General features: G+C 40.9%; 1 protein-coding gene across 2 annotated transcripts; it reads right to left on the bottom strand.

Moving 5' to 3' along the window:
- Positions 1–27,849: 27,849 nt before the first annotated feature.
- On the bottom strand, positions 27,850–52,351 carry LOC149316471 (cell division cycle 7-related protein kinase-like). 2 transcript variants are annotated; one of them, XM_089515594.1, is made up of 12 exons: positions 51,862–52,351; positions 50,203–50,294; positions 46,680–46,763; positions 43,639–43,774; positions 42,106–42,199; positions 41,877–42,019; positions 40,806–41,055; positions 38,355–38,450; positions 35,834–36,006; positions 32,200–32,282; positions 29,984–30,133; positions 27,850–29,044 (listed from the first exon to the last, which is right to left on the bottom strand). In XM_089515594.1, exons 2-12 carry the CDS (start codon positions 50,285–50,287, stop codon positions 28,659–28,661), a joined length of 1,680 nt encoding a protein of 559 aa, XP_089371720.1. In that variant the 5' UTR covers positions 50,288–50,294; positions 51,862–52,351; the 3' UTR covers positions 27,850–28,658. The 2 variants fall into 2 exon arrangements, with proteins under 2 accessions (XP_089371720.1, XP_089371719.1); XM_089515593.1 differs by lacking the exon at positions 51,862–52,351 and adding an exon at positions 51,626–51,705.
- Positions 52,352–72,089: the final 19,738 nt, after the last annotated feature.

The following is a 72,089-nucleotide window of genomic DNA, read 5'->3' as shown; positions in this document are numbered from 1 at the left end:
GCTGTGGTTCCCGGACTCTGCAACTGGTGGCGGCACGAGACCACCCGTTTTGGGCGGTCTGTAACGCCTCTCACTCTGCAAACACTGGAATTCCCCTACCCTACCTAGTGACACTTTGCTCTTGTGCATGGGTGATGCTGTTTTGGCTATATAAGCAATGGCGTTCACAACCAGAAATAAAGGCAATAATGCTGATGAGATTATGGGGGTTTCAAACAGTCATTTCCACAATGGGAATAGTAAGATTTTGTTTTCACACTGCAGTCAGAATAAATGCCTCTGGTTTTGTAAAGCAACCCATTCATAAACATGAAGTCTCGTGATGACAGTGGGAACTACTCTTAAAATTAGGGGACCACCCTTATAATTATTACATGCACTCCACACTTTGCAACTGGTTGTTTGCAAATAAAAAAAAGATATGTTTATAAATCATTCCAAATGTTTTAAGTCAGAGGTGGAAACCTGTGGCCTTCCTGATGTAGCTTATTAATTATTTGGGCCTAAACTCAATTGCTAGTGTCAACTAAATTATTGACTGCTGACTGGAGCTACTAAGAACTGTAGCTTGCTCATCATTGGTGTAAGGGATTAATAGCTCAAGCCAATATGAATGTCTACTCAGAGGTAAGGTGTGTGTGTTGTTTGCCTTCAAATTGTCTCTGACTTATGGTGACCCTAAGGTGAACCTATCATAGGATTTTCTTGGCAAGTTTTTTCGCAAGGTGTTTGTCATTGACATCCTCTGAGGCTGAGAGACTATGAACTTTACCGCACAGTGTGTTCTGAGAACGTGATGGTCCCCACAACACATTTTACTGCACGCAGGAACGCTGCCACTGCCGCCGGGCATTTCAATCGCATCCCCGCTCCGTTCCAGGGGGTGTGATTTGAGAGAACTGTTCAAAAGTGTTCTCCCAAATCGCGCCCCCTGGAACAGAGCGGGGACGCGATTGGAGTGCCTAGCGGCATCAGCGACATTCCTGCGTGCAATAAAATGCGTTCTGGGGACCATCACATTTCCAGACTGCACCCTTTTTGGCACACAATGGGCCCATTCCAGAGCCCGTGTGATGAACTTCTAGTGGGTTTTCACGGCTGAACCAGGAATTGAACCCCAGTCTCCAGAATCCTAGTCCAAGATTCAAATCAATACCTCACACTGACTTTCCCAGGGACTAGTTATAGCCTAAATCAGGGATGAAAAGTCAATAATTTTGTTGACACTAACAAATGCATTTAGGCCCAAATAATTAATGTGTCTGATATCCACTCCCCAGTCTTACAAGCCATTGTGAAATGAGTGAGTAGGGTGTTTGAAAAAAGAAAGAACTCACACTGATTATTCTACCAGGATGTTGTAGCTCTTGTTTCACTGGACTACAGTGGCAGCTAAGTGAAAATCCAGACTGGTGTTATAAGCACACAAAGAGAAATAAACAGCTCTTTGCATACTTCACAGAAGAGGAATGTATTTAAGGTGGCTTAGGGAACTTTTCAATTCATTGCCCACTCTTCTTGGCCATCAAAACAATACTTTTGTGAAACAGTACGCAAAATCTTAAAGTTACGACAGTCCAAGTACATTAGAAAACTGCTAAGCTAGCAATTTAAAGACAGCCTTTTTTAACAAAAGGATTTTTATTGGAATTATAGATTTAGAATAACAGGAAGAGCTGGTGGAAAAAACACCACCAACCATCCCAGTTCTTGGCATATTCTGGTAATAAAGAAGAATGCAACTTATGGACTTTTAGTTATAAAAGAATGCGTGAAATGTGTTTTTCACTCTACTAGATTTCTTGAACTATTTCTGGAATAATAACAGCTAACTATTGCTCTTATTCCCCCTGACCAAATTTTGCAAGCTAGGTAAAGATTCATATGTTTGTAGAGTTGAAGTGGGCCTCAAAGGCCATTGAGTGCAATTCAGGGAGTTCAGAGCTGACTAGTATCTTCTTGAAAACTCCAAACGAAAGATAAAACGAGAACACTGCCACCATAAGAATCCCCCCCACACACAATTTTTTTTCCCCTTTGGCTCCCTGATTTCTAGCTTCACAGTAACTTAAAACTGCAGTTGATCATTTAAAAATGCAGTGTAGGCCCACAAAGAAAAGGAGCAGGCAAAGTTACTATGGGAGTGCAAACACATAAAATATAAGCATTCTGGGTATGAATAACTTTCAGTATCTGCAATACTAGAAACGAGACTGAAGGAGAATTTCATTTAGGGGACAGTAGAATCTGTAAAGGGGTAACATTCTCATTTTGCCCCACTTGTAGCCAAACCCCTAATGCATACCAGCCCTTAGCAAATTAGTTCCTTCCATCAAGATGCTTTATATATTTTCCACAGATCATATATTATCAAATATGGAGTTTGCTAAATAGTCTAGTGGTTCTCAAACAGTGAGATGGGACCCCAGGGTGGCACGAGAATTGCTCAACAGAGGCATGTGACTTGGAGGCCCTGATCCCTCCTCCTCTTTTTATTCCCAAACTTTTTAAAGTGTAAAATTTACAGATGTGTTGAGTTAAATATTGAATTTACTTAAATAAAAGTTTTCTAATTTGAACAATATTATTTTCTTATATTAAAATATGAATATACACACACTAAATAAACAAAACATTTGTGTTGGAAGTATAATCCAATGGCAATCCAAACGCAATCATGGGGTTTAATGTTATTGCGTGATAGACTACCACTCGCAATTTCGCGCAATGGGATGTTATTTTTGGGCAATGGGAAGCCAGTTCAAACGCAATTCGCATTCTTGTAAATTCGCTAAACTAGCGAATTCACGTGAATGCGTTCTGGCCCCACTTTCTTTTCATTCGAAATTAAGAGAGTTTCCTCCGGTGTGATAAACTCCTTGGCCAGCACCACTTAGAAAATGGCAACCATTTCCATTATTTTGAGCTCCTTGTTAAAAAGCAAAAATGAAAACAGAGCACCTGTCTTTTCACAAACTGACCAATTAGCATAATTTTTAAACACATCTGCAGTGTATTATTCTGTAATACCTTGTTTCCATGAATAGTTAAACAGATGTGGTGAGAGATAACAAACAATTATCTTTAGCTCTAAGGTCTTGTTGATAGGTCTTGTTAATACTTTGATGTGATTACTCATAAATCCTTGAGTCAAATGCTTGAGAACACCACGGAGAAGCTTTCTTTTTCCTTCACAGGGTGTTTCCAGAGCCCTATTAAAAAGTCACAGCTTTGAACTATTTAAGGGAAAGTTTACGTTGTATCTTTATAGTTATAGGCACATCCTTGTTTCGAATTGCTGAAAAGTTTGTCCCTAGAGCATTTCAGACCGGGAGAATGAAGAGGATGGAAAGAAGAAGAGAAAGGAAGGGGGATATTAAAATAGGGAACTGTAGCAGGAAACAAAGTGAAGATTTGTTAGCATCCATGTATTCCTTCTAGGTTCTCCTTACTGAGAAAATAGGAACGGTTAGTTTAGCAAGGATGTTGGGGAATAGAAAAGACAAAGTGCTGCTTATGACTTCACATGCTCAGAGGCTAGCTCTGTATCAGAGCCAGTACTACCATTAGAAAAAGGCTGCATTTGGACTTGTAGAATTAATGCACTTTGACACTCCTTTAACTGCCATGGCTCCATGCTATGGAATTCTCGGATTTGCAGTTTGGTGAGATATTTAGTCTTCTCTGTCAGAGAGTTGTAGTGCCACAACAAAAGGCAAATCCAGAATTCCGTTGGATGGAGCTATGAAAGTGGTGCCAAACTGCATTAATTCTGCTGGGTGGCATCAGGCAAGGTTAGACAACTTGGCTTCCTTGACTGAGGGGCTGTATAGACAGCCCCTAAGGGGTGGCTAGACACCATCCCTTTCCTAGCCAGTTCGGGGCCACAGCAACTGCACACTGCAGCCCTGATCTGGCCTTTCTGTGGCACACAAAGGAGTCACAGAAAGCTGCTCCTTTTAGTGCTGTGGAAAGGGTGCCATAGCCACTGGTGTCATGCCTTTTTAGTGCTCCTTTGGCACAGCACGGGAACACGCTGTGCCAAGGGAGCACTGTGAAGGCTCCTGCTGTGTGGTGGGGCATGTGGCATCAAGCCAGCATGAAGGCAGAGTCAGCATGTGCAGCGTGTAATCACTACACCCTCACTCCATCCCGATGCCGACGTTTATCGCCAGTCTGTACAGCCTACGAGTTTATCCACCTATAATACTGTCTTCCTCTTTTCCTACAGCCTCCCACTTTTACCAAGCATGATTGCCTTTTCCAATGAGTCATGCTTTCTCATGAAATGTGAGGATATGGCTTAATTGACTAATGTTTTGTCATAACGGAAGTCCCCAAAGTATCCTGATGTGGTTCACAACCCCTCTGAACAATGCAACAAATCCTAGGGTTCCTCAGACTGGAGGCACAACAGTTAAAGCTTCCTTGTTTAGTAATTAGCAGTACTATCAAACTAATATAGTGTAGATGCATCTTTATTTGCCTGTGTTTTCTTAGGCTTGGTTTACACATGCAGAAGGAGGAGCAGGAAACAAAGTTACAGAAGGACAAGGTAGCAGAGGCATGAAGTAGTAGTAGAATGGATTATACTGATACAAGTGTGGGATAACATTTTAAATTCTCTCTCACAGTAAAGCAAGCAAACACACTCCCTACAAGTTAAAAAGAAAACTATCAGAGAAGGAAATGGGCTGAAAAACTCAAGTTCCCCCCTGCTATACTAGTTTTTTAAAAAATTAATATTGTTTTAATATAGCGGGGTATTCAAAGTGACACTTTTGCCTTCAACCACTGTATTGCCTCAGGATTCTGTTCCCTTGTTCTACAATATCTTCAAGTCAAGACTTTAGCAGCTAGTGCAGGTTTGTCAAGGCTAAGCTTGTGCATGAGCAAAAAACCGAAAGGCATGATGGAATAACTTTTATATCTCTGGAAAGCAATGAGTTAAAGGGATATGACTTGACATATGGACATTTTGTCATAAAGAGTTTCTTCTGCCAATGCCTCTGTTGTTTTTCGTACTAGACAGAATAGTAACTTTGCCATGTCTTTCAATATTTCACAGCTAAAAACTGGGGTGTGTATTTTGCTTTTGGCTGAGTCTACTAGGAAGGCCAAGATTTCACCCCTCCTCTCTCCCCTGCTGAATAGAGTACAAACTACTTTTGCACTATTAATTCAGTTTGCAGCAATTGAAGGAAGCTGAGGGCAAGAGAAGATATCTCTTTCTGGGCTAAGAAGCCTGGGTGCTGCTTAGCTTTTGCTCTTCTGCAATCAATTGGAAACTGAATCAAAACTATAGTTCTAGGGCTAATAATGCTGTTCCACTCAAAAATCTGGTAATGGCATCTCAGCTGACATAGTCAGAAGTTTACTCAGAAAGAGTTCCTAAGTCAGTTTTAGAAAGTGTGAAGGGGACCCCGAGTCTAAGTAAAAGTAGGAAAGAGAACACGGAAAGTAATAATTTGGTGTTGCATGCCAAGATTACGGAAACTGTAATCCTGTGCATGCTTACCTGGAAGTAAGTGCCACTCAACTTAATGTGGCTTCCTTCTGAGCTGAAATACATAGGATTCCAGGGTCAGCAATTTCATTGTCAAGCTCAATGGAAACAGCTGAGACTCCCTCTTTCCCATTTTATGAGACAGCTTGAAATACCACCTTAAACTCCTGTAAGAGGCGAAAGACCCCAGCATTTTATGTGTTATAGTTCATTTTATGATGTTTCTGCCCACCCAGAACATTCAGAATAATTAGTGCTAAACTTACTAAGTCATGTTCTTCTGGGAACACAATGTAATTGCAGCTTTCCATCCCCAGTGAATATAAGGAACAGATCTCAGAGTCTGACCCTGGGCCTGGAATGGTTTGCCTCTAATTGCATCTGGAGAGATATGACTTGCATTCCACAACTCTCTCACACACACTCACACAGAGAGACTTGCATCTGGTATGCATGCAAAGGAAATGGAATAATGAAAGCAAGGAGAAAAATCAGAAATAAATTTACCGATTTCCTGTTCATGAATCAGTGTACTAAAGCATGCACTGTTTGTTTGTTTTTTCAAATTTCTTTACTATATACAAGTCAGATTATCAGGGGCATTACAAGGGGCACAATTTAGACAGGCATACATAATTGCACCAAGTCAGAATGGGACCAATATGAATGTAGTGAAGATGAAGAGACTCTTCTAGAACATGGCCACATAGCCTGAAAAACCCACAATAAACTATGGATGCCAGCCATGAAAGCCTTCGATTTCAAATTGTGATTTGTTTATTTAATTAAGAATCAGAGATCCTTCTCTTCACCCCATTATAGATACTTGATAGCCATTCCTTGTTTGAGATTTTTCAGTAGTCTGAAAGATGCACTTAGAGTGCGTCTACACTGATGGGAAAAAATGGCCTCATCCTTCATTTTTCTGGTCTACAGTGACCCCACAGTGACGCTGTTAACAGCACACACTCACAGACACAGCGATGTGACATCGACATAACAGGCCATACATTTTCCCCTGGCAAACTTACCTTTGTTTCCCTTCTCAGCATGCATTGGCCTATCAGCCAACAGCCCTTATTGTTTGCCTGCCAATATGTTGGATCCACTCAGTTTGGATGCCTTCCCATCCAATCTCCTTTGCCACTTCAGTGAGTGAGGGAGAGAATTTTGAAGGTACACACACACACACAAACACACACACCAGAGAAAGAAAAATGAAATTGTGTTTTATTCATCTGTTATTTATGAAAATGCTCAGCCATGAGATCAACAGTGAGGGGTTAAGTTGGGCTACTCCCTTCCTCTTTCCCCTGTCTAAATATTGTGTTGTTTTTAGCATTGTGTTTGTTTTTAGTGTTTTTAGTCTCCCCCCCTCTCTTATTTCTCCCTTACCCAATCAGAATTGTGTCCTCTTTGGAGATTTTCACATGAGCAAAAGTTGACAGGAGCATAACAGGATTCTCTGGACACTATCTTCACATTCCCACCTCTAGATTAAAGCCTTGCAGTGCTGTAAAGGCCTGGATTCAGCCTGAATTGTCCTGTACATCGACTGGAACAGAGTGAGATTGTTTCATTTGGCCCATGTAGACATGTCCACAGAAAACTACAGTCAACCCTTCTTATCCACTGATTTTTTTATCCATTGATTTAAGCATAAATGGCTTGAAAATATACAAATTCCCATAGGCAAACCTTTATTTTGCCCTTTTATATAATGGACACCATTTTACTATGCTATTATATTTAATGGGACTTGAGCATCCATGGATTTTGGTATCCATGGGAGTCCTGGAACCAAAACCCTGTAGATACCAAGGGCCCACTGTAAGTTGAAGAAGAATGAATATGTGGTGAAGCCCTCTATAACTCAGCAGTGTTAGGATGATGCTCTGGGACCCACTGTCCATTTATATAGGCTGTCAAAAATAAGGATCTCCCACATTGCAGGTTTTCTTCCTATACAAACCAGTTTTATCATGGAGACCCACATTTTCCTCATTCTGAAATATTTCCTAGGAACTCCCAGTATTACCAAGGACTTTTCATTCCTCCTTTCCAGGTCAGTTTAAATTATCCCTGTGTTTTTCAAAATGAAATATATCCCTACTTGACTATCTGTTGGTATTATCCCAGAACTAGCTGAGATGCTCACTGCCAGTAAACACAGCCCTTGGTTCCAGGACCCAGATTCAGCAGAGATCAAGTGAGGCAAAAAGGACAGTCAGCACTCGAACAGAAAGATCCTAATGCATTAGCACTTTGATTCCTAAATAATAATTTTAAAACAATCAGTTGAAACTGGTGAAAGTCAGTTTCTGAAATTGCCTGAGTTGAGATGTAACATGAGATCAGTTGAGAAGGAGGAGGAAAAACACAAGGGATGAAGAAGAGAAGGAACCCTGGGATATTTCAAGAAAGAGTTTGGATGCAAACCCCCAAAGAAATGAAGGTAAAATCAAAACTGAAAACTGTCAATACTTTCAGAGAGTTTTTCTTTTCTTTTCTGGATGAACCCATAGATGGTCTTAAAACTATATACTTTATGGATATACTTTTCCAAGCTCTGTCTAGAAAGCCCTGGAAATGTACCACTTAAAAATACACATTGAAGAAGGAGAAAGGGTGATGGCAGCAGGCACTTCCCTTGAGAAGCAGAGTATTTTTCACTCAGTAGGGTTTATTGGACTTAGCCATATCATTTAGCACTTCCACTGCCTTAGATGACTCAGGTGCCAAAGAGAATTTGAAGTAGCTCTCACCCAGGGCTCAGGATGTTATTTTCAAAAGTAGTTTTTACAGTTCTGTTTCCAGTGCCACCCAAAGTAGATTTGTAAATGGTAGGTATAATGGTAGCTACTTGTTTGCTTTCTCAGTTCTCAAATGTAATTGAAATAGGTGCTTTTTTGGTTATTACAATGATGTTACAAGGCGCTGGTCTGTCATTCAAAATATACACATTATTCCCCTCCTCTTGCAACAGATGTGGAAGCTGCACAAACAACAGCAGTGAGGCCACATCTCTGTAACTATACAAGTAGATTTGCAATTTAGAAGTATATTGGTTTTGGGCACCACAGTTCAAGAAAGATGTTGATAAGCTGAAACATTTCCAGTAGAAGATGACCAAGGTGGTTAAAAAAAACCCTATGAGGAATGTATTGGAGAACTGAATATACTTAGCTTGGAGAAGGTTTAAAGTTGATATGCTAGCCATCCTTAAATATATAAAAGGATGTCATGTAGAAGATGAAGCAAGCTTATTTTCTGCTGCTCCAAAGGATAGGACACAAACCAATGGCTTCAAATTAAAAGAAAGGAGATTCCAATTAAAGATTAGGAAGAACGTCCTGGCAGTAGGAGCTCTGCAACAGTGGAATAAACTTCCTAAGAGGGTAATGAAATCTTTTTTGGATGTCTTTTAAAACAAAGACTAGATGGTCATCTCTCAGAAATGCTTTAGCTGTAAATGTAAGTATGCCAAACGACTGAACTGGATAGCTTTTGTGATCCCTTTACAAATTTGTAAAATGGGGCAAAGTTGTTGAAGTTCAGTCATAATGCCATTATACTTCCATTACTGAGAAAGAGAGTTGATTGTTGGTAACTAGTCATTTGTAACTAGCTACTTTCAAGTTCTTATGACATTCTAATCTCAGATAATCTCTCCCAGTAGCATCATGTAGATGTTGAAAAGCTTGAAGTGGACAATACAGTGTTGGCCAGGAGCTTACTGAGCTAGGTAGTAGATCCATGGGCCCCATACATGTCATCTTGAAATGACCAAAAGCTGATATGATTTTATTGTAATGATATGTTACTAGTTTTTATATAGCTGAGGAGTGGACAACCTGTAGCCCAAGGTCCATGTGCATCTCCAGCCCCTACTGCCTCCAATTGCCACTGTCACAGCGGTCAAAACTGTACCTTCATGAAGTTGTCCACCTCTAGATCCCTGTAGGTAGATCTATGGTGGTGGCAAATTCATTTTTAAGGGCACCTTTCACAGGAGCCCTCCAGGTGCTGAATCTCTACTGGAATAGGTTCCAGCCCCTAGATTATTCCCATACCGCAGGAGAAGCCCCCACAGAGCGAAGAGTGGATTTACTGCTCCAATGCATCTACCCCTGCTTGATATGGATTGTTCATACTTTTTAATTAATATTGTTACCTACTCTGATAGTTTGTTGAGTAGAAAGTTAAGATATACATTTGAATAAATAAATTTATTTAACTGGGAATGGTTAATGGGATCATACAACTCCCCCATTCTACTGGCTGCTAATCTCTTTCTGGGAACAATTCAAAGTATTAGTTAAGGTCTATAAAGAAGTTTATATGGCTTAGGTCCAGGCCACCCAACAGACTGTATTACCCCATATGAGCTTCCCTGAGCCCTGAGATCCTCAGGAGATGTCTTTCGTTCATTCCCACCACCTTCACAGGCATGCTTGTGGGATCCACAAGACTGGATCTTCTCAGTGGCTGTCTTCAGGCTCAGGAAGGTTACAACAGTTGTCCTGTCAACAGGTGAAGACTTTTTTTATTCAGACAGGCCTTTAGGACTGAAAGCTTTGAAGGAAAGGCCCTTTAAAATGGTGCAGTATTGTTTTAAATGTTTTTAACAGCTTTTTATCATTTCAAGTGCATATTTTAAAATGCTTAAATGTTTTTAAAAGTTTAATTCTGTTTTAATGTTGACTTTTTGTATGCTTTTAACTATAATTTATTTCAATTTGTTAGCCATCTTGACTTGAGAAAAAGGTATGGGTAAATTAAGAAGATGATGATGATGATGATGATGATGTGCAACTATGAACAGTCAGCTTTGGCTGGATTATGTCCATACACCCTGATCAATATTTAAGGCAACCCAATGGATTTCAACAGGAGTAATGTGTGTATATACTTAGGCCTTTTGGTGAAACTCATAGGCCTTTGGAATGCTTAGCACTGGTTGGATGTTTTTTATAGTAACATTTCTCCTTCTGTGCTGGGAGAGCATTTATGACCACTCTAATCACATCCTGTTTCTCAGAGCATCTTCAGAGTCTTCATTACTGGAAGCTTTTGCTGAAGTAAAAGAGGACTTGCCAGACACGGCAAGAGCATTGACTATTATAGCCTTTTCTTCCTCTGGCTATTTGAAAGATAAATACCCTTCCTTTAGCTACTGTATACTTTTCAGATTGTTCCAATTGTGCTACCTGACATTTTATTTCCTCTGGTCCCTTATTAAAATGTTCCCATGCATGTAAAAACCTGAATCCAGAAGCACCCCTTAAGCCTTCCAGTGAAATAATAAGCAAGGCCATTGTTTTTCCAAACTCTGTATTGTAACTTTGGATGACACCAGCTAGAAATTAATTCAAACAATCTGTGTGTTTGGCTTGAGCAAGGCTCGAGTATGCTCTCTGCTTGATGTCCCAAATCTCTCTTTCTCTTATTACTGTTTTATCAAGGCTTCTGCTAGGAATATGGGCAGAATTAATTGTGGATAGGTGGTTCTTATGAGAGGTTGAATGGGAATGGTCCTAATATTCTTGAGTAAATGTAGATTCTAAACTGGGGATAGACGATCCAAGGCAGAAGACTATGCAAGGATCATATAAAAACTGAGGGCCAGATGTTGGAAAGATAATTTTTGGAGGCTATGATGTCCAGACTCCCTCAGCTGGTATGGCCACCAATTTATTTTATTTTATTATTTTCCCCCGGTCTGGAATTCAAAGCAGCTTAAAACAATTAAAAAACATTGTTAAAAATGCACAAAATACAAAAGTAAAACAACAACAACTAAACAATCGGGGGGGCGGGGAATAAAACCAGGTTAATACATACCGTATATATTCGATTATACGTCAACCTCATGTATAAGTCAAGGGCAGGTATTGGGGCCAGAATTATGGATTTTGATATCACCCGTGAATGAGTTGACGGTAAAACCTAGAGGCATGTAACAATGGATGTAAAGGATGAAGGAAAGGAAAACAATGCCAAGGAACTGCACTGAAACATGCAAAAATTTGCACTGCAACCTGCAACCAACCAATTGCAGCCTGAAGTGGGGTTAAGAAAGCTCTGTACCACCTTACATTTCTGAACATATAAATCTTTCTTCACACTAAGAGGCCCTGTTTCCTTTATTGCAGCCCTCCTTTCACTGACAACATACACATCTAAATATAAGACTCAGTGATATGCTAAGTGCAGAACTTAGATTCCTTAAATAACAAAAGAACTATCAGATGGCAAAATGGAATTCAAAAGCAGCAGGGAGTGAGGTAAAGTTTGGCAGATTTCCCTTTGCTTTTTTCAAAAAACCCAATTTCTTGCACTTTTGATTTGCAAATGAGATTATCAGAAAGAGAAGAAGCTCATCTTTCATCCGTATTGCTATTTAAAACATGCGATAACTTCTACTCCTCTATCAAGTTGCCTCCTCTTGTTTTCTTAAATGTAATGAGAAGCAGTGTTTGGGATATATCCTTGTCTGCAGGAATCAGCATGTGGCAGGTAGAGGAGGCAAGGCAATAAAGAAACACTTGTTCTTTATGTTCTAGAGGATTGCTGGAAGTGGCGTCTCCACGTGTCTTATAACATTCTTGAGTCTAATTTATTCACCAGTTTCCCTGCATGCTATATAGATTTCATAGTTAATGAAATTTCACTTGAGCATTTCAAATGGTTTATTTGCTTCTCTCCTCTTTTTTCTTGTGCCCTTTTGGGGAGCGGGGACAGGTATACATTGTTTGACACTGGGCCAGAGAAAGCAGTTTTGGTCCAGTGGCATCTAAAAGAGCTTGGAGAACATTTTGCCCAACTGTTTGGAAAGTTATAATATTTACACGGCTGTACATTGCACTGTACAATATAAACCTTTTACAAGTGTACAGATTTGTGGTGCACCATGTTGTATGATATGCAAGGCAAACTGTTTACAGATTGTGAGGAAAGCAGAATCTTTGTGGGCTATTCATGCTTTTGAGTAGCAGGGCAAGCACATTGCTACATAGTTCAGCTTCATTCAGTCATGAATTGACTAGACTAAAGTAGCTTCTTACCTAATCAGTTAATACCTAAGGGAAATAAACAAGGAAGCACCAAAGAGTTAATAAATATAGACATGTAGCACTCAGAGAAAAGTAGGTGTTTAAAATCTATTTCAACTAACATGGAATGGGTAGTGCTGGGCTTCATAGTGCAATAGACAAATCCTTTATCCCTCTTTCTCTCCAGAGGAGAGGAGAGGTGGGGGGAAATAAAATTGTTCAGCACATGATGGGACAATGAAAGACTTTTCACAGGCCCAATCCTACCATGAGGTAGAGTGAGATGGTTGCCTCAGCATATTTTGGCTTGCATTCTGTTAGGGCCATATGCTTAAATTAGTGGATTTGTGGCAGGACAGTGGGCTCATGTGATAAAGTCCTTAATAACACATAATGTCATTACCAGCATCTGTCCTTAGGTATCAGGTTTTGGTCTGAAAACCCCTGGGCTTGGGACAGTGCTGAACTAGCAAACCTACTCCTAGCATCTATCAAGACCTGGGAGCAGGGAATGAAGGCAGATGTCATGGACTGCCCTGGGTCTGACTTAGAGGCACAGTCAGAGGACTCAGACTCTAAAGACATGGAGGAGGCTGAGACACAGACAGATCTGGGGCTGCAGAAGGAGAAACAGACTCTATGGACTCTAGGCTGCAAGTGCTAGGACCTTTGGAGAGAAGACAGGTCAAAAAGTATTTGAGGTGTTCTTCCAGGCTAGAAGCCAAGAGGAGAGCTAATAGTGAGAGAAGCAGAGGCCTTTTAAAAGACCGCCAGTTGCAGAGGTTCTTTGCAGCCAACAACCAGTCTTGCAGCCTTGTTGTTCCTGTGTTCCTTGCTCTTGGTTCATCACTCTGGTTATCTGCCCTCTAGACTTGCCTTGTGACTATATTCTTGCCTCTGCCCTTTGCTGTGACTGAATGACTGGTATTGTGTGCCCTTTGGACTGGACTCTGGTCTATTCCTTTGTATATTCCCCTGCTGTGCTACCCTCAGTAGAGGTAAGCAGGACAGCAGAAGTAATTCAGACAATAAAGATGTGACTGCTCTATGCTCCTAGGGGAAAGAAAAGAAGGAAACCTTTTATTTGTGAGCACATCTTCATGTTTTTCCATTGCCAAGCTGAGACCAGCTGCTTTTTCGTTGTCTGAATTACTTCCCCACTGTCTGCACTCCATACCAATTAGCAGCAACAGCTGATGCCAAGATGGGGACTGGGCATAGCACTGTGCAGGCAGAGCATTATTTTCTGCCTGCTTGATAGGAGATTTTGGACTTAGTCTATCTGTTCTCTATCTCTCTAGTATGTATGATGATGAAATCATAGGGATTGGATTTCTGTTTAGTCAAATGTACCGTAAATCCATTAAAACCATGGCAGTCGGGACTGCCTTAACTCAAGCCTCGTTGATTTCAGTGGATTCATTCCAGATACAATCAAGTTTTGAAACTGTCCCAGCCCAGTGTAGTAATATTTTTCCCCATATGTGCTGACAAATGACAAACATAAAGACAAGTGCTGGGACTGGAAGACAAGAAAAATATAGAAAACGAATTAAGGTTAATCTAAAAGTACAGATGACTCTCCACTCTCTTCTAAAGTCAGAAATTTTTCTGTAGGAATGCAATTGACTTTAACCAAAATCAAGAAAAACAAAGAAGCCACTCTAAAGAGTTTTAAGGCTTTCTAGCAATGGAGAATATAAATTCTCTAGGGACATTCAATCACATTTGTTGGTTTCCTCTCTTCACCACAGTACAGTAAATTGATGCTGGTTGCTTTTATTTTGAATACGGACAAAATTCTTAGAAAGGCAAAATGAAACCAGACAACTGGGTACACAATTGCTATTTGGAAGACTTAAGACAACTGAGGATATTGGGGACATCATCTTACACAGCTTGACCCAGAACCAAGGGCTCAGACTAGAATTAATAAATAAAACCTCACATGAATAGTCTCCAATTAATCATATCATAGATTAAGCAGAATGCCTCAGAAGTTGAAGGCTGGTGTTGAATGTTGTATGCCTTCTTAATAACAGAAAGAGAATTTCTCAGTGTCTGTGTGTCTTTTCAAATATGAGGCTGTTTAAAGAATTTGTCTGTTTATGCAATTATACCAAATCTGAGTCCTTATTTAAATAAGAAAGCTAATCTTTATTAAGAGATGAACACTGAAACAAAAAGCTAAGATAAATCTAATCACTAATTAACCAGTCTAGAAAGACAGGAAGCCATGCTGATCCTGGGCTCTTGGGAAAAAAACAAGATGTCTTCTCCTTCTGGAAGGATCAAGAGAAACTTCATCATTCTCAACACTTTTACCATTCTTATGTCACCCTGTATTTGTTGATGAAGACAAATTTGCTCAGTTTAAGAACTGGAAAATGAAAAACTTATATTGTTTGTAAGACTTTTTATAGGACAAAAACACAAGTCAGGGGTTCAGATAAAATAACTGCAGGGTACACAGCAGGTGTGCAGAGGTAGCAGCCTCTGCTACCACCCATAAGCATACTGGTGAAGACCTAAAATATTTCAGACTCTGCTGGCTCCTACCAAAGCATCTTGAACGTGAGTTGTATCACCATTACAGTCGAACCTCACCTTACACAGGGGATCCGTTCCAGAACCCCCGTGTAAGGTGAATTCTGCCTATGCTTGAGCCCCATTCAAGTGAATGGGGCTCATGTGTGGTGGTGTGGTGGTGCGGTGGTGCACACACACCCCATTTATCCGAATGGGACGCGTCACCTCTTGTGCCCCATGTGCTCCTGCACAGCTTGAGCACATAAGCTCAAAGCCGCATATAGCATGCCAGTGTATAATGCCGGTGCACAGTACTTCCAGAACTTCTCATGGACCAAATTGTTTGATTCATCACAATAATCTTAATAATGACTGCAATGATAACTATCTCCATTTTGTTAACAGTGAGGTAGTAACTTTCTCAAGCAAGAAGACTCCCAATGAGTTCACAAAACAGGTGAGAAGTGAACTGAAGTTTACTTATTCCACACCTCAGTTTAGTTTCTTTGCCACTGTGTTCTACTTCTCTTTAACTGCATTATTTCTGCCATTTAACAGGGTCAGGACTGAAGGGAATAAACCCTCACTAAATTCTAACAATACACAATATAATTTAGAAATAAGGGGTATAATTCTTCACTAATTTTTTTGAATCGAAGGAAGCAATGAGTAATTTTAGCAATTGTCTCCCCACAGTGGGAAAGTATTTAAAAACCACACAATTTTCAAAGCCTATACACAGTTTGGAACTTATTCTGTCAGGGATGATGGGAGTTGTTGCTCTTCACCTCTGGCTCGAACTCACCACCTTGTTACGCACCGGCGCTGACCAGTTTTGGCCAGTGGTTAAAGCTTTGCTCTAAAGCAGCAGAGTTACAGAGAATAGGCTGAAGACCCTGACAAACTCTCCAAGCCTTCTCACTCTTGCTTCCACAGAAGTCTTCCCACTTCTTCAGGATTCAGCTGGCTCTTGTATCTTCACTCAAGACACCAGACAACTCAGTAGTCTTATATAAAAGATCTACTTTATTCTACTATATACAGCTCCAAAACTATCCAACACAACTCCTCACTACTATCCACTACTACCCACAAAATACATTGGGATTCATAGCCATTATTATAGTCCTTGGATCATACCACCCACTCTTGTCAGTATCCACCCAGTGGGCGTGTACATCCACTCTCATTGGTTCTCTTGTTTCTATCCAGAATTAATGATTTCATCATCTCAGCCTTGACCACTTAACAATTCTCAGGTGTGTTCAATTATCCACTTTGCATTTCTGTCCTTGGCATTCAGGACTTGTTAATCACATTACCATTTACACCTGTGTGGCTCCTAATTGCTTCTGCTGAGTCATCCTGACTCTCACATACATGTTTTATTTCATCCACTGTATATCCCATGTTGCTTTTTCCTTAACATATTCTGTGGTAGTTGTGGAGAAAACAGAATGTTCTGCATGAAAAATGCTGTTTCCTACACAGAAAATGCTGTTTTCTGTACAAAACAACTATGCGCAAATTTTGCATAGAATAAGTCCTGAGCTGCAAAGACATTCAGTCCATGAGTCTTGTCACCAAGGTTGCTTGGCAAATGAAAAACATGTTTTTGACCAGTTTTCAAATATTTTGAATATTATTTCCATCCCTATTAGAAAGGCACCCATAAGCAGAGAACTTGTGGTCCATACAGGAAAGTATCTGACTTTCATGAGACTTGCCTGAAATGGAAAAATTATACTTGGATCAATACAGTAAGATTGTCCTGAAGTTAATGAACATTGCGTGAAAGTATGATTAAGTCTTTTGCCTTTGCAAACTCAGGGGGAAAGTGCGGGGAGGGGGGAGGAATGAAGACATAGCCAGTACTCACAGTTGTGTTTTTTAAAAACAAGTACAGTCAGCCTCCATATTCACAGATTCTTTATCCACACACAGCTTAAACCAAACACAGCACAAAAATATTCCCAAAAGATAAATTTCAAAAAGCGAACTTTGATTTTGTCAGTAGATTTCCAGATTTCTTGTTCAGTTGCTTTCTTGACCAGTCAGATTTATAGTACAGTACAACTTCTTTATCCATTGATTCTTTATTCAAGAGTCCACTTTGATTTTGCCATTTTATATAAGGGACACCATTTTACTATGACAATGTGTTTATTGGGACTTGAGCATCCACGAATTTTGATATCAATAGTGGGTCCTGGTACTAAAGCCCTGCAGATGTCACTGGCCCATTGTATGTATGGATGTAAAAGCTTGTGGTGAAGAAAGCTTACAGGAAGAAAGCCAACCCATTTGAGATGTGATGTTGGAGACTTCTCTGGATACTGTGGATTGCTAAAAAGACAAATAAATGGACCCCAAAACAAATCAAGCCCAAACTCTCCCTAGAAGCTAAAATGACTAAATTGAAGCTGACACACTTTAAAAGCATGATTTACTAGAGAAGGCAATAATGCCAGGTAAGACAGAAGGTAGCAGGAAAAGAGGAAGACTACATTACAAGTGCATAGACTCAATCAAGGAAGCCACAGCCCTCACTCTGCAAGACCTCAACAGGACTCTCAAGGATGGGGTCTCTTGGAGACAGTGGCTTCACTAGGGTTGATGTCACCCCAATATGTGTGTTGTCACCCTCAGATAGTCAGCCACTCAAGGAGAGATAGCAGGCCTTTTCAACTTAGCTTCCCCTCCCTGAACAAGAATATATGAATGCGACTGCTAACTGTCCTTCTCTCTGTCTGCTCAATCCCCCCACCCAATTTTTAGCTAACTCAATTTTAATGTTTTTAATATTATTGATATTGTTAAAGCACATGGATGGGGGATTGGGAAGGGATTGTTTTGAATTTTATCGTATTTTTAATGTATTTTTTATTGTTACCCACCTGGATTCCTTGTGATTGGGCAGAATACAAATAAATCAATTATTATTATCATTATTATTATTATTATTATTATTAACATGGGGAGAAAGAAGAAGAGGGAGGTGGAGATGGTAGGAGAAGTGGCACCAGACAGGGGCAGGCACTCACTATCCCCTCTCCTCTTCCCGACCATTTTGAAGGGATGTCATATTGAGGAGGGAGCAAGCTTGTCTTCTGCTGCTGCAGGAAAAGAGATACCACCTCAACAATAGGAAGAACTTCCTGACAGTAAGGGCTGTTCGACAGTGGAACACACTCTTTCCTCAGAGTGTAGTGGAGTCTCCTTCCTTGGAGGTCTTTAAGCAGAGGCTAGATGGCCATCTATTGGGGATGCTTTGAATTAGATTTCCTGCATGGTAGGGAGTAGGACTGGATGGCTATTGTGGTCTCTTCCAACTCTGATTCTGTGATCTCACCACCCTCCCTATCCCTCTCAAACTGCCTGACACACACCCCAGTCACTTTACTTTGCCTGTCGCAACCACTGGGGAGTGGGTGGGCTGCTACCACCCAGCAACCGCTTCCTGCCCTCTATCTTTAGCTGCAACTGGCTCACTGTAGCTGCCACCTCTCATTTGGGCTTCTCCATAGCCATGGCTCTCTCCACCAACAAAGCAAAGGCAGTGCAGAAGCCCAAATAAGTAGGTGCTAGTGGTTGTAGTTTTCTGCTGCTGCTGCTGCCTAACAGCCAACTGGGTCAGAAAGGGAATTGATGACAGCAGGAAGGGGAGGAGTCCGTGGTGCCACTGCCGCCGGTGCCATCCATCCATAAGCCTTGCCAGATACAGTTGCACTGGACCCATCCCAGCAGCTGCCGGGAGCAGAGAACCAGACCAGATGTCATACATACCCCAAAGTGGCACGCAGCGTGGTCCACACACCCTTGCAATCCCCCTGCTTGAAGATGCCCATTGATAGGGTTATCATAAGTCAAGGATGACTTGAAGGCAGTTAACACACACAGACTTCTTGCCTGCCAGCCATTGGCATAGATGGCTTGGCTACTAAAGGAGATGCTTTGTTTGTATTTAAAAGAGAAATTGGTTGTGGAGTTTAGCCTAAGCATTATTCTTTTTGCCTGTTTGTAGCAAGATAGCCCTCCTGAAAGGAAGAATTTCGGGAATCTGTCATGGCATTTATTAATAAGCAATAATTAGGTGACCAAATGAGTGCTACCAGTTGCTGCGCTGTAAATCTTCTCAAATTTCATTCTTGCAGGAAGGAATGGATAATTTTACCATTATTTTCTCCTCACTGTTGAAAAGTAATTGAAAAGTGCACAGTTATTATTTTGTGTAAAATGTGCATAATTTGTGCTCAGAAAACAGCATTTTCTGCACAGCAAACAAGTTCCCTACACAGAAAACAACACTGTAAAAAGTGTTGTTTTGTACACAGGAAACTTGTATTAAAAAATCCTCACCTACATTTTTCATGCAAAAGGAGTTCTGAGCAGAGAATATCATGTCAGGATTTCCTAACATTTCGGCAATCAACTTTTCAACCATTTTCAAATATTCCTCTCAGTATGGCACATCTGTAACATATATATGAGAAAAGTTGCACCTGCTTTGTATCTCTAATAGTATTTTTGGTGATTTACCAAAGGTACATAGTTGTCCAGAATTGACCAAAGAGTGATGTCTCATGGTTGATGGATTTATGCCATAAACTTCATAATTTACTTGCTGTTAAAGCTGTCCAAGTCCAGCTGAAAGTTTTTACTGGTGGCTAGAAATTAACACTGGTGGTCTTTCTTTTTCTGCCATAATATTCATATAACTGCTGCTGTCTCTGAGGCAGCAAAGGCATCTGGTCCAAATTCCATCTGTAACAAATGTAAATGCTTCTTGTGTTGGCTTCTTGATCTAGCTTGCAATCCAAATTGGGCTGCTAAATCCATAAATGACATTAGTTTCCCTTTGGGTTTAATCTCATACATATTTATCTAGGATTGCACTCTAAATTCAATGGGCTTTATTTCTGTAAAAAGACATTAGTGGGAATAATACAAGAGTCCTCACTACTGCACATATGACAAAAAGTAATCTTCTCAGAGGGAGTTTTGAATCCAAGGAAAGTGACTTTTGGTAAGTTTATTGCTTTCAGACATCAACACTAACTGATCATGGTAAATATATGTAATAGCTGTATCACCCCATGCAGCCCTCTGTAAGGGACATGATCTGCATCTTTCTGGATCCCATTAAATTCAGTCCCATTCCCATAATTGTGGGAATATGCTTTATAACCTAAGGCTTTCATATCACTCTATACTTCATCTAGTTTCCTCTCACTGTTTTTGTAAAGGCTAGTTACTTCATTTTTCTTATTTTTTAAAAAATGTATTGTTCTGGGGAAAGTTAATTTTCCCCATGTTAATTAATTCTCTGGCCTGGGCAAATATGATGGATCCTTGGTCTAGCTCCATTAAATATCAGGCTGAAAATAAAAGAAAAAGAACACAGGAAGAATTTCAAAAGAAGATTTGTAAGCATGAGCTTAAAAATTATAACGCAGGGAGAAAAATGGCAGAAAGAAAGGAAACAACACATCCCCCTATTCAGCAAGAGTGGTAATTACTAACAGACGGTCACAGCTTAGAAATACTAATATAAAGTAACAATGAACATATGGAGATGGTGATTAACCAAGAGACAGAACAAGCTTGGGCTTAGAATGAGGGGAGCAGTAAATAATAATATACTTAGTAAGAATGGAAATATTCTCTTTGTTTATTCAGATTTCCTAACCTGCAGTGAATTTTTTTTACAGGGTGTGATTTTTCCACTCCCTTGGAAGATTACAATTGTATTGTCACTTTTGAAACAAAGCACTAATTGTTTAGATTGTCTACAGGGTAAAGTGGAAAAACTCAAGCTCATCAAGCCATAAAGCTTACAGGCTTACTGGGTGGTCTAGGAACAGATATTCTCTCTTAATATAATCTTCTGTGGAAAGCCGGATAAAAAGAAATAAGGTTATAGTGTAGCAGAGTACAGTAAAAAGTAATCTAAATGAATTGATGTTTTCGGGAAGGGCTGGGTTTCTCTTGAGATAATCCATTCTCTTCTCTCACTACTAAAAAAATACCAATAAACATCATTCCCTAGAAATGGCAGAGCAGTTTCTTTGTCATTAATATTACAAACTCTTGCTTTAGATCATAATGTTGTTGAATGAGAATTGAGAACTCCCACCATCACTCACCACCAACCTCATTGGCTAATGTTGATGTATGATGTATCTCCCAACAACATCTAGAAAACCACCAGCTCCTCACTCTCTAATATAAAGGAAGATGAGGGAGTGATCTCTCCTGTGGTGGTCATTATAGTAAGGAGCAACGTAAATTAGGAATAAAATGATGGGGTAGTGATAAGATTTGGAATGGTCCCATTTGTTGTTGTTGTTGTGCGTCTTCAAGTTGTTTCCAACTTCTGGCAACTGTAAGGGGTTTTCTTAGCAAGATTTGTTCAGAGGAGGTTTGCCTTTGCCTTCCCCTGAGGCGGAGAGCAGGGAATTGACTCCTGGTCTCCAGAGTCATAATCCAAACACATTGCTATTCCAGACAGTTGGATATTGAAAAGGACACACCTTTCTCATTTCCTTTAGTGGAATATTAGAGGTGGATGCGTATGTTTCAAGTACATATATCTTCATAGTCATCTCTGCTGCCTTTTCTCAAGCATGCTGAATCTGGTTCAGAAGCTCCAGATTCCTATATCATTTATTTTCCAAGCCATGGATCTTTCTTTGGTTCGCCCCCAATCTTACTATCCAATCCCTGTCACATGTGCCACCAATGGGACGGATGCCAAAGAGGGATACATACATGTGGAAGAAAACCATACAGTTGTGAGGGGTTGTTATTGGCGGGGGATTCTGTTAACCTCTGCAGAGAAGCTAGATTTCAGAAAAACAGAAACAAATAAATCTAGAATAAGAATTGGGCAAAGATTGGACAAACTGGCCAAAGCATGAGGCCAAGCAGAAAATAGCAACGTTCTTCGAATCAAGTCAAGATGCATTGGACCCAAGACCACACATTTATTTTTTTACTCTCAAAGCACATAATTGCACAGGTGCCTGTTCCCCTTGTGGGTAGTAAAAATTCAACAATAATACATTACAAGAGAGCCATTTGCTGCCCATTCATGATAGCCAAACTGAACTGCCTGATACAAGGACCAGATTTGGCCAAAAATGTTAAATATCACAGCCTGCAAGGCCATTTCCCTAAGCATTCTCCTGGACTTTCTTATAGGCACATGAACCATAGGTTCATTTTTGGCACAAGAAACTATTTTCCTTTTTAATGTAGCTCAGGGCCACACTTAATATATTGAAATGTCTTGAGGCCAGAGCACTCTCAAGAAGTTGTGGTTTGGAGTCATTCCAAGGTTGGTTCCCCTGCTTGTTGAATAAGAAAAATATCTAAAGGGAAAATATCCACATGGCCTCAAACACTGATAGTAAGCAGAAATTTCAAAGGAAGGTGCAAGAAACCCACACTTAGCAGGCATTGGGATACAAGATGACGCCTTCAGAAAAGCAGCAGAAAAGGAATTTTAAGGTGGAAGGGGGAAACTATACAAAGACATCAGGGGACAGAAAATCCATGCTGGAAAAATAGCCATTTCCCAGTAGACTTTTTTTGAAGTGCATGGAGAAGAGTAGAGGGAAAACTTAGCAGTCTGAGGGTGGGCATATTTTACCCTTGTTCTTAGGGTAGGTTACAGCAATAGCCATCCTAGGCATGTCTCCGCATTGTCAGTGTGGTTACACAGCACTGGTGATGGAACAGCACTGGCTTTCCTTTCAGCAAGTAGGTGACTTGCGGGGGCTGATCTGACTCTCCACCTGCAACCCAGCCCTCCATTTCTGTGAGTGACGAAAGTGTTCCACAACATCCCATAGCAGAAGTGGTCTGTGATTCTATATTTCAGTGGAGAAGCAATGGAGAATGAAGTATCGGTAGTACAGACCTACCTCAGTTAACTATGATTACTGCACAAAGCTCAAAAAGTGCAATAGAAGCAAGATAGTAGTATCCATTGGGGGATTCTTATCAGACAGTACTGTAACTAACTTGTAGCGGGTCCGTAATCCATGTGGCACACCTTTTCATTGTTGGGCAATGACCATCAATAGCTGCCAATCACACTGCTATAGCATCAGATCTCTTGGACAATATGTTTCCAGCTGCAGTTTCAGAATTGCAGTCACCTGCTCTCAGTCTCCTCCTCTCTCCCTCCTCCTTCCACCTCTCCCTTGCTATTCCCAAGCAGGTTGCTTTTCTCTTTTACACTTTTTTTGCTTCTCTCCCCTGGCCCAACCTATCAACTGCAGTAGCTCCTAAATTGTGTTAAAAATAAAAATGCTAAGGCATGCTTGATAGAGCAATAGGACAGGGAAGTGGGGTTAAGAAGCAGTCTGGAAAGAGGTGCAGGACTGTTCACGGTTGCAACAGCCCCAGTCCCGTAAATGAAGACATGTGTGATAAGCACTGCTCCCAAACTGATACGTACCCAATTTGTTTCATTAACACAATCACAGTGAGAACAGGGCCCATGTGATAATCCCCAAAGTCTCTAACAATGAAACCCTTTTTTACAAAGTCTATTTACACCCACCTTATCCCTGCTTTCAGTGGTGTTCCAGTCTGGGTTGTCACCCTGTGCATGCGGGGGGGGGGGGGGGGGGCTCCATGGGGTGGGCCCAAAAGGCCACAACCTCTTCCTCCCTGCTCGATGCTGCTTTACTCATGAGTAAAATGGTACTGGGCAAAGAGATGGGGTGCGCTTGGCCCTCTCTTCCTTGGTGCACGGCAGAGAAGTGTGCAGCCATATGTCACCTCTCTTCTGCGGTGTCACACGGTGGAATCTACACCACTCCTCCTTCCAGTGATGCCACTGCCTACTTTTTTCCTTGTCCATTGCCCTAACTGACAGTTTTGTAGCAGCATCAGCATTGGGAGGAGGGTGAGGGAAGGCTGGAGAAACAGACTTTTGGTGTCAGGCTGCAGTGGCTATCACCAGTAAACACAGCTATGGTTTCCAGAAAACAAATTCAGCAGAGATCAAGTGAGGAAAACAAAAATGTTAGCACCAAAATAAAATGATCCTAACACTCAATTAGTTTACTATTGCTAAAGCACTCTAACACTTTTACTGTAACTCCTGAGTATTAATAAAGGCAGCTTAGTGGATGCAAATCAATTTCTGGAATGTTGCATTAGTGACACATGATCAGTGGGGAGGATGAGGAGGAAGAATACAAGGGAGGGGGAGGTAAGGAACCTAGGATATTTTAAGAAAGGATTTGGATGCAGCCTGGGGATATGCAGGTAAAATCAAAGCAATAAGAAAAGGAAAGTCTTGTTGCTTCCAGAAATTTCTTCCTATCTAGATGAGCCCTTATGTGGTTATTCATAAAGAAAGATTTCTAGTGATGTTTTAAAAGACACCTGACAGGATGATTGATTGAGATGGATAAAATTACAATGGAAAACTAGTTACATACCCCTTTTCCAAGAAATGCAGTTCCAGTCAAATTTGGAGCTGGAGTGGGCAGATGCTTCTTCTATGGTAAAAAAGTTACCAGAATAAACTGAGTAAACACTGATTCCCTCAATTTAATTTCAAGCCTGGTTGATTTGTTGCAGTCTCTCTTGTCTCATTATTTAACAAAAGTTATTTTATTTAAACCATTGTTGCCAGACTGAGGGCTGATTCACACATTAACCTCCTAAGGAGGTTAATGTTTAGGCAACTTCCTTTCTTTTTTGAAATTATAAAGGGCATTCTGCCTTGTGTTAGCAGAAAATACAGGGATAGGATTACCTCAAATTAGCCTTCTTTTGTTTCCCATATGGTGTCAGGGACTCAAAGTTAACTTTGCAACACAGAAATCCATCCCATCCTCTCATTATATACCTCACTTGCTCTGGCATCAATTCTCCCAACTAGACCAAAACAGCTGTTGCCAGAGGAAGCAACCCCAAATTGCTTTAAAGGAAAACAATAAGGTGGTGAGCTACCATCCAAAAGAGATTGGTGGCTGACTGCAGCTCCTTTTTCTCTGCTCTTTCTAGGAAAAAAGAACAAGAAAAGGCTAATTGCAGTTCTGCACATTTTTTCCTAAGTAGTCAGCTGCTAGTGCCAACTATTCTGTTTCTTTCCCTGATTCCAACACTGGCAGAAAGGGACTGAGTGTATGCCATACTTGAAATAGCCATAAAAATATGTCATAAACATATTAAATACTTGTTTTCTAGTTATTCAGCCATTAAACTATTTGCCCTCCAGTCCAAAACAAAACCCATAACTCAGTTCTGAGATTGTACTATATAAAATATAATTTGTGGTGTGCCGTCAAGTCACTGTCGACTTATGGCGGCCTCATGTATTTCATAGGTTTTTCTTGGGCAAGGAATACTCAAGAGGTGGTTTTGCCAGTTCCTTCCTCTGAAACAGCCTATAGCACCTGGTATTCATTGGTGGTCTCCCATCTGACTACTAACCAAAGCTGATCCTGCTTTAGGTGCTATCTAATATTCTAGGAAGCATAGTCAGCATGTGAGAACACTGGAAGAAACAATATATAAGCACAGGCAGAGTACTCCGGCTGCCAAACTTGGCCACAGTTCCTTTAGATAAATAACTTCTCAGTGACGTACTACACTGAAATTACATAAACAGCAGAAATTACTAGGACCTAGGCCCCAGGGGTTTGTGGGTTTCAAGATTTTCTGCAATCAATATTCTGACATCTGCAAACATTTATCTCTTAACAGCTGATGCCAAAAGTAGTAAAAACAATTGCCATCGCTTCATTCTTCCCAAGATTTTGATTCAAGAATTATTCTATTAAGAGCTGCCTTTCATCTGCAATTACTTTTGATTATTTATTCTATTAATGAATATAAAGATTGTTACCAATGTTAAAATTACACAACCATGTATTTACATAAGTAACTAGGGGATCTGTCCCACAAAAGCCTATTCAGAAATAAATCCCATTATCTGTGCTTTAGTTACCTTGCTTGAATTAACCTTTGAAGACAGAAGGGCATAGTTCCATTCCCTTTCCTCACAGGGAAAGCAACAAGTATGGAGTTCCTATCTGTATGAAGAGTCTCCATGTGAACAAGAATGCGATTCCCCCCCCCCCCCCGCCGCAAATTAAGTCTCCACACAAAGAGGAACTTGTTAGGACTTGTTGCTTTCCATGTGATTAGTATAACCAGGAAGGGAGGAAGATACCCTTCTTTACATATTGATTTTGAGGGCTCTAGATAAATAGGTATAGGAATATAATTTGTACAGTACCAACTAATATGGATTTTGAGGAGGAATCCCTTAAGTGTTATAAGAGCTTGGTCTCATTTAAATACAGTCGGCCCTCTGTATCCACAGATTTTTTTATCCACAGCTTCAACCATCCACGGCTTGAAAATATTTTTTAAAATAAATAAATTCCAATAAGCAAATCTTGATTTTGCCATTTTATATGATGGACGCCATTTTACTGTGCCATTGTATTTAACGGGACTTGAACATCCATGGATTTTGGTATCGACAGACGGTCCTGAAACCAAACCCCAGTGGAGACCAAGGGCCCACTTGAAGTGACAAAAGGAGTAGGTAATGATGCGTTTACTAGTGATGTTCATAACTGATGGCCTGGTACAAAAATGGGAGTGGCACTAATGATGCAGTCATCTGCTTACTTTAAGAAAACAAAGATTAGGAAAATAATGAGTAAATACATAACTGAGAACAGAGGAACCACTATAAAGTTATCATTAGTTTGTAAAGCATTAAAGATTTTAGTTGACAATACATTAAATATTGACAGCTGTAGTTTTAGTCTAATAGATGTTTTGCGAAACAACTAGGTAACTTTGCAGAAGTAACTAAGTCATCTTTAACCATAAAAGAAATTGTGCCTATGTCCATCCTCTTTTTGTTGTAACAACTGATCTAGACAGTGCTTCACATTACTCAAAATGCATATTGTATATGGATGTCATGGATATATTCCAATATAGCACTGTCTATCACACGTGACCCCCTTCTCACAGAAGAGTCAGGATGGCTAATTAACTAATAGGCATCCCTATGATACGTAAGTTTGTGTAAAAACTAAATATGCTTAGCACTGCAGCTTGAATTCTTACTTCTTTGTGAAACTTGTTTTAAGTTTAATACATTTGTCAACCTTTGACTAGAGTATTGATATAATGAAATTGCCTAAGTTTTTTTTTGTTTTGTTTTGAAGAAATCCTTTCCCAACAATATTTACCTGTACTATTTAATAACTTTTTTACCTTCATAAAGTTTTATATTGGCCATTCTAAAAAAAATCACCCAAACACATATTTTTTCTTCCATTAAGTTATACAAAATCAGTAAACTAATATGTGAAATGCACTACTCATACATACAAAGCTACTGACTATGTACTATTGACTAAATACCATTGTACAGCAATGGTTATCTTGCTGTTGTGTGCCTTTAAGTCATTTTCAAGTTCTGGTGACCCTATCATAGGGTTTTCTTGGCAAGGTTTGTTGAAAGGAGGTTTGCTATTGTCTTCCCCTGAGACTGAGAGAATGTGACTTGCCCAAGGTCATACAGTGGGTTTCATGGCCAAGCTGGGAATCAAACTCTGTTCTCAAGTCCTTCTTCAACACTCAAACCGCTATGCTGCAACTCATGTTACACATCCCATTCTCTAAGGGAAAGGGTTCCAAGAACACACTATCAACATTTTTTTTCTGCACTCATTCTCAAGAACCAAACCCGTATGGAATGCCTTGGACTTTTTAAAATTTTTAATAGCCATTAAAATTACATTAATATTGATAGTTAAATGAATTAAAAACTTGGGTGGGGAAAACAGATTCTTTGAATGTATGTGTTAACACACACACACACACACAAACTAATTATGTTTGCAGTTACTTCACATCACAGTGAAAATGAATCTGCTCAAAAATGCACTTTCAAGCAGATTGCCTTCAAAAGCCACTGCTGTACACTATCAAAACTTTCCAGATCTGTTTCTATATGCAAGCACTTATATGTCTTTCAACAGAAAGCACATCCTACCATCCTAAAATAATGAACAGGAAATGTATACACATACAAAGGTGAACCGCCCTTCATTCACAATTTCATGCTGGCTTACATATAGTACTCCTCCTATCCATCTATGGCAGCATGTGTAATGTGAGCTTGGAGGTAACAAGCAGCTGTACTTCTACAACTCAAGAACATCATGTATAAAATAGTCCATTACAAATACTGTTCCTAGGTATGTGAAGAGACAGCACTGGCACTATTCTAAGGTACCAAAAGCCCTGAACCATGGTGCAATGGTTCAGATGTACTGTCCATGATGCAATTACATTCAAAATCATCAAGAAATGATGCAATGGTTCAGTAAAAAAATCTGGCTCACAAACATAAATACTTGTAATAATTTATTTACAGCAAGATGGAAGCTGCTGTGAAACCAAGTAGGTGGATGCAATGTCCATGTCAGGTTTTTCGTTTCATTTAAAGATATGCAGATTGTGATTTCCACTTCCTCTAGTATTTATAGAGAGAGTCAAGTGTCTTTTCATTGCTTCATATTTCTGAAAAAAGGATGCAGCAAGGCATCCTTTGCAGAGATTCTTGTAGCAGGATTTAAATCAAGCAGTTTATCAAGAAGATTATAGGCCTCATCAGGAACTTTATCCCATCCTTTCAGATCAGTTCTCTTTTCAATAGTCCTAATATCTGTGCCATCTCCTTCGTGACAACTTTGTTTCATGCGTTTTTTGGGAGCCTGAAGTGGACCCTCCAAAATATTGCTGATTTCCACTGGCAAAACAGATTCCTGAGAATGTCTGATCTGTACATCACCTGTTGAGATGTCAAAGTTGGTACTTTTCCCTCTCAGCATCTCACAGAGCTTCCGTAAATCCTGAGCTGGGATTTCTTTGCTACACAGTATGGATTTCCCTATGTGAAAAGCATAATTGTTAGAATGAGTATTCTTCAGTATGAGCTAGAGTTTCCACCTCTTGGGATCTGGACACCCTGGATCCCAAGGAGTTACTGTATACACTCATGTATAAGTCTAGAAATTTAGGCCAATGTAAGTACTGTATTTTAATTCAGACACACACACACACACACACACACGTGCGCGCGCGCACACACACACACACACACACACACACACACACACACACACACACACGGTGAAAGGCAAGAGTTTAATCTGCCCTGGAACTACTGACCGCCTTCTACTCTCTCATCCATCCAACCTTTACTATAAGCACACTTATGCCTGCTAGAATTTTGCAAGTTCTTAGGCATTGTTTTCCTTTGCTTCAACCTTTACATCCTTCATTACATGCCCTTAAGTTTTGCCCTCAACTTATCCATGGGTCATATCAAAATCCTTAATTTTGACCCTAAAATCTGCCCTCGACCTGTACATGAGGTCAACTTATAGTCGAGCATATATGGTACTTTACTGCTGCTAATGGAGTTTAAATTTTTCTGCCCTTTGTCCCAGTCCCCACACGACCAATAAAAGGAGTGGCCTCTGTTTGCATTGAAATCCCTCCATATCAACTGAATTACAACAGAAAGCATCTCATACAAAATGTAGGCCTGTGACTTCAATACTGTTACTTTTCTTCTCCTGTAAGATTTTCAAACATCCTTTGCCTGAGTAAGAAGCCAATAAAGGTATTGCTCTTTTGTGGATTTTGGGTTATCATGAAACTGATGTGAAACATTCTTATCCAGACCAATGATTTCCAATATTATTTCAAGTTATGCTGGTTTCTGGAAATATAAACACAATTATCTCCAGAAAAGAATTGCAGAGTGAAGGTTACAAATAGAACAAATGCACACTGAATTATAGAATATGTGAAACCTGCATACCAAATGTTCTAGCAGCTTGAATTGTTTCCCTGGATCCACGAATAGTCATAATCTGTGCCAAAGCAGTTAAATCATCGCCCGCTTTGTAAAATGGATACCGACCACTCAGCAGAGAAAGAAATATGATTCCTGCAGACCATATGTCAATTGCTGCAATTAACAAAATACCTCTGGTTAATACATATAATTCCATTTTCTTCTTGTGTTTAAAAGATTTAGGAATGACAATCCAAATCTTATTTTGTTTTATATTTGTTCAATGATTAACTAATATTATAGAATATAAAATTTTAGACCATTATGTTGTTCAGTTCAAGCCTACTCTGCACAATGGGACTGCCAAAGTAAGTAAAGTTACACATGTACTCCAGATGCATCCAACAGCAATAATAACATACAGGTTTAATTCCATCTAGTATGGGGATTGGATATAGGCTCAAAATTTGCTTGTCAGAAATGTTTACTAGGAATTCTAGCAATGTGTTTCAAAATTCAAAATACACTAATAAACCAGGACCACACTCTTAAGCTTTTTGGCCTCTGTCATTCCCTTCAATGAAAAGAGCGGTTGTACATGATCAAGAGATGCTCATGCATAAGTGAATGGGGAAGTACCTAAGGGCGAGCACCTGTATGTATACTGAAATCATTGCACTCTGAAATCTCAGCAAATTATACCCAATGGAAGATACATATTTCTACATTCTGTTATTCCAAAACTTACAGTCATAATTCACTCAAATCTAAGAACTTCTAAGCCTCATTGACTGTAGTGAAAGAGTTAAGCACATGTTTAACACTCCCACTGACAAAGAGGTAAATGAGCTCAATTTTTCATCTGATTCTGCCTTATTTATCTTTGATGAAATCCTGTTTATCTTCATGGGACCTGAATCTAGGTATTAGATTTTGGATGTGACATTGGTTATAGACTCAAAAATTTCCCACAGCATACAGTGCGCCCGTGTTATACGTGGACGTGTTATACACGGATTCCAGCATATGCTGGAAGCCCGCAACAGAAGTGAAGGAGCGCGCCCCGGAAGGAAACAATGGTGCACGCTCCCTCGACTTGCGCCCCGTGTGCCGCCGCCATGCCTCCATGGGTACAAGCCCCATTCATTTGAATGGGGCTTGAGCATCCACGTTTTTCCCTTACGCAGGGGGGTCCAGAATGGATCCCCCGCGTAAGGGAAGGGCGGACTCTACAAGGAGGAAGGGCAAAGTCAGAGTAAAATAATGTATCCACAAGGTTATCTATAAACATTTCTCTATAATATTCAAAAATGAATGAGTGAAAGAATAGCTGACATTTCCAAGGAGGACAGAATGCTGGAATGGAACCAGAAACCAGGATTCAAACTTCAGGTCCAAATATTAGTTCCTCCTTTTCCAACCTTGTTACATTGAACAACACATTGGGCAGACCTCCACTGGTGTAATCTTTGACATAGTAGACTGAGTCTCCCCCACACTAACCCCACAGTTCAATCTTTTCTTAATGTCCAATCTTTCCTATATCCTTGATATAGACTAAAGCTGAAATAGTAGACATGAGTAGTGCAGAGAAAAAAATAATTTTCCACCACACACACACATCCCAACAGTCCTCAGATACTCTGCTTCACACCTAGGGAAAGATGGGAACTACCTTCCCTGTATAAGTAGACTGTGTCTTCTAGCCAGTATGAAGGTCATCTTGGACTTAAAACATTACTTGGATACATGGACAGCAATACCCATATGCTAATAACATTGATGCATCTAATCTAACACATACTTCCATCTGCTTAAAACAGTTAAATATCATGCCAGCTTTTACTGTAATCTTTCTAAAAATCTGTCTGCAAGGATATTATGTTAATTACACTTGCTCTAAGAGAATATAATAATGGACATGATCTCTCAGAATTTCTGAATGTAAACAGTGAAGTCATTTCAAAATTCTTAAGTTGACACAAGGCCAAAGTGTTAGCTTTCTACCTTCCACCCCTCTTTAAAACAAAAATGGTACTAACTCTCATTATTGTAATAAATAACTGATATGAAACAAAGCATATATCCAACTTGCTTTTATTCCAGGTGACAAGCCTAGAATATTAAGAGTTAAAGGAGTTTCTTTACTTTAACCGAAGTCCTATTGCAGAGTTTGGAAGATCTATAGAGATAAATACCTTGTGCATGACATTATCTATTTCTGTTCTAATGTACTGTACCTGTAGACTGATGAGGACACTTAGTTAATACCTCTGGTGCTCTGAATCCAGGTGTACCAGCCCTTGGGGCAACCTGCTGACGTCTTAGGGGTTAGAATAAGAAAAGTACAGTTACAAAGTAATAACACACAATCTGAACTTTTCATGGTCTGATAGTAAAACAGTTTTAAAGATATTCTTTTATATGATGTTATTAGTGAACATACAGCACTTTCTTTTAAATCTAAAATCTTTTAAAAATATTTTTAGTGAGTCAGTTTGTCATATGCTTATAGCTTCAGTGCTAATGTTTAGAGCTCTCAGAATATTATGTACACAGACATGATTTACATTTCTTTGGAGACAGTTAACGTCAACTGCACAAAGTTTAAATTTCTAACTATGGCATCTTGATCATGAGGTGCTTGCTTATGTATGCTGGATCCTTCCCATTCATGGGGGGGTTCAGTTCTGAGCCCCCCCCCCCAGATAGCAAAAACCACAGTCATATCCCATATTATTCAATGGTGATAGTGTATATGCGGACAAGTAACTGATCCCCCGTACATGTGGCTCCATTGAATAATATGGGGCATGGTGATTTGTAGGCAGTAAATTCCACTGATCACCAGCCTGCCAATATGAAGGGTCCACTGTAATGACACAAAACACTGAGTTACCGGTATTATTCCATTGCTTCATGTTGATAGTATGGTTGCTTGACATTTCTTAATTTATGAACTAGACAAATTCACAGGCTGAAGCATAAAAACTGGCACTCTTAAGCTAAATGTCTGTGTGAATACACTGTGCTTCCAACATTGCTATAATGCTGTTTCAAGTTTTGAGATACTGTCAAAGATACCCTATTGACACAGAAGAGAGAATGCATAGTCAGATATGCATTCCAGACTTTAAGAAAGCTAATTTCAATAAACTTAGGGAAATACGGTGTGATCCCATGGTCAGGAATACTAAAAGAAATACTAAAAGAAAAGGGAGTTAATGATGGATGGGAGATTAAAAATGAAATATTGAAGGCACAATTTCAAACAGTTCCATTAAGGAGGAAAAAATGGAAGGTGTCCTTAAGAAACTATGATAGATATCTAAAGAATCTTCAACTAAACTAAGATTTAAAAGAGATATCTACAAGAAATGGAAAAGGGGAGAAATAGCCGAACAGAAATTCACATAGCATGTGTAGGGAGAAAGTCAGAAAAGCTAAAGAGCACAATGCTTGCTAAAAATAATAAAAAGGGCTTTTTGGTTATGTCTGTAGCAAAAAGAAGAACATGAAAACAGTTGGGCCATTGCATCGAGAAGATAGTGAAGTGATAACAGACAGAGGAAAGGCAAAACTATTCAACACCTTCTTTGCCTTGGTCTTCTTCCAAAAGAACAGTAATCAACCTGGGGGAAATGGAGCAGATGATGCAGTAGTGGAAATGTAGCACAGAATAGGTAAAGAGGTAGTTCAAGAATACCTGGCTACTCTAAATGAATTCAAGTATCCAGGGCCAGATGAACTACATTTAAGGGTATTAAAAGATGTAATCTCAGAACTATTGGCAATAATCTTTGAGAGCTCATGGATAGCATAGGTCCCAATAGACTGGAAGATGGCAAATTTTGTCCCCATTTAAAAAAAAAAAAAGGGGGGGGGGACCCAAACAATTACTGCCTGGTCAGCCTAACATCAATACGAGGAAAGATTCTAGAGGAGATCATTAAACAGTCTGTAAGCACTTAGAAAGAAATGCCATGATCACTAAAAATCAACGTAGGTTTCTCCAAAACAAGTCATTCTAGATTAAATTTTATCTCTCTCATTCTCTTTTCTTTTTTTAATGGATTTACAAGCTTGATAGATGAAGGGACTGCTATGGATGTAGAATATCTTGATTTCAGTAAGGTTTTCCATAATATTCTTGCAAAAAAGCTAGTAAAATATGGGCTAGAGCTGGACAATGCTACTGTTAGGTGACTTTGTAATTGGTTGACTGACCAAATCCAAAAGGTACTCATCAATGGCTCCTCTTCCTCCTGGACTAGTGGGGTGTCACAGGGTTCTGTCCTGGGCTGGACTAGTCAACATCTTTGTAAATGACTTGAATAATGGAATAGAGGGCATACTTATTAAATTTGCAGATGACACTAAATTAGGAGAGATGGCTAATACCTCAGAGAATAGGATCAGAATTTAAAATGACTAACAGATTAGAGAGCTGGGCCAAAACTAATAAAATAAATTTCATAAATGTAAGGTACTACACTTACAGAGGGGAAAAAACTAAATGGACACAGTACATGTGAAAGGGATTTAGGAGTCTTAGTAGACCACAAGCTGAACATAAGTCAGCAGTGTGGTGTGGCAGCTAAAAAAGACAATGCAATTCTAGGCTGCATCAATAGGAGAACAGTGTCTAGATCAAGCGAATAGTGCCACTCTATTTTGTTTTGGTTAGACCTCAGTTCTGGGTACCACAATTCAAGAAGGACATCAACAAGGTGGAATGTGTTCAGAAGATATGATCAAAATTGTAAAAGGTCTGGAAACTATGCCCTCTGAGGGACATCTTAGGAGCTGGGTGTGTTTAACCTAGAGAAAAGAAGGTTAAGAGGTAACATGATAGCCCTGTTTAAATATTTGGAAGGAGCAAGCTTGTTTCCAGAGACTAGGACATGGAGCAATGGGTTCCAAGAGATTCCACCTAAATATTAGGAAGAACCTCCTCGCAGTAAGAATATCCAATAGTGGAATATACTGCCTCAAAGTATGATGGAGTCTCCTTCGTTGGAGGTTTTTACACAAAGTCTGGATAGCCATTTGTCAGGAGTGTTTTGATTGTGTCTTCCTGCATGCCTGGGGGTTAGACTGGATGGCTTTGTGGTGTATTCCAATTCCATGACTGTACAATTCTAAAAGGGGCTAAGAAATGTTCCATACCATCAATTAAAAAGGAGTTAAGAGCATGATAATGAAATCTGTCTACAATAAATAGACAGTACCTAAAATGGTGAAGGGTCTGGAAACCATGTCCTAGGATGAACGACTTAGGGAGCTGGGGATGTTTAGCCTGGAGAAGAGAAGGTTAAGAGGTGATACGACAGCCCTGTTTAAATATTTGAAGGGATGTCATATTGCGGAGGGAACAAGCTTGTTTTCTGCTATTCCAGGGAACAGGACCTGGAACAATGGATGCAAGCTACAGAAAAAGAGATTCCACCTCAACATTAGGAAGATCTTCCTCACAGTAAGGACTGTTAGACAGTGGAACACACTCCCTCGGGGTGTACTGGAGTTTCCTTCCATGGAGGTCTTTAAACAGAGGCTGGATGGCCATCTGTCAGGGATGCTTTGATTGAGATTTCCTGCATGGCAGAGGGTTGGACTGGTTGGCCCTTGTGGTCCCTTCCAACTCTATGATTCTATGATTCTATATGTAGCCACTGAGTGCTGAGAATGTCAGTAATGAAAGTGAACATCTGTAAAAAAAATCCAGACAAATAAGCTTCTGATATATTTCTTTGCTGTTGCATTGCCTAAGTATAATGTTATCTTGTGCTTGCTAAATCATTTGTCGAACTAATCCATGTTTTTAACATTCCTTGACAGCACAGAGATAGGTTTTATTGCACTAAGGCTAATTACCTTGAAAGACAAATACTGCAAACTCTATCTTTTGCGTAACAGTCACAGGTTAAGTTAGCTGGACAACTGCTGGCAGCTTTCTTGGCTAAACCATTATTCACAACTGAAGTTGACTTCTTCTTCGCTGACAGTTTTCTAGATGCAGTATCTGTCACTTTGGGCTGCTTTATGGGCTGCAATATAGATTATTTTTAAGGCAAGACATATTTAAACACAACTTTGACTTTAGCTACACTCAAAGAAGTAAAAGTTGTTATTAAGTAGCATTTATAAAGGCAGTTTGCCAAATTCACAAGATCTACTAGCAATAAATCGCAATGGCTATTAAAACATAGCAAGGAATTGCAAGAATTCTAGCTGAGTGGGATTCAGGAAAATCAGACAGTTTACTATCAGTACCATTATCCAGAATGCTTTTATATTATGAAATTACAAAAACAAGTCACTAAACTCCTGGGTTATAAAAAATAATAATAGTGATCTGTGCATTGTATTTGTTTGTGGGAATGGCCTATCGACTTATGGTGACGCCATGAATTTCACAGGGTTTTCTTAGGCATGGAATTTTAGAGGTGATTCTGCCAGTTTCTTCTGAAATATAGCCTACAGTATCCAGGATTCATTCCCAGTCTCCCATCCAAGAATTGACCCTGCTTAGCTTCCAAGATCAGATGGGAACTGATGCCTTAGGGTATTAGTCCTACTGAAATGAAGAGGATGTATACTTGGACTAAAAGTGATGTTTTAGAGGGCCTGCTGCCAAAAATAATAATCCCAACCTTGCACAATACAAGTTGAGTATCTCTTACCCAAAATGTCTGGGATCAGAAGTATTTCTTGTTTTGAATTTTTTTTTTTTTTTAGAATACCTGTTATTTGCACATACAAAATACACAATACACGATACAAGTAGAGCAGTATGTACTTCATCTGCAAGGCTGACAGAGACTGAGGATAAGTGAAATGGCAGGAATCCAAGTGTAGTGCTTGATGCGAATCAAAGCCTCCTGCTATTTCACAGATCCTTGCATCTGTCTCCAGCATCACATCTCATTCTACTTGTGTTGTGTACAAGCTACAAGACTGGAGAGCAACTGATCAGCAAGGCAGCAGCTGGCTCACAGGTGGAAGTGGGCAGCTGATGGCAAAAAGTTTCTCTTTTGGAGGTTTTCAGATTTTGGATTTCCAGATTAGAGATGCTCAACCTATAGGTTATCAGCATGGCACGCACTTTCTGTCCCTGTTTCCTTAGAGAATGAGATATGCATGCTTAGATGATATGTTATATATTTCTACAACTACAGTGGGCCTTCTCCTTACGCGGGGTTCCGCTCCGCACCCCCCCCCCCGCACATAAGGGAAAATGTGCGTATGTTCACGCCCCATAGGAAACAATGGGGCACGTGCATGCGGGTGCGCACGTCATTGATTAGATTGTCCTGCGGCATCCGCGTAAGCAGGGAGCCACGTATAGTGTGTCCACGTATGGCGCGGGCGCATTGTACATGTTATGGGGGAGAAGTGGCAAAATTTGGAATACTATTGTTATCTTAACAGTAGCATTGTGTCAAAGTTCAATTTGGTCCTGACATGGAACAAAGCTGTCTTACTGGTTTCCAAGGGAATTAAGTGACAAATTTGACTCTACTGGGAACTACTTGGTTGTTCTCCACAAAGTGATAAATAAGGAATTTCCCCCAGTTTACAAAAGCTTTCTTACATCTGTGCTCAGAAGCAGTTTTTGCTGTTTAGGTGAATGGCTATTTATGAACGTGAATATAAACCATTATTGAGTAAAGAACATTACCTACTTCCTGTTGTATTTCCAGTTATTATTATTAAATCTCTCACACACCCCTCCCTTCTTGAATGATCAAAGTCAGAAAAACAAGTAGGGCTTGGGTCATATGAATATGTAGGATAGTTAAAACTATGTTTGGGACAGTAACTTTTACAAACACACTGCCATGGCTGTTCTACTGTACATTTAAAATATATCTAGCAAAGTTGCCTCATTAACTTCAGATGTATCTTCACCACTTTAGCGTAAATCTAAGTGCTAGCTCCAGTTAGACTAGATCCAACTAATCAACTGCTGAATGGTAAATCAACACTGATATAAACACCACTGATGTAATGTGTCCATACTAGTAGGGATTTGCCATGGGATTTAGGCCATTTATCTCTTGGCACTATCTAGAAGAATATAACTAAAATATTAATTACAAAATAAAAGTTTCACAAGGTTGACATAATCTTTAGTAGATTCATACACTAGGGTGGGGAGAGCAGTTTGGTCACTAATTTATAAATGTTGAGGGAGAGACACATACATCCCCCCAGACTGTCGAACTATTTGGCTAAAAATTGAAATAGTAATATACAATGGGCTTTCTGCAAAAAGAAAAAGAAAAATGCAACTGAAATTCCCCATCCTTCAAATGATTTTGGCTAGTCTTCAAATACTATAAATACTAGATATGCTTAGGAATATACAGCAGATTCATCTGTGGTTACTCACTTTAACTGTGGAACGGTCCTGAAATGTGGAACTTCGGACATTGAAATTCCTCTCCCCAAAGACAGAGCGCTGATGAGTAAGGGACTCTGGTCTCTCCTACAATGCCAGAAAGAAGGAAAATCAGTATTCCATCTCTCACACACTGTCCATGACAAACTTGTCTTTCCAAAAGTATTAAAAGTGAGATAGCACACACACACATACACAAAAACAGCTACATGCAAACCTTCTGAATGGACAAACATATTGTTAAGAGTACACAGTCTAGACCAGTGATGGTGAACCTTTTACAGACCGAGTGCCCAAACTGCAACCCAGACTTCACTTATTTATTGCAAAGTGCCACGTCTCTCTGGCTTTCTAGTAAGAAGCTCTGGCCATCTCTGTACTAGGGTGACAGCATGTGTACCCACAGAGAGGGCTCTGAGTGCCACCTCTGGCAAGCGTGCCATAGGTTCGCCATCACTGGTCTAGACTAAATGGTAAACTTGATTATATATCAACCTACATCTCACATTTTAAAGAGGAAAGACACTTTTAGTGCTATATAATATTTATATAACTGTGCAACAATATTACATTGCTATATTAACAATAAATATCTGAAAGATATTTATACAAGTTGAGTGTCCTTTGTCCGAAATGCTTGAGATCTTAAATGTTTGGGATTTTTTTAGATTTTCGAATATTTGCCTATACATAATAAGATACCTTGGAGGTAGACCCAAGATTAATTTATATTTCATATACTGCACCTTATACAAATAGCCTGAAAATAATTTCATACACAATGTTTGTGTACAAACTGAACCATCAGAAAGCAAAGGTGTTACTATTTCAGCCACTCATGTGGACAATTTTGGAGTATTCCAGATTTCAGAATAGCGGATAAGGGGTACTTAACCTGCATGAACTTTCCTGAATTTTGAAATCCTCAGGGGAAAGCCTTTCCTTGATCCCACCACCTTCAATGTGCTGTTTGGTGAGGACATGAGGGATCTGAAGGTGGCTGCTCCCAGGCTGTGGAACTCTGCTCTATGGTAGGCTAAGCTGGCACCCTCCCTGGTCTCCTTCTACTGGCAGACAAAAATATTTTTATTCAGACAGGTTTTGAAGCATTAATTGGTAATTGAGGCCTGGTACATACGGGCCTACGGGATGCCCTCGTCCCGTGCTAGGAGTTGGCTGAGGGCGCTCCATCCACACGCCTCAACCCTCGCACGTGACGAGGGCGTCAAAATGGTGGCGCCCTGTACAAATGGGTGCCGCCATCATTACCTAAGTGCCATGTGGCATCTGCATGGCGCCGCGTGGCACTTACATAATGAGTGTGCCACTGGTGCACTTGTTACACTGCTACCATGGCAGAAAAAGAACCCGCTTTTTGCAGGTTCTTTTTCCACCGGCAGGAAACCGCATGGTTTGTCCGCTGCGTTTTTGCCCTGGCGGAAAACTAGGCGCTGGCAAACTGCCCTTTTGGGGAGGTCTGTACCGGGTCATAGGAAGAGTTTTTCCATGGGGAAGGAATACTAGGTTTTCCACTTTTTTTGTGGGAGAAGCCACCTTCAGGTCCCTCATGTCCTCACCAAACAGCACTTTGAAGGTGGTGGGACCAAAGAAAAGCTATCCCCAGAGGACTTCAAAATTCAGGAAAGTTCATACAGGTTGAGTTTCCCTGGTATTCTGAAATCCAAAATACTCCAAAATCATCCACATGGGTGGCTGAGATTTTGTTTTAAAATGGTTTAAAACCTTTTAAATTCTGTACTTGAGTTTAATAAGAAAGAATATAAAATTGCTTTTCAATGTTATAATTGATGGGTTTGGGGTGTATTGTTTTAATTATGTATTTTGTAAGCTAATTGGGACCCTGTGTTGGGGAATAATTCTCATTATACTTTATACAAATGAAAGTTCTACTTGTCAATATTTATGGTAAGTTTCCCAGATAATTGTAGTATGGTAACTATATAGATAAGAATATAGTTTCATATTTAAACTTTCCTGATACTTTCCCCCACAAGATGCCACAGGTTATTGCAGTTCTCTAATGTATACATATGGCCAAATTGAGGAAAGCAGCTGCCTCAAACATAGCAGTGTATACTTGGTATACTGAACTAATACATGGAGCAGTACACCACAATCCAGCATGGGGCCATAATTGATAGCCTGGCACAGGATTTTAGTTATTCTTCAAGAGTTAATTTAAAACACAATATACTGGCAATGCCATTGTACAAATGTTGCATAAGAATAATTATTACAGGGAAAAAAATCCCAATTTTGTGAGTGGCATGTTTTATAAACACTTTTCAGTAATTTTTTCCCCATATGTACAAAGATGTTTGAGACAAGCTGATTGTTTTCTGGTATTATATCTCCCCCTGTTGGATGAAGTACCTCATTAAATAAATTCACACTGCAAAAATTAAGGAAGAAGCACAGAACCTTTCTTTTGTGTCCTTCTTTAATCTGTGTTTGTGAAACGGAACAAGGTCTTTTATTGGCAGTTTTTGTAGCTGACTGAGAAGCTAGTTGTCTAGATGCTGTGGAAGTGACAGAAACCTGGTTTCCCAAAGTTGTATGAGGCTTATTGTATGTGTAACTTCCCTGCTGGGCTTCAGACTGGATAACTTTTAGAAGTTCTATTTTTGTCTCAGGAGTTCCTTGTGCCAAACCAAAGTCGACCAGGGCATACCTAAAATACAATTTAAAAACACTTACTTGTAAATTATTTAACAAACATAATTCAACAGTAGCATTTTCTATATGAAAAACCAGGGCATTCTTGGTATTAATGGATGCTAACTTGACTGTATTATAGAAGCATACAAAAGAGGTTGTCTGCATTAATCATATATCCTTTTTTTTTAAAGTAATGTATTTAAAGTGGGTTCTTTTGGCAACAAAGCTTTCTTCTGATAATGTGTATTATTTTGTCATACACAATAAGACTTTAAGTGAAATATGTCACAAAATTTTATTTTATGATGTATTTTAAAATTTATTTGTAGTTTATCTGTATGAATGCAAAAGCTTGTTGCTTAGAGCATAAACCTGAAAGTAGGGAGGGGTGACCTTTCAGCACAGCTTGCAGGAAGTTGAGTTGCCTCTTCCTTACTGGCTAGGTTGGAAAGGTACCCAGCAATATGTATAAGAAATATTAAAATGAAACTACACATTTGACAACAGAAGCAGGGTTGAGAAGCAAGCTGCTACCATTATGTGTACATGTGCATGGTTTCAGCAGAAAAACAGCAATTACCAAAAGGTGCACTTAACTCTCCATTGCTTTCTCTCTATGAGCCCTTAGATATGGCAAATACAGTTCTGGCAATTTACATGAAAAGAAGGTGGCAAAATGGTTCAATGCTTCCCGCCCAAAACCATCTCAAAACTGATCTTTCCTTGCTGTTTGCCATCTGAGGACCAAATGTTTGCCACTGAACATCTAGCAGAACCACTACTTTTACTGAAGGACATAATGTATTATTGGACTGAAAAATTTGGCAGACTTACTGTTTCATTTGTCTGTTATACAGAAAGTTACTGGGCTTGACATCACGATGAACAATTCCAAAGTAATGAATACGCTTCAAAGCTTTAAGAAGATTAAACATATAATCTCTTACTTCTTCAAAGGAGAGAGAGTTCAAGATGTCCTATAAAAATGGTGAAATAAATAATTTTGCAATGATTTGTAACTAAGTGTTTTTAATTCTTTTATTAAAAGAAATTTGAAACTCACCAAAAAGGATTCGTGTTCCACATATGGCATAACGATAACCACATGATCATTTTTTCTAAAACAACATTTAACTCCAATAACATTATCCTGGCCCCTGTAAGGAAAAAAAAATGTTTTCTCTCCCATAAATTCTATTTGTCAACAATTATTATTATTATTATTATTATTATTATTATTATTACTACTACTACTATATCTCTATATATTTTTTCTTTATGGGTTTCATTCTCCTAAAAAAAACCTCTGCATAGCTATTACTGACACAGAGAGCACAATTATTTATTAAATGTTCTACCCAAACATACTTTCTAATCAATAATTGGGGCAGTGAATATATTTAATAGCAGTATCTTAAAAAGCCAAAACCAAAACCAGAATGTAGTATGGGGTGCAGAATTGCCTTCTGCAAACATCATCCTTCATTTTCTCCTTTAAAATCATCTGTCTAATGCTGAAAATGTTTAAACATAATGAGGTAGCATATAACTTTTTTTTAAAATGAGGTTATTATATGAGGCCCGGAATGTAATTGGTTCCTGAAAATGTTTTGCTATGGTTCAGAGTGGGGGAGCATACAGTACCCTGTATAGCTACTTACTAAATAGGGCAGAAGCAGAACAACTACATGAAGTCAGAAACCACAGCTAGGAATTATGTAAAGTAAGCATACTGGACAATCAACAATTATCCAATATATTCCCAGAACATAGAACCTAAATAAGTGGTGGCCAACCCCTGGCCCTCAATATATTGTGGGTCTGCAAATTCTATCATGCTAACCACTGGCAATGCTGCCTAAAACTGACAGGTAATGCAATGCTGTAACACTTTGAAGACCCTAAAAAGCCCACTACTGGTTTAGATTTTTGGAAGGGAAGGATTTAGGTGGAAGAGCAGTCAGATTTTTAAGGGGATAATGCACACAGTCCATTAGTATACAGCATTAGTTGATTCCACTGGAAAATGTATTACTTCATAAATTATCTTTCAGATTTATTGTATACAGTGCACCCGCGCCATACGCGGCCTTGAGCATACGTGCTTAAGCCGCGGCGCGCGCGCAGTGCGGAAGGGGGGGCGCCGCCCATTCAATTGAATGGGCGCGTGCGCCCATTGCGCCCTGTGCACGCCTGCGCCGCCGCCGCACACGAGCCCCATTGTTTCCAATGGGGCTCGAGCATAGGCGGAATTCGCCTTATGCGGAGGGATCCGGAACAGATCCCCCCCGTAAGGCGAGGACGGACTGTATATGCCTATTATTGATACTCTATGGCTGGATTTTACTGGACTGCAACGCCCAGCATTCTTCAGCATTGCTGATGTTGACTGGTACTGATTCAAGTTGCAGTCAACAATATCTGGTGAGTGAATGAGTCACACCTGTTTTATGTTTATTACAACAGTAGTACTAATGGTGGAGCTACACAATGTATATATGAGAGAGGCATGAATCAGGACAGTGCACATGCCTTACAGGTACACTGAATCTCCTGGAAATTTAAAATCTGTGTATGTTTCTATTTTCAAGCTTACCCTGCTACTATAAGACACTGAAGTTCTGCAGCAATTCGTACAGGATGACTAGTAGGAATCAAGTGTTTCAAAGCCACTTTTTCTTCCTGGCCTCCTCGTCGCTGAGCTGTGGCTAAGTAAACAGAACTAAAAGTACCTGTAAAAAATAAAATAAATATCTTTGCTATGTATTTAGGTCTCCATAATAACTAGAAATTACGAATTTCATATTGTTGTGATGCAGCTGTTTCTACAATGATACTAGTTAAATAAACATGACAGCAGAGAGTGGCATTTGCAAACAAGACTTCATAAACTTTATAGAGGAAGGAGAAAAAAAAGAGTATCACTGCAAATAAATAACCATATTCTGAGTATAGATATTTCACTGATTCAGATCAGACATTAAAATGGTCATCTAAAAACAAAACTAAACTAAAAATCCAATAAACATTTTTTTGTATTATTAAATACAATAGAGAATCTCTATTAGGTCAAAATCCTCATTAAAGTCTTCAAAATCAGCAGCTTATGAATATACAGAAGAGCTTCTGTGTATCAAAAAATATGGTGTTCCCTTCAATACTCCAAATGATTTACAATTGCACACAGAAACTACAGTACATTTACCAAGGAATATTCCAGATAAAGGAACTGGACATAAAGGATTCCAGTACAGAAAGTATAATCATTTTTATGAGTAATACCTCTTATGATATTATTTAAAGAATGTTTAAAAATATACTTTTCAGCATACTCCCAAGGCAAGTAAAACCCAGAGAGAAACAACCTGGTGCTCTCCACCAACTCCAGTTTCAGATTACTAGCCATGCTGAGGTGTAGATGTGTTATAGTCTAATACCTGAAGGGCACAAAGATGCCTATTGCTGCCTGAAGCTTTGAATGGCCACTTGTGTATGGCTGCATAGCTCTATATTGTACATTCCACTAAATACCCTAATGACTTCAACGTGCAATTACATGGGCAACAGAGATTGGCAAGGAGTCTGGAAAACAAGTTCTCTGATGAATGGGGAAGGAAGGTGGATTTCTTTAGCCTAGAAAACATCAGACTGAAATAATATGCAGAACAGCAGAAGTAATATGATAGCTATCTTCAAATATCTGAAGGACTATTATATGGGAAATGGAGGAATGTTTCAAAGGGTAGAACAGGGCCTTCTCTATTGTAGCACCCTGGTTGTCAAATGCTCTCTCCTGAAAGGTCCTATTGGGGCTGGTTTTAGCTTCACGTCAGCACCAAATCAACACAGCTTTAGAGCCTTTACAATGTTTAAAGTCTAATGATTTTATCTAATTTGTATATGAACATGTTTTAACTGTTTTAACATTTTTTAAATTGGTATATAGATTAGTTTGTTTTTAGACTATATTTTCATTCTTTAAATGTTTAAAAGATATATTTATTTTATTGTTGATTGGGCAGGCAATAAATATTTTAATAAACAAACAAAACCCAAACCAACAGATTCAAATTAAAAGTCTGACTGAAAGAATAACATCATGATGGTAAGAGCCACAGTGTTGCCAACAAGCCTTGAAGATATTCCCTGGAATGTTTTACCAAAATCCAAAATCCCTGGAATTCCCTAATATTTACCAGAATATTCAGTCAAAATCCCCAGAAAGAAATTAATTAAATTACCCAGATTCCGGGGAATTCACCAGAAAATGGCAATGCTAAAGAGCCACATGACTCAGCAACAGACAACCTTGGAAAGTGAGAGGCTCTACTTTGTGGAGATTTTTGTATTTGCTATGGATTTCTGCACTGGACTAGATGATCTTTGGTTTCCTTTCTAATTGTACATTTCTCTGCAGTTCAAAGCTACTGTTAAGTCCCTCCAACCAAATGTAAAGGTGCCCAAGTACACTTTTACTGAGTGTATGTTATCCAACCATTAAAGTATCACAAGCATTGATAATACAGAGATTCCATAATGGCTCTGTTCTCTGTCTACAAAATAGCCATTGCACTGGATAGAAACAGTTTCCTAGATGGTTGTTTGCACTTGAATTTCCAAGATGGTTATTTTTTTTCAAAATGGGGAATCAAATGTTATTGCCTTTTACTCTTGTTGCTGTTCCTATCAGGCCTAGGGGCCATTAGGCATGAAACTTAGCATACACATTACCCTGCTTAAGAGTATGGAGCCCTTTCTTGTAGTAATCTCTCAACACAACATGCAGACTACATGATGTTAAGGGCAACTGATACCCTCCCTTTTCCTCTTCTTATTCCTGAAATGTCTTTGCATAAAGGGACTTGGTGGTCTTGAAAACCTGCACATTTTTTCTGCCTTTAAATTAGCCTAATGAGTTTTGTTCCAATACAGATTGGGTATCTGTTTTATGGCCAATGCAGCTACCCCAACATTCGGAAGATACATTATGTGAACTAAATAATTAGAATTAATGTTTATAGCTTTTTAAGCTTTTAATAACAGCTTCTGAGGAAACTGTGCAAGAAGGATGATTAAAACCTTTCCCCCTTCCCCTCCTGCTGTGGTCCCAAGCAAAATTGCCTCTCTCAGATTTATCCCAGGAGGGAAATTTCTATTGGCTGACAAAATAACAGCCAATCTAGTAGGAGGGAGTTTCATTAGGAGTGCAGTTTGGAGTAATAGGTTAAACCTTTCTTCCCTTATGGCACGGTCTTATTTATCCCCATACCCTGTTTGCATCTTTAACATTAGACAAGTTTTATTGCAACAGCAGAATTAATTTCCTCCAAATGTTGCAAAAAGCAGAAGATGGACAATCAAGAGGAAGATAAACTTACCAACAAATGCCAACCCAAAGTTTCTTTGTAAAAAAACCTTCCAAAATTTGCACCTCTCCCAGAATATATAAAATATATTCTGAAAATTCCCAAACATAACCTGTAAAATCTCTCTGTGAACATTTCAAAAGTGGAACTTCCATTGAATCCTATTTATTGATGCCACAAAAGCAAAGTTCAGAAAAACAAAAATAGCAAGATCTATTCCCATTAAGAAATCTTTTCCTTGACATTTCAAGGTAATCATGATCATATTTACCTTCACCAATTTTTCCTTTGACTTTGAACACATTGATAAGCTGTGGTACTGCTTCATAAAGCTTTTCAATATCTGAACTTGTTCCTAAAGAAAAATTGAAAGTGAAAAAGAGTCTTTTCCAACTTAATTTGTTGCATATTATTATTATAAACAAACTGTTTCAAAAATGAAATGTAAATATTACTGCAAACTGTCTTAGTCCTAAACAATTCACATCAATTAAGTTTGCTACCTCTTCAAGAGGTGGGATGATTCCACGTAAAATAAAACTATTGTAATGTTGTTGGAGGGAGTGCCTTTTTGGTCATTGTGGAAGAGAATAATCAGCCTCTTTAATAACCAAAAAAAAAAGGCATATGAAGGCATCTTTTTGGACTTCTACTTGCATTATGTCACTAAGAGATTGCCAGGCCATCTGATGTATTTTTAAAATAGTTTAAAACCTTCTGTTACTGCCAAATGCAACAGTCTTGATACTCAAGGTTTTACTTTCAGTCTTTTAAATCCTAAACAGTTTGGGATTCACTTACCTGGGGGAAAAAACACCTGTGTTCATGCAAACATCCCCAAATATAGAGATACTAGGTTTACATTGATCCACAAAAAACAATAGGACTTAAATTAGTTATGACTGCCAAGACTCATTCATTTCAATAGAACAAGTTTACTTACAACTACCATTAGATTTAGTTGGTATATTCCAAGTCTATTTTAGTGTTACTGTACTTGTTTACAACCGATTTCAGTATGATGTCAACTGCTATTTTCAAAGCAGTTCAAAGTACTATGTTAGTTTCAACGGAGGGCTGCAAATGCTCAAGCAGTGTGTATTTCTTTGTTTCTTATGCTTTTAGCTTAATGTAAATGTGTTTAATGAATAAAAAATATCTTGAGATAAAGTGGCAAAAGGGGCAGTAAAACAGAGAAGTACTTACATTATGAACTGCAGCTGCTGAATTCAAAAACTAATTTTCAAGAATTTACAAGTTGCTGTTTTTCATAGTCCTATCACTAGATGGCACAGCAAGAATGTTATATGGTATTTTCTTGTAAAAACTCAGACAAGGTAAGCAAGAGACCCTAACTTATGTTGAATATTTATTTGTTGTTACATGTTTCAAATAATGTTTTGCCTAAAAGTTATAGAACTATTGTTACCATGTTCTTTTAAAGACTAGTCATGTTAGTCTGGATCAGTATGTGAAGGGCTCTTATAGAACCTTTGAGATTAACTGAAAGAGAGGTTTGTAACATAAGCTTTTAAAGATTTGGTGTACTTCCTCAGATGCACAGAAAGATGTGCCATTGGACAATATTTATACTCATGAATGGGGGTGGGATGTGGTGGGGATTGTATGTGACTAGTAAATTATTACTTTTCTATTACTAATCTATTACTATTCACACACACCCTGCCCATTCATGGGTATACAGTCTATACTCGACTATAAGTCAACCTCATGTATAAGTTGAAGTCAGGTTTTTGGTCCAAAATGATGGATTCTGTTATGACCTGTGGTTAAGTTGAGGGTGAAATGTATGGGCATGTAACAAAGTATTTAAATGATGAAGTAAAAGAAAACAATGCAAAAGAACTTACAGCAGGCATAATTGTTCGTGCTTATACTAAAGGATGGATGGATGAGATAATAGAAAGGGGACAGTGCTCCCAGGAATAGATTATGCTCTTGCTTTTCACCAGGTGATAAGTCCTTTTGAAATAAGAATTAAAGTATACTATTACATTGACTTGTGGATAAGTCGACTCAGGTTTTTTGGGGTCAATTTTTGAGTAAAATTTCTAGACTTATACAGGCATATGTACAGTAAATGCCTGTCCATAAACACTTTATGCAGCTGATGAACTAGACTTAGCCTATGAAAGCTAATACTTCAAACAGCTCTCTCTGTTAGTCTCAAAGTGCTACAACAAGCGCAAGTGTTTTAATACTATCATGTGGCAAATGCCTGCCGATGAAGTGCTACATTCATAGGGTCTAATAAACATATAGTGGATATGTAATTTTGATAACCTGTGGCACTTCTGAAATACCCCGAATGAAACCATTAGACTGGTGATAAAATTAGTGACAGGATTGTCTCCATAGTGGCCTTATATTTTTGGAGCACTCTTCGCAGTGATATAAATCTGACCACTTATAAAAAAAAAAGTCTGAAGTTGCATTTATTCCATTTTGCATTTGGCACTCGGGAGTAAAAAACTGCTGTTTCTATTCTATTCTGTTTGAATTATTTCGTATGATAAACTAATTTGGGGGACGGGGTAGTTCAAGCCTGAAATATGAGTTTAAATTTTTTAAAATTAATAATAATTTTAAAATTCTTACACATTGTATTGAATGCTGCAAGACAATATATACTCTTTCCTCAACTGTATCCTTTCTTGTTCACTTTATTCATGTGTCTTGGACTAGACTTGCAGGGCAATACATACAGTATTCTCAAAGAATTCTGTATGTTTTTATCTTCTGTTGTTCCAAGCTTAGTTCATACATGTAGCTCACAAACAGATTAAAGTAGAAAATCATGATCCAAGAAGTCCAATAAAACCCAAACAATGACGCCTTTATTAGGCCAACGAAAATGCACAATTACATGTTGCAAGCTTTTGAAGTCATACTGGCTTTTTCATCAGACAAATAAGAGAAAAAAAAATTGAAGATGTTAGTCATAAGCCTGCATTTTCTGTTTCTTAGGCACGTTACAGACCACTGAAAAGCGGCAGCCTGCACCTGCCCCTTTCCCCGCCGGATCGGGGCCTCAGCGGCCAGAGCGGCAGCCACTGAGGTCCCAATCCGCCGCTTTCCAGGCTGTGGGGAAGCGGCAAAAGGCCACTTCCCCAAGGCCTGGAAAGGGGTGTCCTTGGGGCTTAAGCCCCAAGGACACCCTGCAGCGGCGGGGAGGAGGAGAAAGGGGCCGCTTGGCCCCTTTCTCCTCTGAGTTGCTGGGCGCAGCCATCTAAAGGCTGTGCCAGCAACGCAAGACCAGGAAGGAGCTCCGTTTCGGAGCTCCTTCCTCTGCTGACGAAAGGGCGCACTAAGCGCCCTGGCATGGCACAACAACGTCACATCTGTGCCGCCTCGTTTGGAGGCGGTGCATTCGTGACACCATCATGGCAGCCCCCATGTAGATGGGGCGCCGCCATCTTGTACGTCCTCAGGACGTATTAGGCTTGGGGGCGTCAAGAAGTGACACCCCTTTTTAAACCTAGGACATCCTGAGGATGTCCTTTATGGCGGTCTGTAATGCGCCTTAGTTTAGCTGGTAGGGAGGGCTATCTGCAGGCTGGCATCTCCCCCTTTTGGCCATGATAGGTTTTCAAAATCAAAGAAATTTAATATCCATTTGCAATTCAAAAATGTTTCCTTGGAATCCAGCATGCTTTAAGAACATCTTGCCAACATATGAGTAAGGATGGATCCCCAAAAAAACAAAAGGAAGCATTATAATAAGGAAGGGTTAATAAGATTTTGCTGGTGGATAGGATTGTTAAAACACATACCTGATAACTTCTTGTTGTGGTCGTATTTCTTACATGGGTCTTCACCATGCAAGAGAAGATGTTCATCCGGATGAGCTGCCTCCATCACAATACTAAATGAAAGCAAACACTGAGGGTCAGAATCTGTGACAAGATCTCTTCCAGTTATATGAGCAACGTTTCAGGACTAAACACATTCAGAGGAATCTTCTCCCCTTATTCAGCACACTGTATAAAAGTCAATTAGACAAGGCAGTGGCATACAGATCAAAGTGGTGGTCTGTAGGCCAGTGCTGGTCCATGGTCCATCTGCTGCCAGTCCCTGGAAAGCTTCTACACCAGGAAGAAACAATTCTTGTCAATGGGCACAAATATAGTGCCAGTCCCTGTCTCTCTGGGGGTGGGGGGGGGGAATTGTTTGTTCCCCACATCAGATATGTTAAGAAGCACTGATGTACAGGGCAATAAAAATCTGGAAAACAGAAGTAACATGCAAGCCTGCACACTATATCCAAGGGGATTTCATTTCACTTCACCATTTGGACGCAACTGCAACTTCTGCTAAAACCAGTCCGCATTCCACTGTTATAAGAAGATACAGGAATCTTGTGGCACCTTTGAGACAAAGTGAGAGAAGGAAGGTGCAGATGCATCAGAGGAAATAAGAAGATGGATGCATCTACATGTAGAAATAATGCAGTTTGATGCCATGGCTCCATCCTATGGAATCCTGGGATTTGTAGTTTTGGGAGGCCCCAGCACTCTTTGGCAGAGAAGGCTAGACCCTGCAGAACTACAAATCCCAGGAATCTATCGGATGACACTGCAGCACTTAAAGTGTGTTCAACTGCATTATTTCTACAATGAAGATGTACCTGAAAGCCAGCTGATGTGGGGGTTTGAGTCCAGGGACTCTGGAGATGAGGGTTTGATTTCCAATTCTAGCATAAAAACCCGCTTGGGCAAGTCGCACTCTCTCAGCCTCAGAGGATGGCAATGGCAAACTTGAACAAATCTTGCCAAGAAAACCCTACGATAGGTTTGCCTTAGGGTTGCCATATGTCGAAAATGACTTGTGGAGGCACGCAACAGACAAAATACAGGATGACACAAAACACCAACAATTATCAGAAGGGCTTACTGTGTGTCTTCAAGATGTTTCTGACTTAAGGCAACCCCATGGCGACCGTATCACAGGCATTTCTTGGCAAGTTTCTTCAGAGAGGGTTTGCCATGGCCATCCTTTGAGGCTGAGAGAGTGTGACTTGCCCAAGGGTTTCATATCTGAGTCAGGATTAGAACCCTGGTCTCCAGAGGTCCAATCCTCAAACCAAACCTAAGTGTGTCATAAAGTATTTAACATTCATATACAATATTTAGATTTCTGGGGCAGCAGAGAGCTGCAAATGGGGAGAAAAACAGGCCTTAATTAGAGATTTATTACAATTTTGGCTGCATCTGTACTGCAGAAATAACCCAGTTTGGCACCGCTTTTAACTGCTATGGCTCAGTGCTATGGAATCCTGGGCACCAAAGCTATCAATAGAGCAGGCTCACAATGCCACAGTTCTCATGATCCCACAGCACTGAGCCAGGGTAGTTAAAGCGGTCCTAAAGTGGGTTATTTCTGCAGTGCGGATGCAGCCCGATGGTCTTCTTGATGATGGATTCACCACTTACTTTGTTCGCTTTTCCCGCTTTCTGCAAAAGGCGCCTCTTCTTCTTCTGGCGCGGAAACCGGGCGGCTGCTGTTTTATTATGTTATTTGAACAATAAAAACCCAGAAGCGGGCCTTAAGCCACTTAAACCCACTAAACGCCTCGTCTCAGCCGAGACCCCCCAAAACACACAAAAACACACACACACAAAGTCCACAAAAGTTTCAAAGTGGAGGAAGAGGAGGGGACTGGGCGGGATCTAGTCTCGTCAGAATGGGAAACACAAGTGACAACAAGGGCTGGCTGGGAAAGGGGCAGGGCCTAGAGGTCACTGAGAAGCCTGGGCCTTGCGTAGAGGAGAAGGCGGGAGATGAGAGGCCCCCCTCAGGGATGATGAGGCTGAGGAGGAGGGAGGACGCAAAAACTCCACACAAACACATACACAGAGGCCTTTATTAGCCCTTCATTTATTTCTGTGGTGATGAAGGGATTTAAGTGTTGGGATCTGAACACTTTGGGTGACTTTGGGCAGCAAGTTTAGTATTATTATTAGTATTATTATTAGTCGCACTCTCTCAGCCTCAGAGGAAGGCAATGGCAAACCCCCTCTGAAGGAACTTGGCCAAGAAAACTCCCTCTTTTGGGCGACCAGATAACAACAACAACAACTATTATTATTATTATTACACTGCTCTTCAGCCAAAAGGCTATCAAATCATAGATGCAAAGGAGGACAAAGTGTAGGACGTTGAAAGGGAGAAATATGTGTGTGTGTGTGAGAGAGACTTTACAAAATAAAAAAACTCCCCAAACACTCATAAATAATACATTCATGCTTCTTGGTCCTGCTCAAAGTGGAGGACGTTTCTGAATTCCTCTTGGTCAGAAAAAGCTAAAAACACTCATATACAATATACATTTATGTTTCTTAGTTATCCTCAAAATGGAGGACATTTTGGAATTCCTCCTGGACAGAAAATAAAAGTAAAAACACTTATATAAGTATACATTCATGCTTCTTAGCCCTGCTCCAAATGGAGGACGTTTTGGAATTCCTCCTGGACAGAAAGCTGAAATGGAGAACATGCCCTGGAAAAGGAGGACATTTGGTCACCCTGCCTTAGAGTTGCTATAAGTTGGAAACAACTCGAAGGCACACAACAATAACAAAATGAACCTTGTGAAGGTGGTTGGAGTTACTTTCTGGCTAGGTGACCAGGTGTCCTAAACTTTACATACAGGAGAAAAACAATTGCAAATTTTCTGTCTCTTGCATTATTTTGAACACTTGAGCCAGTGGAGCTTCAAAAGCTTGTGACATATGTTTTATGCATTTTGGTTGATCCAATAAACATATCACTGTTTGTGGATTTTGGATGCTATTGTTATTGGGCTTTGTGTACCTTCAAGTCCCCTGACAACTTACAAGTTATCCCATGAATATCATAGGGTTTTTTAAGGCAAGGAACACTTGCAAAGCTGGTGGCACACCGCTTCGTAGTTTGTTGTGGCACTGACAGAAGGCTAAATATCTCACAAAACTATAGTTCTAAGAATTCCCTAGCATAGTTAAAGCTTGCATTAATTTTGCAGTGTAGAGGTGGTTTTGCCAGTTCCTTCCTCTGTAATTTGGGCCTGTTACAGACAGCCAAAATAAAGCTGCTTCGAGTCACTTTGGAGGTATGGTATTTCAATGATACATGCGTCCTAAGAGTAGGGTTGCCATAATTGTCCACTTTTACCAGGGACAAAATGTGGAACAAATTCAAGACCAAACTGTAGGACAACTGCAGGACAAAACTCAGCCCAAAATGTAGGACATTGAAGAAAAATGGTGGACCTTAAATGTCCTACATTTTGAGCTGAGTTTTGTCCTGCAGTTGCCCTACAGTTTGGTCTTGAATTTGTCCTACATTTTGTCCCTGGTAAAAGTGGACAATTATGGCAGCCCTACCTAAGAGTCCAAAGGCCGCACCAAAGCCACGCTCCAGTCCTAAGGACTGGAGTGCAGCTTTAGTGAAGCTTCCAGACTCTTAGGACTCATGCATCATTGAAATATCATACCTCCAAAGTGACTCAAAGCAGCTTTATTTTGGCTGTCTGTAACAGGCCCTAGTCTACAGCCTCTGTTATCCCTTAGCAGTCTCCCATCCAAGTACTAACCAGGGCCAACCCCACTTAGCTTCTATGATCAAACAGGATCCGGTACCTTTAAGGTATCTATTCCCTGCTACTACAACCAGTAAAACCAGTGTGTGGGCTCTGGAAGTTGTACTACATCCCAAAGTACTGTAATTTTCCCAAGGGTTGGGGAGCCTTGATGTCATGCATGCAGCCAAAGAGTTGGAATCAAATTTTCCTGACAGCTTGACTTGGATTTGATTCATCAATGCCAGAGTGCTTTTGGCTTTTGTAAAGAACATAAAGGGGTATTCTTTTCAGACACATTTGGGCTTCTCCTGTAAAATACAGGCACAGCTCTTGGGTGACCCTGTGAAGGCAACTTTTAGGTTTTAGGAAGGGAAGAATCTCAATTCATGAGCTTGGTCAAAAGTGTCCAAGCAATTTTTGGACTCTGGATCTGTTCTTCGGCAAGAAGGAATTAGGGTATATTCATCACTTAGAGATATCAGTTCAGAATCTCTCTCTCTCTCTCTCTCTCTCTCTCTCTCTCTCTCTCTCTGTGTGTGTGTGTGTATGTACAACAAACTGTATATATGCATGTATAAGTCTAAAATTTTTAATTAAACAATTGACCCAAAAAACCTGAGTCAACTTATACAGGAGTTAATGTAAGTACGGTACTTTAACTCTTATTTAAAAAGGAACCATTCCCTGGTGAAACTGGCAAGAGCATAATCTGTCCTGGAAGCATTGACCCCCCTCTAACTTTTTATCCATCCAGTCTTTAATGTGAGCACAAACAGTGATACCTGCTAGAATTTGTAAGTTCTTCAGCATTGTTTTCCTTTGCTTCTTCCTTTACATCCTTTGTTACATGCCCCTTACATTTTGCCTTCAACTCATCCATGGGGCATATCAAAATCCGTAATTTTAACTCTAAAACCTGCCCTCAATTTATATATGAGCTCGACTATAGTCGAGTATGTATGGTAATCTCTTCATTTTGAAAGCATCAGCGCTGGTGTTTCATTGCTTGTTCTGGTATCCAATGAGAATTTCTACAGCACTTTATTATGTTACTTATTTTTTACTCGTCCATCATATAATGAGTTTTGATATGTTTTTGAACTGCATTATCCAGCATTCCTCACCATTGCCTACATTGGTAAGGCTAATGGGAACTGCAAACTGAAGGGCTGCTCTTTACCCATGCCTGCTTTAAGGGAAGCAATTGCATAATTAAAAGTATGACATTTTTCCATTTATAAACTGTACAGGGAATGGTGGCAGTCTTTTAACATGGGTGGGAACCATATGACCTTCCAGATATTGCTGGATGACAACTCCCAGCATTCCTTACTATCACCTATGCTGGCTAGTTCTGCTCGGATTTACACACCAATAACATTTGGTGGGCTACATGGTTTTCATCATGATTTAACAAGTAAGTTATATGTAACTTGCCCTTATGTTTTGAAGCATGCTAACCAAAGGACAATTGAATTATACAGTAATATCTTGTTTTTCATTATTCTGAACGTCTTTGCCCTGTGTTGCAAATGTCTATTAGAAATGAAAAAATGTTATTTTGCATGATCATCAATAAGAGGAAAAAATATAAAGAAATAAAATTCAGTATAACATTCCCAATCAATATTTTATTTTCTCTATTATTTAATTGATTTTTATCCCTTTCTAGAATTTTCCCTTCTCAGTGCAACTTAGTAAACAAAAGCTAAAACAATATAATAAAACTCCAAGTTACTAAAACAATTAATAGCAAACAATAACATTAACATTAGAATAAGTGCAGTAGGTAAAACCATAATGAAAACACCTCAAAGCTGACTAGAGTAAAATACGTCATTCATTCTGGGTTCCCTTAAATAACCAAATAGTGCTTATAGCTACATACCCTTACATCCAGTCATTCAGGTCATGACTTGAATAGGATGTTCTCCTGACAGTCACTAAGAAAATGATATTAAAAAGATATTAAACAAAGTATAAATAATTGTTAGAAGAGTTTTGCAGATAATTACTATGGGACAATATCTTATTCCATGATCTCCTTGTCAACCCACATCGATACCTTTCCTTAAAAGGGACTTTTCCCCTGCTGTCCACCAATTTAAATAAGCTATTTAACAAGAAGGCTACAGAAGGCTTAATTTAGATTTTGTTCAGCGCAGAGACAAGACACTGACTCTATGCACATGGCACCCTCTCCCTAGCATTAATGGAAAACTAATGTTTAGAAGACTAATGATGAGAAGATAGAGGAACATACACACGTAAATTTTGATGGTGATCTAACAAGGTCAAAATAACCTTGACAGATTGAGGAGCAGGGTGAAAACTAACATGATGAATTTCAACAGGGATAAATACAAAGTACTACATCTTGGCAGGAAAAACATAATGCACAAACATAGGATAGGTGACACCTGGATTGAAAGCAGTACATGTGAAAAGGATCTGAGGACTTAGTTGCTGTTGCTGCCGGACAAGCACAGCTGGGGTCTAGGCTGCAGATGGGTTGCACATGTCTGGCTTTGGCTGCATGCGATAATACCCGGTTTTGACTTTTCAACCCTGCATCTATCCCAGCAGGATTTGCAGGTGTCATAATCTCCTATAGCAGTAGTGGCGAACCTATGGCACGCATGCCAAAGGTGGCACTCAGACCTGTATCTGTGGGTACACGCATCATCGTCCCAACACAGAGTTCACTAGAGTTTGTCACTAGAAATCCAGAGGGACTTGGTACTTTGTGATAAATAAGCAGGTTTTGGGTTGCAGTTTGGGCACTCAGTCTCTAAAAGGTTATCCATCACTGTCCTATAGCTTCCAGATCAAGAAAAATAGGAATGGCTTTGGATAATGTGTCCAGTTCAGGGCACAATAGTTCAAGACAGATATCAACAAGCAACCAAAATCACCAAATGTCTGGAAACCAAGCCTTTTGAAGAACATATTAGGAAACTGAGGCCTGGTACATACCTCCCCGAAAGTCCAGTTTTCCTGCAGAGGGACACTGCAGCAGCCAAACTGCACGGCTTCCCTCTGCCTCAAAAAGAACCTGGAAAAACCGTGTTCTTCTTGGGACGCAGTGCACAGTCACGAGTGCACCATTGGCGCACTCGTGATGTAAGCAATGCACAGCAACGTCTATACACTGCACGTTGCTTATGTCACGATGGTGGCCCCCGTATGGATGGGAGGCTGCCATGACACTGGTGCCCACATGCACTAGGGTTCTGGAGCATGCGGTTGCTGCCTGCTCCAGAACCCCCGAATTGGCTGGAGGATGGCACTTCCTGCCCATCTGTCCCGGGCCTGAGTATGTTTAGCTTGGAAAAGAGAAGAATGAGAGGTGGCATGATAATCATCTTAAAAATCCAAAGGCATATAATGTAGAAAATGGATCAAACTTGTTTTCTTCTGCTCCAAAGACTAGAACACAAACCAATGGATTCAAATTACAAGAAAAGGGATTCCACCTAAACATTAGGAAGAACTTCTTTATTGTAAGAACTGTTCAGCAATGGAATAAACTGCCTTGAGGACTGGACTCCACAACTTTGAAAGTTTTTAAACAGAGGTTGGATAGGCATCTTTCAGGAGTTCTGTAGTTGTGTATTCCTGCATAGAAGGGCATTGAGCTGGATGGCCTTTGTGCCTAATCCAGCTCTATAATTCTATGTGCCCAGTACTGAGAGGATAGTGTGGGGCTATAGGCTGTTGTTGTACAAGACCTTAATTCATAGGAGAGAATTAGAGAGATTTATTGTACGTGACCATAGGTCATCACAAGAACTACAGGTATAATACAGATCTAACAAATAGATTATATATATATATATATATATATATATATATATATTTATTTATTTTCTGGTTCTTTGTTTACAGTAGATTCTTAAATAGTGATTAGAAGAGATAATGTTGGAGTGCAGGCAGATGAGGGGCTTCTGAGATGCCCAAGGAAATAAAGCATATGGAGATTATGAACTGGAAAGCAACAGTCTATTTAACTCATTAGTTTGCCTCTGACACCAAATTAATTCCTTACACTTTGGAGAAAGCATATTAATGTGTAAGGTACTGTTAATGTATTCCATTTCTTGTGTTGGAGTACTTCACTACTATATTAATTAACACTTTTTTTTACAAATAATATTAAACTTATATTTTTGGATAATGGCAATCTCAAGAAGTAGGTAATGAAATAAAAAATTCTTCACCTTTCATTCTATGTATAATTCACACCCATTCTGTTTTCCCAGCATTTGGAGAGAAGCAATGTTCAACAGGTCTTGGGAAGATTTTATGCAATGATTTGATGGACTCAGTTACTGGTAGTCAAGTGATTACATCACAAAGGACATTATTTTAACTAGCTTTTTAACACCTGGTGAATTATTCTCTCAGCCAAATGAGAAGTAAAATATAGAAAAAAAGGTCCTTTTTACAGTAGAGTCACATATCTGTTTACTCAGAAGTAAGCATGTTCACTTGAACCTACTTCTGGGTCCATATGTATAGGATCATAGGTTTAGATGGTTACTGTAACCGAAGAGAAACAGCACAAATGAGTCTTGTACTACATTGGGGAAATTGTGCTTTAACTCAGGGTTATTCACTCCATGTGGCTAATTGCAAGTCTGCAAAAACCAATTAGAAGCTTGAAAGGAATGCAGAGTATGACAGTGCCTCAACAAGGAATCTAATGTGACGGTACTACTATAGTGGAAAATCAGTTTGAAAGGTTACATCAAAACATAGCAACTAGAGACAAATAAATGATATCTATATAGATATATAGATACAGGTACCTACTGAAATTTTTATTAGCTATCTTCTTTCTTGAAGCAGTGAGCTTTGTAAATTCAATCTGCTATGAATTTACAAAGATTAATAGAATGTGAGAATGTTGTATAAGACATGTAATAAAACTGCTTCTGAAAAGAATCTGGAACAGCCAACATATAAAACAGTATTAAAATTCTAGTTACACAATGGTCTTGCATCAGTAGACAGGATTAGAAATCAAGGCAATTGAACATTTTGGAAAATCAAGTTCAATTCACAACATACATATTCCTATTTTCTTATTGATAGGCACAAATACACACATATTGCAGTTCAAAATGTTGAAATCATAGTTCCATGATCATTGTTTGAGCTCCATCAAGTCATTGGTCTGGAGAAAAGAACAACATCTGGGGCTTGTCAGAGCAGGTTAACTTTACAAGGTAGCTCCTTGTAGCAAGACTCCTGGTCAAATACAAACCTTCCACTGCATTTAAACTGAAGGTTGCAAGCATAAATATTAAAAGACCAAACACAAGCTACCTTAAACTTTGTCGTTTAGTTTTTACATGATGTGAAACTATTTCTAAAAGCACTGAACAGAACGCTACCCAACATATGGAATACCAGATACTTTCCGTTCATTTTTTCTTTTGCAAATTACTTCAGATTTATATCCTAAACGCATCTACATTGTTTAACTTTATTTGTTTCATCCACTAGCCATAAAGTCCATGCACTGTGTTAGGCATTTAAGAATTTGCAAATTAAAATATTATATATAAATATTTTAATATTTACATGTAAAGGGCAGCACCCAAATGGGCTTCACCAAGAGTAAGGTAATTTAAACTGCTTTTCTGAAGATTTGTAAGGAGTGTTCCAGTATCTGTTCTCCTGTGCAAAAGCAGATATGAACTGAAATTTACATGTGATAAAGACTGTCTTCATTTACTCATTTTTCAAAATGAGTCTTTCTTTTTATTCATATTTACTTGTATTTAATACCTGAAATGCATAACATAACTGTTATGTAAAAATGTATGTGTTTTTGCTTATTTGTTGTTTTATTTTATAAAAATTTTAATTAAAAAAACCTGAAATGCAGGTTTCCTGCAAGGACCCAGTGATCTGGTTCACATATAACATTAAGAAAAAGACAACCTGTGAGTTAATCCTAGGAACTGTGGTTATGCATTTATATATAACCCAGGATCTGGAAAACTTTAAATCCTGGTTTAAATCTGGCATCTGATACTAGATTGTTTGCACACACTTAACCATATGAACTATGGTTATGTACCAAATTCTGGCTACTTCACACTTGTGTGAAGAGTAAATGAAGCAGCAGGAAAGGGACTGTATACAGCTGCATGGTGTCAATTTCATGGCTTTGTTTTGGCTTAGCTTTGAAATGGAATCCAGTTAATGAGGTAGAAGGAATTCCCTTGTAGATAGGCTTAAATTTATATCTTACATAGATGCTATACAGTACTAATTACAGATAATTTCAGTTATGCTGAGAATATCAACTGGTGCTCTCTGTATGTGTTTTTAGAGTCTACTTTCACAGTATTTATATAGTGATGCACATCCAGAAGACTAATTATCCCATGATAGTAAAACTCTGCTAAGAAACAAGACATATGGCAAGGTTTGTTCTCAGTTTTTTTTTTTAATGTGGAATAATTTAATTGATAAATAAGTAAATCGAGCGATTCTGGAAATATTAGCTCACACAAAATTGCAACATAATCAAATCCATTTTTGATTGGGTCTGTCCATCAGGAATGCAGTCTTCCTTGTTTCCTACTGCTTTCTATCTTCCCAAGCCTTATTTGTCTTTTCTAGTGAATCATGTCTTCTCATGATATGGCCAAAGTATGATACCCTCAATTTAGTAATTTTGGCTGATAGTCATTGCTGTAGGACCTATTTGTTTCTCCTTTTAGCAGTCTGCAGTATCCATAGAACTTTTCTCCAGCACCACATCTCAAACGACCTGATTCTCATCCTGTCGCCTTCCTTTCACAGCCATACAAAAAACAAAGGGGGGGGGGGGAGGGGAAATATAGTGGCATGGGCAATCTTAACTTTAGCATTCATTGTTATACCTTTACGCTTCAGTATCTTGTCTAGCTGCTTCACACCTGCCCTTCAAAATCCAAGTCTTCTTCTGATTTCTTGACTGCAGTCTCCATTCTGATTAAAGACTGAACCAAGGTGTGGATAACGCTGAACTATTTCAATGTCTTCATTGTCTATTTTACAGTTATGTAAATCATCTGGGGTCATTATTTTTGTTGTATTAATGTTCAACTGTAAACTTGCCTTTGAATTTTCTTCCATGACTTTCTTCAGTAATAATTCCAGGTCTCCCCCCCCCCCCCCCCCGCTTGTAGTATGGTGTCATCTGCATATCATAAATTGTTCTTTCCTCCAATTTTTACATCTCGTTTTTCCGAGTATTATCCTGCTTTATGTATGATATGCTCAGTATACAAGTTAAATAGGGTGATAAAATGCAGTCTTGCCTGACCTCCTTCCCAATTGTAAACTATTTCATTTCTCCATGAAGGCTCTGATGTAGGCTCTTGTCCTCAGTACATGTTATGCATCAGAAAGATCAATAATTGTGACAGACCCATTTCTTTAAGAATGATCCATAGTTTTAAATGATCTGCACAAAGATTTTGCTATAATCAATACACAGGCTGATTTTCTTCTGAAATTATTTGGTGTGCTCCATTATCCAATGTATGTTAGCAAAAGGTTCCCTAGTGTTTCTTCGTTTCCTGAACCCAGCTTGGACATCTGGCATTTCTTGCTCCATATATGATAAACGTTTTTGTTGTGGAATTTTGAGTATCATTTTACTTGCATGGGAAATTAATGCAATGGTCCTGTGATTACTGCACTCCCTGGTGTCCACTTACTGAGTGTTTCCAACCTGTGGACCATTGTTTTGTTTTCCATATTTGTTGATAGATTTTAATTAGAACTAGAATAGATTCTGTCTCTGTAGCTTGAAGCAGCTCTCCTGGAATGCCATCTGTTCCTGGTGATTTAGGGGTTATTCAGATGGTGAAAATAATCCCAGTAGAATCTGAATTGAATGTTTGTTGTTCACATGCATTTTGAATGCATCCAATTAAGTTTGGGGAGGTGCTGCCAAAAACCCCGGTTAACACGAGATAATCCATTTTGGGGGGGGGGGGTGTTCCAAGATTTCTTAAAAGATTCACATTGTCGGCTGTGTGAATAACGGATGTGACTAGACCTGGAATAAAGAGGGATAAAATTCTACATGCCTTGAATGTGCTTCAGACACATTCACCTCATTGATTCCATTTTTATTTGAGTGCTGACACATGTGAGCAACATAACTTGCAGAGATGGACACAGATGCGGTTCCAATTAAAAAAAAATAGTGTGAACAACAAAACCAGAACGTTTTAGTGAGATTATTTGGATAGTCATGCTTTTTTTTTTTTTTAAATCTGAATAGGACTTTATTTTTTCCAAGTGTTCTGAGTGCAGTTTCCACTCCATGTTGTAAAATTGTAGCTGTAATTTCCATTATATCCCATCGTCATCATGATCATCATCATTGCCACCATCTTCCCCTCTCTGTAATATTTGGAGATCATTAATAACATTATTATTATAATTATGGTAATTTGGGAGATGATGAAGAAGAAAGTGAACAGTGAGAAGCAACTATTAAAGGAACTATTGTAGGAAATCTCTTAGAAAACTTTATGTGGTTGGGCTACAACTCCCTTTTTGTTAAACGCAGTGCTTAATAAAGTGTCAAATACAGAGTTGGGCAAGGTTTGGCTTTTTTTTGTTGCTGTTGTTCAATGCAGAGCTTGAAAGCCTTGATTTCCAACCTGTGAAATCATTTCTCGTTTGTTATTCTTATTTTATTTATTTATTTTAATGAAATCTTTGGAACAACTGAGGTTCTTGCTTAATGTATCCAGCATACATCACCAGGCACATTTTTAGCACTGATGGCAAAATGGCAACTCCACTGTCCTAAGAGCCTTCCAATCATAACTCTGCCAGAAGAGACAATGGAGATGATCAGACCAGGGGAGGGGGGGGGGGTAATGACAGGAGAAGGATGGGAACGAAGTGTCATGCTCCCATCCTTATTGTGTGATTGCTCTATTAAAACTGAGACAACAGATTACACAAGACTAGGAAATGCTTTTTATTCCCATTTATCTTTGTCTTCATCTCCTTCCCCTTCATTCACTGGAGATTGTCATACAGGGGGTAATGACAGGAGAAGGATGGAAGTGCAGTGCTCCTATTCTTATTGCATGATCGTGCGAAGATTATTAGACACATGATTATCCCGTCAATGAAGAGGAATTGTCCTGTCACTTCAGTAGTAACAGCTTATCCTGTTATTAAGAAATGGAGGCCAATGACAGGACAATTCCTCTTCATTTATGGGATAATCACAACGTTGTCTGATAATCTTCATGCAATTGCATGATTATAGGAGCACCGTGCTTTGCTCTCATCCTTCTCCTGTCATTACCCCCTGTCTGATAATCTCCAGTGAAGGAAGGGGAAGGAGATGGAGACAAGGATAAATGGGAATAAAAGGCACTTCCTAGTCCTGTGTAATCTGTTGTCTTGGTTTTAATAAAGTGATCACACAATAAGGATGGGAGCATGGCACTTCACTCCCATCCTTCTCCCATCCTTCTCCCATCCTTCTCCTATCATTCCCCTGCCCCCCCACCCCACCCCCCAGTCTGATAATAAAAAGGTATAAAGGTTCACCTAATTTCAGTGATGCTTCATGGACTGAAAGGATGGAGTGCTTTACCTGAAAATGATGGGTGGGAAGAAGATGTCTCCTCATCACCAACTCTGAAAGCCACTTGTGATTCGTGCCAACTTATTGGCACAGGTTGAATGTCTTATTGTTTATATAGTACTTTTAAACAACTCATATTTCATGATCTGCTCTTCACATTTTAAGTCAGTGTTTTACTTGTTACTTGTGGTGTTTTACTTCTGGTAACATGTTAATTGTGGTGTTTTACTTCTGGTAATTGTTCTTACATCCTCTGTTAGCAAATAATTGAAATTTCTAAGCTCCACTGGGGCACTGAAGGTGGGGCAGAGAAAGTTTGTGAAAACCATTTGGTTGAATTCCACTGAGTGCTGATGAGCTGATCAAATGAACAAACTGTATTTTAAATCAAGTGCATGCCACTGTAAAATGTTCTCTAAACTCACCAAGTGTATGACTCTTTCCTTACACAGATAGCTTTGTTGTCTTCACTAGTGTCAGTGGAACAGTACCTGTTCTTTTCTTTTCTTACACCAAAGTGAGTGGTGAAAGAGTTGGGCCCACCATAGACTGATTAGACAGATGTGGCAGGGAGAAACAAAGGAGCATGTTGGTAGGTTCTCATTTTATCTGCCATTATTTCAGCTCTAAAGCGCAACCTGCAAAGAACAAAGCAAAACAGTTCATAAGAAAACCATTTCATGCCCCAGTACGGAAGAACAAAGAAAGATATACAGGGAAAACAATGTTTCTTCCCACCTCTCTCCAATTTCTATGGCTTGAGAAAGGTACGTAGGAGTCCCAATGGGCAGAGCATCCAGTTATGGTGCCCACAGCAGGCAATAGCAATAGGGCCTTGAAACAAAAGCAGTCCATCAAAGACACAAATTTTATACTGGATAGAAAAGTAATACATATAGCACTCAAGGCATGTGGCTTAAAATATTAAAAAAAAGGAGAGCAGTATGGAAAGGACTCTTTTCTTTTAGAAAGAATGCCTGTGGACTGTCTCTTAGTCTTCTGAAGCTGCTCCCTGCAGCTATTTTATATAATACCTAGTTTTCTCCTGTTTCAAAAGTACTAATGATTTTGTGGCTGGAGAATCAGAGAAGGCTTTGTTGAGCTAGAATCTCTTTTCTTGTAACTTGCATCCATTGTTCTGTATCCTGTTCTCTGGAGCAGCAGAAAACAAGCTTGCTTCCTCCTCAATATGACATCCCTTCAAATATTTAAACAGGGCTATCGTATCACCTCTTAATTGTCTTTTCTCCAGACTAAACATCCCCAGCTCCCTAAGTCTTTCCTCATAGGGCTTCATGGTTTCAAGACCCTTCACCATTTTAGTCGCTGTCTTTTGGACACAGTTCCAGCTTCTCAACATTCTTTTTGCATTGTGGGGCCCAGAACTGGATACAGGATTATTCCAGGTGAAGCCTGACCAAAGCAGAATAGACTGGAATATAGTCGGCCCTCCTTATCCATGGATTTTTTATCCACAGATTTAAACAGCAAACCCTGATTTTCCATTTTATATAAGAGACACAATTTTGCTATGCCATTTTATTCAGTGGGGCTTGAGCATCCATGGACTTTGTTATCCACAGGGGATCCTGGAACCAAACCCCAGGACTCCTAGGTCCCTTTCACATAAAATTCCTAAGCAACCAGTCAGCTGCCAAGAATTAAACGCTGAGATTTTACTATTGAAATCAAAGGGGTCTTCACGTTTCTGAACTTTGACTGCCAGTAAGTCTTTGGGGGTGAGGGTTTGACTCAACCACACGATTGGACTTGAAGGATCACCAACTATCTCTTGGCAATGCTGCTTTGCAAAGATTATCACAAATGGTCAAGAATTCTGGAAGTCCAAACCATCCGTCCCAAGTGGGGAAATCTCTCCCAAAATAAAGGAGATATTTTTGCAAAGCAGAAGGAGAAAGAGGATTCAGGCTGCCAATGTGGTGTTGGACTAGGAAGTTGGGAGGCAAGGGTTCAAATCTTGCCTCAGCCATGAAAACCCAATGGGTGACCCTGGGCAAGGCACACTCTCTCAGTCTCAGAGAATAGCCATGGCAAAGACCCCCCCCCCCCGAAGAAAGATGCCAAGGAAGCCCCCTGATAAGTTGGAAACATCTGCAAAGCACTTGGTCTAAAATTGGATGGAACCACAATAGAGGCGCAAAGAGGCCCCTGGCCATGTGCCGAATGCGAGGGAGGGGTGAACAACCTCTGCCTGACATCTGAAGCCCCTTCATCCATTTTAGCTTCCAGATCAGACCAGCCGTTTAAGAGCCCCAGCAGCTCTGGCCGGCCAGAATCCCTCTTTGGGAACTGAGCTGACAATGGGAAATGCCCTCACAGCACCAATTCCATTTCAAGCCCAGGCTGCTGCCACACTGCAGAATCAGAAACTGGGATGCCCAGTTTGCTGTGGCACCAAAGCCATCTCACAGAAACTACACATCTCAGGCTTTCTGTAGCACTGAGCCACGGTGCTTGAAGCAGCGTCAAACTGCATTCATTTCCACAGTGTAGATACAGCCCACATTTCCAGTGTAGGTTTAACTTTGGGTGCGTCTGCACTGTAGAAAAAATGCAGCTTAGCAGTCCTGTGGCTCCCTCTTATAGAAATCCTGGGATGTGCAGTAGTTTGCTGTTTGCTTCTCTGAGAGAGAAGGCTAAAATATCATACAAAACTGAAAATCCAAGGATTCCATAGGATGGAGGCTCAGCTGGTATGAAACTGATCTAATAACGGGATGTCATGCGATGTAGACACAGTGTTAAGGAGTGCTGTGCTTTAAAGTCTGGAGGAAGGATGCTTTTGCTAATTCCGCAAATCCCAACAAACGACAAGGGGCTCCCATCTTGTGACCCTGATGGACACAAAGAAAGAGAGTTTCCCGTGTTCTCTGCCTCGGATCAGACCCTCCTAACCTATAGCCTGACGCAGGAGAAAAACAGGCTAGAAATACTGTAAACACATTAAAATAAAAATAAGTTGGTTTCTTTTGGAGAATCCATGGAGAAGGAGGGGGAACTGATTTTATCAATACAATAACACAGATGTTACGGTCTTATACTATAAGACCAGATATCCACATTGTGGTCATAGTGGCCTCATGCAATTGGACTTTAGGAAAGCTCCTCCTGCCAAATTCTCTCTTTCAGTCTCAAAGGTGCTGCGAGACACTGATTTTACAGAGTAACAAGGGCATATATCTTTGAGTCAACCATGACAGCTCAGCAGAACCCTGAGGTCATATGAAGTCACAATGGGAGTTCAGCTACATGGCTCAAAAGGTTCCAGAATGCATCCACCAGGGGCACAGAAGGCAGCAGAGACCAGGCAGCAGCAGGAGGGCATGCAGGAGTGGTAAGCTTCAAAAGCCACTCCTGCAGGCCTCAGGAAGACCAGCAGCCAAGCCAGAAGCAAGCCTTCCCTCTTCCCCCAACTCCACCAGGAGCACAGAAGGCAGCAGAGGCCAGGCAGCAGCAGGAGGGCATGGCAGGAGTGGTAAGCTTTAAAAGCTACTCCTCCAGCCCTCAGGAAGACCAGCAGCCAAGCCAGAAGCAAGCCTTCCCTCTTCCCCCAACTCCACCAGGAGCACAGAAGGCAGCATAGACAAGGCAGCAGCAGGAGGGCATGCAGGAGTGGTAAGCTTCAAAAGCCACTCCTGCAGCCCTCAGGAAGACCAGCAGCCAAGCCAGAAGCAAGCCTTCCTTCTTGCCCCAACTCCACCATGAGCACAGAAGGCAGCAGAGGCCAGGCAGCAGCAGGAGGGCATGGCAGGAGTGGTACGCTTTAACAGCTACTCCTGCAGCCCTCAGGAAGACCAGCAGCCAAGCCAGAAGCAAGCCTTCCCTCTTCCCCCAACTCCACCAGGGGCACAGAATGCAGCAGAGGCCAGGCAGCAGCAGGAGGCCATGGCAGGAGTGGTAAGCTTCAAAAGCCACTCCTCCAGCCCTCAGGAAGACCAGCAGCCAAGCCAGAAGCAAGCCTTACCTCTTCCCCTTACTCCACCAGGGGCACAGAAGGCAGCAGAGGCCAGGCAGCAGCAGGAGGGCATGGCAGGAGTGGTAAGCTTCAAAAGCCACTCTTACAGCCCTCAGGAAGACCAGCGGCCAAGCCAGAAGCAAGCCTTCCTTCTTCCCCCATCTCCACCCGGGGCACAGAAGGGAGCAGAGGCCAGGCAGCATCAGGAGGGCATGGCAGGAGTGGGAAGCTTCAAAAGCCACTCTTCCAGCCCTCAGGAAGACCAGCAGCCAAGCCAGAAGCAAGCCTTCCTTCCTCCCCCAACTCCACCAGGGGCACAGAAGGCAGCAGAGGCCAGGCAGCAGCAGGAGGGCATGGCAGGAGTGGGAAGCTTCAAAAGCCACTCCTCCAGCCCTCCGGAAGACCAGCAGCCAAGCCAGAAGCAAACCTTCCCCCTTTCCCCAACTCCACCAGGGGCACAGAAGGCAGCAGAGGCCAGGCAGCATCAGGAGGGCATGGCATGAGTGGGAAGCTTTACAAGCCACTCCTCCAGCACTCAGGAAGACCAGCAGCCAAGCAAGAATCAAGCCTTCCTTCTTCCCCCAACTCCACCATGAGCACAGAAGGCAGCAGAGGCCAGGCAGCAGCAGGAGGGCATGGCAGGAGTGGTACGCTTTAAAAGCTACTCCTGCAGCCCTCAGGAAGACCAACAGCCAAGCCAGAAGCAAGCCTTCCTTCTTCCCCCAACTCCACCCGGGGCACAGAAGGGAGCAGAGGCCAGGCAGCATCAGGAGGGCATGGCAGGAGTGGGAAGCTTTAGAAGCCACTCCTCCACCCTTCAGGAAGACCAGCAGCCAAGCCAGAAGTAAACCTTCCCTCTTTCCCCAACTCCACAAGGGGCAAAGAAGGCAGCAGAGGCCAGCCAGAAGCAGGAGGGTGTGGGAGGAGTGGTAAGCTTTAGAAGCCACTCCTCCACCCTTCAGGAAGACCAGCAGCCAAGCCAGAAGTAAACCTTCCCTCTTTCCCCAACTCCACCAGGGGCACAGAAGGCAACAGAGGCTAGGCAGAAGCAGGAGGGCATGGCAGGAATGGTAAGCTTTAAAAGCCACTCTTCCAGCCCTCAGGTAGACTAGCAGTGAAGCCAGAAGCAAGCCTTCCCTCTTCGTCCAACTCCACCAGGGCCAAAGAAGGAAGCACAGGCCAGGCAGCTTCAGGAGGACATGGCAGGAGTGGGAAGCTTTAAAAGCCACTCCTCCAGCACTCAGGAAGACCAGCAGCCAAGCAAGAATCAAGCCTTCCTTCTTCCCCCAACTCCACCATGAGCACAGAAGGCAGCAGAGGCCAGGCAGCAGCAGGAGGGCATGGCAGGAGTGGTACGCTTTAAAAGCTACTGCTGCAGCCCTCAGGAAGACCAGCAGCCAAGCCAGAAGCAAGCCTTCCTTCTTCCCCCAACTCCACCCGGGACACAGAAGGGAGCAGAGGCCAGGCAGCATCAGGAGGGCATGGCAGGAGTGGGAAGCTTCAAAAGCCACTCTTCCAGCCCTCAGGAAGACCAGCAGCCAAGCCAGAAGCAAGCCTTCCTTCCTCCCCCAACTCCACCAGGAGCACAGAAGGCAGCAGAGGCCAGGCAGCATCAGGAGGGCATGGTAGGAGTGGTAAGCTTTAAAAGCCACTCCTGCAGGCCTCAGGAAGACCAGCAGCCAAGCCAGAAGCAAGCCTTCCCTCTTCCCCCAACTCCACCCGGGGCACAGAAGGGAGCAGAGGCCAGGCAGCAGCAGGAGGGCATGGCAGGAGTGGTAAGCTTTAAAAGCCACTCTTACAGCCCTCAGGAAGACCAGCAGCCAAGCCAGAAGCAAGCCTTCCCTCTTCCCCCAACTCCACCATGGGAACAGAAGGCAGCAGAGCCCAGGCAGAAGCAGGAGGGCATGGCAGGAGTGGTAAGCTTCCGAAGCCACTCCTCCAGCCTTCAGGAAGACCAGCAGCCAAGCCAGAAGCAAGCCTTTCCTTTTCCCCCAACTCCACCCGGGGCACAGAATGCAGCAGAGGCCCGGCAGAAGCAGGAGGGCGTGGCAGGAGTGGGAAGCTTCAAAAGCCACTCTTCCAGCCCTCAGGAAGACCAGCAGCCAAGCCAGAAGCAAGCCTTCCTTCTTCCCCCAACTCCACAAGGAGCACAGAAGGCATCAGAGGCCAGGCAGCAGCAGGAGGGCATGGCAGGAGTGGGAAGCTTCAAAAGCCACTCTTCCAGCCCTCAGGAAGACCAGCAGCAAAGCCAAACGCAAGCCTTCCTTCTTCCCCAAACTCCACCCGGGGCACAGAAGGGAGCAGAGACCAGGCAGCGGCAGGAGGGCATGGTCGGAGTGGTAAGCTTTAAAAGCCACTCCTCCAGCCCTCAGGAAGACCAGCAGCCAAGCCAGAAGCAAGCCTTCCCTCTTCCCCCAACTCCACCAGGGGCACAGAAGGGAGCAGAGGCCAGGCAGCAGCAGGAGGCCATGGCAGGAGTGGTAAGCTTCAAAAGCCACTCCTCCAGCCCTCAGGAAGACCAGCAGCCAAGCCAGAATCAAGCCTTCCCTCTTCCCCCAACTCCACCAGGGGCAGAGAAGGGAGCAGAGGCCAGGCAGCATCAGGAGGGCATGGCAGGAGTGGTAAGCTTCAAAAGCCACTCTTCCAGCCCTCAGGAAGACCAGCAGCCAAGCCAGAATCAAGCCTTCCCTCTTCCCCCAACTCCACCAGGGGCACAGAAGGCAGCAGAGGCCAGGCAGCAGCAGGAGGGCATGGCAGGAGTGGGAAGCTTCAAAAGCCACTCCTCCAGCCCTCAGGAAGACCAGTAGCAAAGCCAGAAGCAAGCCTTCCTTCTTCCCCCAACACCACCTGGGGCACAGAAGGGAGCAGAGACCAGGCAGCAGCAGGAGGGCATGGTAGTAGTGGTAAGCTTTAAAAGCCACTCCTCCAGCCCTGAGGAAGACCAGCAGCCCAACCAGAAGCAAGCCTTCCCTCTTTCCCCAACTCCACAAGGGGCAAAGAAGGCAGCAGAGGCCAGCCAGAAGCAGGAGGGTGTGGGAGGAGTGGTAAGCTTTAGAAGCCACTCCTCCACCCTTCAGGAAGACCAGCAGCCAAGCCAGAAGTAAACCTTCCCTCTTTCCCCAACTCCACCAGGGGCACAGAAGGCAACAGAGGCTAGGCAGAAGCAGGAGGGCATGGCAGGAATGGTAAGCTTTAAAAGCCACTCTTCCAGCCCTCAGGTAGACTAGCAGTGAAGCCAGAAGCAAGCCTTCCCTCTTCGTCCAACTCCACCAGGGCCAAAGAAGGAAGCACAGGCCAGGCAGCTTCAGGAGGACATGGCAGGAGTGGGAAGCTTTAAAAGCCACTCCTCCAGCACTCAGGAAGACCAGCAGCCAAGCAAGAATCAAGCCTTCCTTCTTCCCCCAACTCCACCATGAGCACAGAAGGCAGCAGAGGCCAGGCAGCAGCAGGAGGGCATGGCAGGAGTGGTACGCTTTAAAAGCTACTGCTGCAGCCCTCAGGAAGACCAGCAGCCAAGCCAGAAGCAAGCCTTCCTTCTTCCCCCAACTCCACCCGGGACACAGAAGGGAGCAGAGGCCAGGCAGCATCAGGAGGGCATGGCAGGAGTGGGAAGCTTCAAAAGCCACTCTTCCAGCCCTCAGGAAGACCAGCAGCCAAGCCAGAAGCAAGCCTTCCTTCCTCCCCCAACTCCACCAGGAGCACAGAAGGCAGCAGAGGCCAGGCAGCATCAGGAGGGCATGGTAGGAGTGGTAAGCTTTAAAAGCCACTCCTGCAGGCCTCAGGAAGACCAGCAGCCAAGCCAGAAGCAAGCCTTCCCTCTTCCCCCAACTCCACCCGGGGCACAGAAGGGAGCAGAGGCCAGGCAGCAGCAGGAGGGCATGGCAGGAGTGGTAAGCTTTAAAAGCCACTCTTACAGCCCTCAGGAAGACCAGCAGCCAAGCCAGAAGCAAGCCTTCCCTCTTCCCCCAACTCCACCATGGGAACAGAAGGCAGCAGAGCCCAGGCAGAAGCAGGAGGGCATGGCAGGAGTGGTAAGCTTCCGAAGCCACTCCTCCAGCCTTCAGGAAGACCAGCAGCCAAGCCACAAGCAAGCCTTTCCTTTTCCCCCAACTCCACCCGGGGCACAGAATGCAGCAGAGGCCCGGCAGAAGCAGGAGGGCGTGGCAGGAGCGGTAAGCTTCAAAAGCCACTCCTCCAGCCCTCAGGAAGACCAGCAGCCAAGCCAGAAGCAAGCCTTACCTCTTCCCCTTACTCCACCGGGGCACAGAAGGCAGAATAATCCAGGGAGGAGCAGGAGGGCGTAGCAGGAGAGAGAAGCTTCAAAAGCCACTCCTCAAGCTCTCAGGAAGACCAGCAGCCAAGCCAGAAGCAAGCCTTACCTCTTCCCCCAACTCCACCAGGGGCACAGAAGGCAGCAGAGGCCAGGCAGCAGCAGGAGGGCATGGCAGGAGTGGTAAGCTTCAAAAGCCATTCCTCGAGCCCTCAGGAAGACCAA

Source organism: Sceloporus occidentalis, unplaced genomic scaffold (genome assembly GCF_023333645.1).
Source record: "Sceloporus occidentalis isolate IW3139 unplaced genomic scaffold, rSceOcc1.0.p SCAF_3, whole genome shotgun sequence".
Lineage (NCBI taxonomy): Eukaryota > Metazoa > Chordata > Lepidosauria > Squamata > Phrynosomatidae > Sceloporus > Sceloporus occidentalis.
This window is presented reverse-complemented; position numbering and strand designations above follow the sequence as displayed.

Excerpts from the sequence above, each read along its gene's own strand:
- LOC149316471 (XM_089515593.1), bottom strand. Across the intron at positions 32,283-35,833 it reads TGCAGTATTTGTCTTTCAAG|ACGTCAGCAGGTTGCCCCAA; the intron begins GTAATTAGCCTT and ends CTAACCCCTAAG. Across the intron at positions 29,045-29,983 it reads TCAAGCTGCTAGAACATTTG|GGAAATCCATACTGTGTAGC; the intron begins GTATGCAGGTTT and ends CTTTTCACATAG.